Source organism: Mizuhopecten yessoensis, unplaced genomic scaffold (genome assembly GCF_002113885.1).
Source record: "Mizuhopecten yessoensis strain PY_sf001 unplaced genomic scaffold, ASM211388v2 scaffold10973, whole genome shotgun sequence".
Lineage (NCBI taxonomy): Eukaryota > Metazoa > Mollusca > Bivalvia > Pectinida > Pectinidae > Mizuhopecten > Mizuhopecten yessoensis.
The window spans coordinates 474,132-546,220 of record NW_018408814.1 but is presented as its reverse complement, the minus strand read 5'-3'; the positions used below and the strand labels follow the sequence as shown (position 1 = coordinate 546,220).

The 72,089-nt window shown below is 37.0% G+C and overlaps 3 protein-coding genes across 4 annotated transcripts; 2 read left to right on the top strand and 1 right to left on the bottom strand.

Annotated features, from left to right (window-relative positions):
• Positions 1–26,521: 26,521 nt before the first annotated feature.
• Positions 26,522–36,335, top strand: LOC110464218. Its single transcript, XM_021519318.1, has 8 exons — positions 26,522–26,587; positions 28,554–28,701; positions 29,010–29,182; positions 32,319–32,543; positions 33,058–33,226; positions 33,606–33,727; positions 35,380–35,539; positions 36,125–36,335. The coding sequence occupies exons 4-8, from the start codon at positions 32,390–32,392 to the stop codon at positions 36,333–36,335; spliced, it is 816 nt and encodes a 271-aa protein (XP_021374993.1). The 5' UTR covers positions 26,522–26,587; positions 28,554–28,701; positions 29,010–29,182; positions 32,319–32,389.
• A 1,571-nt stretch (positions 36,336–37,906) lies between these two features.
• LOC110464225 lies at positions 37,907–45,776 on the top strand. 2 transcript variants are annotated; one of them, XR_002464480.1, is made up of 8 exons: positions 37,907–38,161; positions 38,984–39,153; positions 39,826–40,041; positions 40,583–40,748; positions 40,865–40,983; positions 42,634–42,796; positions 43,210–44,990; positions 45,238–45,776. XR_002464480.1 is itself a non-coding variant. In XM_021519326.1 (7 exons), exons 1-7 carry the CDS (start codon positions 37,986–37,988, stop codon positions 43,388–43,390), a joined length of 1,191 nt encoding a protein of 396 aa, XP_021375001.1. In that variant the 5' UTR covers positions 37,907–37,985; the 3' UTR covers positions 43,391–45,776. The 2 variants fall into 2 exon arrangements, 1 of the variants encoding a protein (XP_021375001.1); XM_021519326.1 differs by having other exon boundaries at positions 43,210–45,776.
• A 152-nt stretch (positions 45,777–45,928) lies between these two features.
• Positions 45,929–48,097, bottom strand: LOC110464224. Its single transcript, XM_021519325.1, has 2 exons — positions 47,918–48,097; positions 45,929–46,539 (listed from the first exon to the last, which is right to left on the bottom strand). The coding sequence occupies exons 1-2, from the start codon at positions 48,059–48,061 to the stop codon at positions 46,297–46,299; spliced, it is 387 nt and encodes a 128-aa protein (XP_021375000.1). The 5' UTR covers positions 48,062–48,097; the 3' UTR covers positions 45,929–46,296.
• Positions 48,098–72,089: the final 23,992 nt, after the last annotated feature.

Genomic DNA, 72,089 nt, shown 5'->3' with positions numbered 1-72,089 from the left:
ACAGATTCCCAGATGGGACAACAGGTTTGCAATCCGTCCCAAAGGATTTGGTGTAGCAGTATATTCTGGGAACGTGGTGTTTCAAGTATAAAAAGTAGGTCACTGTGACCTATGCTTGACTTAACTTCTTAAATGCCTTCGTATATCTTCTATACTATTTCACCCTTATTAACAATATTTGTTATGTAAGTATATCCTGGCTAGTGGAGTACACTGTACAAGATGGAATAGAAATTTCGTAAACTTTATTGTTAAATGGACATTTCGTAAGGATTAAGAATCTGGACAACTTAAGTAACAATTTTATAACACATTTAAATTCTAACCTTATTACTGTGGCATTTCGCTCAAGATTTAATTGCTGCGAACAATATCGATTATATCTTATATGATATTTGAGGAAAACTATACGATCAGGAACCAGGTATTGATTGGCTGATTGACTGATCATTAGCAATTCTTTATAATTGAAAGTATAATGCATGTTCAAGAGCGACATCAAACTCATCTCTTCACGTCTGTATTTTAGAATCCTTGCAAAGACGTCATGTAAATACCACTCTTTATTTGTTCAATTATGTGCACATTGCTTGCTTAAATGTATAAAAGTGATTGTAAGTTTTTGTTTCATAATTATAACTTTTACTATTATCAATATGTTGGAAAGCGCTTTAGAGTAATTTTACAAATTATATAGGGCGCTGTATAAATGCTGTAAATTATCATTATTATTATTATTATTATTTATGTTTGCGCCTGCAAGTAAATTAAAGTGTTAACTGCAGAAATATGCTATATACGTGATGGATTTATGACGATATCATCCAATTACATGAGACAAGGATGATGATTATTTATATGTACATTTAGGACGTCACTAAGGCTATTCTAATGAGGAATGCTTAATATGGATTAAAGGAAAATTATCGTAATAAATAAGACATTTATTATGTATGTGACATTTTACATTGGTTTAACATGGGTGGGAGACGATTAGTACTAATATGGTATTGAGTATTTACAAGCTCGTGACAGTTTATGTTGTTAACCAAGTGTTGGTAATACCCACCGTAAAGTACGATCGGGAAGTATTTGTTAGCCTGTACACAATTGAGTTACCACATACTACGAGCGGGAAGTATTTGTTAGCCGGTACACAAAGAAGTGACCACAAATTACGAGCGGGAAGTATTTGTTAGCCGGTACACAATGGAGTGACCACATACTACGAGCGGGAAGTATTTGTTAGCCTGTACACAATGGAGTGACCACATACTACGAGCGGGAAGTATGTGTTAGGCTGTACACAATGGAGTTACCACATACAACGAGCGAGAAGTATTTGTTAGCCTGTACACAATGGAGTGACCACTTACTACGAGCGGGAAGTATTTGTTAGCCTGTACACAATGGAGTGACCACTTACTACGAGCGGGAAGTATTTGTTAGCCTGTACAAAATGGAGTTATCACATACAACGAGCGGGAAGTATTTGTTAGCCGGTACACAATTGAGTGACCACATACCACGAGCGGGAAGTATTTGTTAGCCTGTACACAATGTAGTGACCACATACTACGAGCGAGAAGTATTTGTTAGCCGGTACAAAATGGAGTGACCACAAACTACGAGCGGGAAGTATTTGTTAGCCTGTACACAATGGAGTTACCACATACAACGAGCGGGAAGTATTTGTTAGCCGGTACACAATTGAGTTACCACATACTACGAGCGGGGAGTATTTGTTAGCCTGTACAAAATGGAGTTATCACATACAACGAGCGAGAAGTATTTGTTAGCCGGTACAAAATGGAGTGACCACATACTACGAGCGGGAAGTATTTGTTAGGCTGTACACAATGGAGTAACCACATACTACGAGTGGGAAGTATTTGTTAGGCTGTACAAAATGGAGTTACCACATACTACGAGCGGGGAGTATTTGTTAGCCTGTACAAAATGGAGTGACCACATACTTCGAGTGGGAAGTATTTGTTAGCCGGTACACCATGGAGTAACCACATACTACGAGCGGGAAGTATTTGTTAGCCTGTACACCATGGAGTAACCACATACTACGAGCGGGGAGTATTTGTTAGCCTGTACAAAATGGGGAAACAACATCTTACGGGCGGGAAGTATTTGTTAGCCTGTATACAATGTAGTGACCACATACTACGAGAGAGAAGTATTTGTTAGCCGGTCCAAAAGCGAGTAACCACATACTACGAGCGTGAAGTATTTGTTAGCCTGTACAAAAGGGAGTAACCACATGCTACGAGCGGGAAGTATTTGTTAGCCGGTCCAAAAGCGAGTAACCACATACTACGAGCGTGAAGTATTTGTTAGCCTGTACAAAATGGAGTTATCATATACAACGAGCGAGAAGTATTTGTTAGCCAGTACAAAAGGGAGTAACCACATACTACGAGTGGGAAGTATTTGTTAGCCGGTCCAAAAGCGAGTAACCACATACTACGATCGGGAAGTATTTGTTAGCCTGGACAAAATGGAGTAACCACATACTACGAGCGGGAAGTATTTGTTAGCCGGTACACAATGGTAGGTATATTTATTGTGTATGAGATTTGAAATAAGATAAATCTCTCGTTTGGTTTTTGATAAGCTAGTGAAAATACCTGTACCGGGCCTTGGTAGGGTACTTCTTAATTACTGAAATTATCACAGCAGCACTTAGGGTAATACTTAATTACTGAAATTATCACATCATCACTTAGGGTTATACTTAGTTACTGAAATTATCACAGCACCACCTAGGGTAATTCTTACTTACTGAAATGATCACAGTACCAATAGGGTAATACTTAATTACTGAAATTATCACATCATCACTTAGGGTTATACTTAGTTACTGAAATTATCACAGCACCACCTAGGGTAATACGTAATTAATGAAATTATCACAGCACCACTTAGGTTAATACTTAATGACTGAAATTAGTACAGCACCACTTAGGGTAATACTTGATTACTGAAATTATCACAGCACCACTGAGGGTAATACCTAATTACTGAAATTATCACAGCACCACCTAGGGTAATACTTAATTACTGAAATTACCACAGCATCACCTAAGGTAATAAGAGAAGGGATTTTCATTTCGATCCCTGTTTTGCCACGATTTCATACCATTGTGATGAAACGTGCAATATCTGCTGCGTTTGCGACACGATTTCCCAACCGTAAACCATTTAATACCATTTGACACGTTTTATCATCCGCCGATTTATCAACCCCGCTCTCTGTCTCAGTTGGTGTAATGTTACCTGGAGCCTATTCGTGTTGTTTTGTTTGTTTTGAATAAACGCTATTTAACAAGAAAACAGTTTTATCAATATATGTCAATCATTCATGTTGGCTCGTGTAAAAAGCTCACAGGGAGTCTTTTCGTTAGAGGAAAACGAATTATCCGGAGAAAACCTACCTAGTCTAGATCTGTTAGGCGTCCCAACACCTTATTATGTTCGATCATGGAATCGAACTACAACTGATATGACGAAGGCTAGAGCTGAGCCAACAGTGTTTTGATTTGAAATTGGTTTTTGTTATGTTCAACCTAGTCTGTTAGGAGTCCCCATACCCTGTTATGTTCAACCTAGTCTGTTAGGAGTCCCCATACCCTGTTATGTTCTACCTAGTCTGTTAGGTGTCCCCATACCCTGTTATGTTCTACCTAGTCTGTTAGGTGTCCCCATACCCTGTTATGTTCTACCTAGTCTGTTAGGTGTCCCCATACCCTATTATATTCTACCTAGTCTGTTAGGTGTCCCCATACCCTGTTATGTTCCTCCTAGTCTGTTAGGTGTCCCCATACCGTGTTATGTTCTACCTAGTCTGTTAGGAGTCCCCATACCCTATTATGTTCTACCTAGTCTGTTAGGTGTCCCGTTACCCTGTTATGTTCTACCTAGTCTGTTAGCTGTCCCCATACCGTGTTATGTTCTACCTAGTCTGTTAGGTGTCCCCATACCCTATTACATTCGATCATTGATTTGAACCACTACTGTTATGACGAAAGGCTAGAGCTGAGCCAACAGTGCTTTGATTTGATTTTGGTTTCAACGGAACGGACATTAAAGTCTACTCTTTTGAATTCTATTAATTTACGATATTTTCCTTCAAATTTAATGTCTCTGGTTCGAATCTTCATTTACAGTTTGCAGATTTTTTTAGGATATATATAGTGTACAAGTCTACATTAAATCGAGGCCATACAATGTTCTGTCTAGTTAGGGTTACATAATGTCAACCCAAATTCTTCTAATCAAAAAAGAATTAAGTATAAACATCAAAGGGAGGGATAGTTTCTTTATTTAATCGTTGTTCGACATATATATATATATTTTTAATTATCTACTTTGCATTTAACTCCTTTTTTCCAAAATGCATATAAGTCCAAAACAATAATGCAGGAAATATTTTGTTTTGTCTTTTAAGGGGAGTACATCCTTAGGAAAAGTACCAACATTAAATAAAGTGAGAGTCTCTTCGTTTATTCTTTGTTGGTAAAATCACTGTGTGCCCTACGTTTTAGTTCAACCGGATTAGGGGTGAATGCGTGTGAGAGCGTGTTCGCGCGGGTGCATGTTGAGTGTGCCCGTGTGCTGTGTGCCTGTGTGGTGTGTGCCTGTGTGGTGTGTGGCGTTGAGGTGTGTGCATGTTATGTGTATATGTGTAGTTTGTGCCTGTGTGGTGAGTGCCTGTGTTTTGTGTGCCCGTGTGGTGTGTGTACGTGTGTTGTGTGCATGTTATGTGAACCTGTGTGGTGTGTTCTTTTATAATGTGTGCTTGTTTTGTTTGCCCCTGTGGTGTGTGCCTTTGTGGTGTGTGTTCGTGTCGTGTGATGTGTGAATGTTTGCCCGTGCGGTGTGTTGTGTGTGGTATATGCCTGTGTGGTGTCTGTCTGTGTGCTGAAATGATAACAAATAGTATTGATCAATTAGGACAATGTCTAAAGCGGTCATATTATCCAATGAAAAACATGTCATTTCGCGAAAGATGTTGAATTTGTTTCCCCAATCCTCACGAACGCTTTAGAAACATCCCATTCACCAACATTGATAAAAACCACTAAAAAAGAGAAGAAGTTATAGATTGATATGTTTCAGCAAACCAGAAGCTATGGCAGACATGGTTATGTCTGTTTGGAAGGGTAGAAATAGAATGAACCTGTAAGCTTATTCCTTAATAGCGGGCACTCTTGGACGATCGTGCGAGCCGTTCTAGCAACACATATACGGAAGGTACGGGAAAATGAGAGTGACTTGATTCTATGCTTAATGGAGAATTCAAAAACTTTCGTCCTTATGGTCGTACAGGCTCGCAAAAACGACAACATGCGTTGCTCCTAACTGCATTGATGTTCTTGTTTTGCACAAACAATTAATTTGACATTTTCAATGAACACCTTGTATTGTTGTCGTATCTTCGGCAGACTTTTATGTTCAGAAACAATTCTACATTTTTTACAAGTCGATGTTACTGCAGAAATGTTTCGATGTCCTAACATATTTTTTTGATATTTTTATTTTTCTCGAACTCAAAATTGTTTCAATGCGGTATTTGCGCTTGGTTATTTATCCTTAGCTTCAAAATGACATAAATTGATGCTGATAAGTCCGTATATATACCAGTCATACGTACTGGTTAAGGGTTTTTTCGGAATATTCAAACACAACGATATTTTTTCTGAATACTGTCATATTTTTCCATTACTTGATTTAACACGTGATTTATTATTTATTATAAAAATAGGCGCAATTTACTGCGCCATTTGCTTCTTTACCTTACCATATTATTTTGGAGAAAAATATGCAGTAAATTCTCTTACAGTACATTAATAAATGGGTATATATGTTTGTGTTACAATGTATGTGATTACTATTGGCATCAAAATAATACTGAATGAAAAACAGTGGAAATGCAGCATGAAATAAACAGTAAATTATATTTATGGTTAGTATAAATACATGTAGTTTCAAGAAGAGCACAACATTTAAAGGCCTAGGTCAGGTTTGTTTTCGTTAAATGTAATCATTATTGGCCATTACTGATATCAGTACATTACAGTACCATCTGTAGAAAGCAAACAGGAATGATTAATGCTTATTTGAAACCTTCTTCTGATTTCTTGAGGCAATCCAGCAGATCAATCAAAAATGTTTTTGACATTGCTATAAACGATTGTTGCTAGATCATTTAAAATTATGAGATGTCCATCATGCATGATCACGAGTTATTGAAAGCCATTCATTGTGATGCCAAGTTCAGGTAAGAAAAGAAACAGAAAAGCTATATGAGTCTTATAATCCTCCGCAGACTGTCTTCATTGAAATTGTTACGATTGCCCAGCATGAAACGTCATTATCACTTTTAAACAGACTGATTTTAATAAAAAAAAGGAATGTTCATAGAAAAATGGAATGGAGTAATTACAGGTCCAAACAAAATCAATGAACTTTATTTGTTAGAGATTTGTATCATCGCAACAGCTAAGGGTCCGACATGAAAAAGTTAAATGATTCTCCAAATACAGAAGTTAATTTGACCTTTTGTTATAATTTTATGAAAACATTGAATATCTCTATATATTAATATATACAACATTTGATATAGCGCCCTATCTAGCTAATTTAAGCCACTCTAAATCGCTTACAGTACAGAGATATACAATTAATACAATTATCATATACATCAATTCAATACAATTTTCATGAGGAATTCGCAGGAGCTGCCTTATCAGGCGCTAACTACTAGCCCTATATGCCACCTGACAAATATCTCCCCATTTGTGTATGCCTGCGTGTGTGCTGAAAATGTAATGTGGTCTGTTTGTAGCGGGACCGTGCTTCCAACGGTATTATTTATAGTTCCACCTCGCTTGAATGCTACAGCACATATACCGCAACATCCACCCCAGACTTTGCGAGGACATAAAATGAAACTGTCAAGTTATGTAGGAAACATTTATTTCATGTGTATGCGTGCCCGCTGTTTTGGTCTCGCCTATTGCATATTAGTAACACATGAACGGAAAGTACAGGAAAATGAGAGTGAATTGATTCTATGCTATATGAAGGCGTCAAAAACGTTCGTCCTTCCGGTCGTACAGGCTCGCAAAAAATGGCAACATGCGTTGCTCCGTGCCTGCATTTATGTTCATTTTTTGCACAAACAACTCATTTGATAATTTCAATGAATACCCTGTATTTTTGTCGTATCTCTGGCAGATTTTTATGTTCAGAAACAATCCTACATTTTCAAAATTTGTCAAATGGTACATTTAAAATTAGTCTAGCTGCTTGCTATTAAGATTAAGACCGTTGATTCTTTTGAATGCCTCTTTTGACAAACACTAGTCTAATAATGGTGTAAATCATCTTTTATATTTTCGTTCTTATACTTTTTTTTAGTACTTTACGGTACCATCTGAGGAAAACAAACAAACAGACCGGTAATTAATGCTAGCAATTAAAACAACGAACCAGGGCAGATCCATAGCGACAGGGTTCAATATGGGGTTAGGGCAATTTGTGGAAACCGGAGCACGTTCGGCCCTGGGGTAACTCCGGCAACTCCTGATATTTTAGTCTTGAACAAATATTTACAACTTTGAGAATGTTAGCACTGCAGTTCACTGGGCAGGTCATTCAAACGAAAAAAAAATGACGTGAAAACTATAAACTATGGGCAGGTTCGGCCAATGCCATACACGGGAAGCCTAGCATTGGCGGTAAATATGATGTTGCATGCTTTCTGACGTCATAATTATGCATGTACCCCAGACATCCTGTCGAACCTACCCCAGGGCGGTGCACATTAGGTCATACACTCTTCCAATAGTAAACTCTCCAAGTACGGGTATGCTTGCCATTCTATTATAGTTTTATGAAGGACATGGACATTTCTATTCCTAATGGTGTAAATACACATACATTTTAACAAATACTGTCCAGAACGACTTTAAATAATGAAAATGGGCCAACTGTCTCCTTACCCGATATTTTGAAAAAAAACATCCCCCCCCCCCCCCCCCAGACTGTTGACCTATCGTAAAACACCTTGTGTGTCATGAGTGTGTCACTAAACCTTGAAATAAATCTTGAAAATCTTGGAAATGTATAAGTAAGCCTTCACATGCATATACCACAATCTCTATGACGGATTTCACCCCCAGGTGAGAATTCGTGCAGGGTGTGAACTCGTGGTGCAATCACGTTTCGGACGTAGCAAACTTAGCAAGGTTTATCGCCCGATTGATGTATCGAGCACGGGTGAGAAATCGTGGCGCACGAGTCCCCTACGACCCACTGAATACATATTAGATAATTAAAATATGTTAAAATCTTACCAGAAATGTTCTCATCTAAGGAATCTCCTTGGTTTGATGTGGGATGTCGGGAGAATTAGGAATACACCTTGAAGGGTCCAGAGAATGGAGAAGTGAACTGTTCTCATCACGGTTGATGCTGTCGGGATGATATTTGTAAGATAAGTTAGTTTGTCACAGCGTATTCCGAAAATATTAGGTCATCTCAAATTATAATTCCACACCGTCTTTAATCAGCTATGGACTTTTCAACATTCAATGTCTACAAGAATGTACATACAAACTTTTGTATAGATACCGATATAAATTCAGCGCTGTGTTACAACATCAGCATGAAGAGATTAATGTGCCTGTTGATATCTGGGTGATTTCTCAATCCGCTACCTGAGGTAAACTGTATAGCGTCATCGTTCTGATTCAAAGGACAGTGCGCAATTACCTTTGCACGTTAAGTATAAGATCCCGGGGGCCATATGTTGGTCAACGTGTCGTTCGAATACAATGGCTTAAATGACCGCGCATTTTGTAACGTTTTTGTAAGAGGTCTCCCCAGATTCGTCATAACGCCAAAAGATCAAAAGTGAACAGATGGCAGTGTAAAGACGTATTGTTTAAAAGTTAATAGTACAGTTTTGAGTTGGCGTCAAACCGTATCCATCATCATATTTCAAGGTCATGTTTCCTTTTTTTCCTAACAATTTCGTTATGTCTCCCCAATCTATCGCCAGACTTGTTATAATGCCATAAGGACACACGTTTACAGGTGGCAGTATAGCGACGTCTTATGGTACTGAGTCCACCCTGATCGGACATCTCAGTGATATGTCACAGATACTGTAAATATCACAAAGAATATATTGTGTAGCTTATTAGCGCATCTTATTAATGGGAATGTCCCCAGATTGAAGTGAGTTTGAATAGTAATTAACTTACAAACATTAATTAATAGATCTAATACTATTTTCATGTTTTCACATATTGGGCTAATATGATTTTTCCTGTCAGGTGCGACCCAATTGGTGAAAAGTGAAAAAAGAAATATTTTAAGCTTTCGCTCACATAAGGAGGTCATTATTCGTGAAAATTGGAAAAAAAGGATCTATTTTTATTTGCAACTTAGCGGATAGTAATAGTTGAAATGGCCCAAATTAAAGTGAGTTGGAAAAGTAAGTAATTAACACACAGTAATTATTAAATCTAATACATTTTTCATGTTTTTACATATCGGCCCGGCATGTGCGACCAAATCGTGAAAAGTGAAATATTAGCGGATCTCATAGCTGGAAATGGTCCGCAGTATAGATAGTTTGAGATTATTTTTTACCGGCAAACATTGTACAGTGATTCATGGATTTAATACACTTTTCACGTTTGCACGTTTTTACATATACGTGTCACGTGACGTTGATATATGGTGGTTGTGTAAGGTATCATCTCTCACCAAATGGTGCTAATAACGTAGTGTTTAAGTGGATATAATCGGCGAAAGGCGACAGGGATGTTGAGTAAGGGGAGGAAGAGGTGCTCTGTGCTAAAGTGGATATAATCGGCGGAAGGCGACAGGGATGTCGTATAAGGGGAGGACGAGGTGCTCTGTGCTAAGGTGGATATAATCGGCGGAAGGCGACAGGGATGTCGTGTAATGAAAGGACGAGGTGCTCTGTGCTAAAGTGGATATAATCGGCGGAAGGCAACAGGGATGTCGTCTATGGGGAGGACGAGGTGCTCTGAGCTTAGGTGGATATAATCGGCAGAAGGCTTAAGGGATGTCGTGTAAGGGGAGGACGAGGTGCTCTGTGCTATAGTGGATATAATCGGCGGAAGGCAACAGGGATGTCGTGTAAGGGGAGGACGAGGTGCTCTGTGCTAAGGTGGATATAATCGGCGGAAGGCGACAGGGATGTCGTCTATGGGGAGGACGAGGTGCTCTGAGCTTAGGTGGATATAATCGGCAGAAGGCTTAAGGGATGTCGTGTAAGGGGAGGACGAGGTCCGCTGTGCTATAGTGGATATAATCAGCGGAAGGCAACAGGGATGTCGTGTATGGGGAGGACGAGGTGCTCTGTGCTTAGGTGGATATAATCGGCGCAAGGCAACAGGGATGTCGTGTATGGGGAGGACTAGGTGCTCTGTGCTAAAGTGGATATAATCGGCGGAAGGCAACAGGGATGTCGTGTATGGGCAGGACTAGGTGCTCTGTGCTTAGGTGGATAAAATCGGCAGAAGGCAACAGGGATGTCGTGTAATGGGAGGACGAGGTGCGCTGTGCTATAGTGGATATAATCAGCGGAAGGCGACAGGGATGTCGTGTAATGAGAGGACGAGGTGCTCTGTGCTATAGTGGATATAATCGGCAGAAGGCAACAGGGATGTCGTGTAAGGGGAGGACGAGGTGTTCTGTGCTAAAGTGGATATAATCGGCAGAAGGCGACAGGAATGTCGTGTAAGGGGAGGACGAGGTGCTCTGTGCTATAGTGGATATAATCGGCTGAAGGCGACAGGGATGTCGTGTAATGAGAGGACGAGGTGCGCTGTGCTATAGTGGATATAATCAGCAGAAGGCGACAGGGATGTCGTGTAGTGAGAGGACGAGGTGCTCTGTGCTAAAGTGGAAATAATCGGAAGCAGGCGACAGGGATGTCGTGTAATGGGAGTACGAGGTGCGCTGTGCTAAAGTGGATATAATCGGCGGAAGGCGACCGGGATGTCGTGTAATGAGAGGACGAGGTGCTCTGTGCTAAAGTGGAAATAATCGGCAGAAGGCGACAGGGATGTCGTGTAATGGGAGAACGAGGTGCGCTGTGCTAAAGTGGATATAATCGGCGGAAGGCTTAAGGGATGTCGTGTAAGGGGAGGACTAGGTGCTCTGTGCTATAGTGGATATAATCAGCAGAAGGCGACAGGGATGTCGTGTAATGAGAGGACGAGGTGCTCTGTGCTAAAGTGGATATAATCAGCGGAAGGCGACAGGGATGTCGTGTAATGGGAGGACGAGGTGCTTTGTACTAAAGTGGATATAATCGGCAGAAGGCGAAAGGGATGTCGTGTAAGGGGAGGACGAGGTGCTCTGTGCTAAAGTGGATATACTCGGCTGAAGGCGTAAGGGAAGTCGTGTAAGGGGAGGACGAGGGGCTCTGTGCTATAGGGGATATAATCAGCGGAAGGCAACAGGGATGTCGTGTATGGGGAGGACGAGGGGCTCTGTGCTTAGGTGGATATAATCGGCTGAAGGCGTAAGGGATGTCGGGTAAAGGGAGGACGAGGTGCTCTGTGCTAAAGTGGATATACTCGGCTGAAGGCGTAAGGGAAGTCGTGTAAGGGGAGGACGAGGGGCTCTGTGCTTATGTGGATATACTCGGCTGAAGGCGTAAGGGAAGTCGTGTAAGGGGAGGACGAGGGGCTCTGTGCTTAGGTGGATATACTCGGCTGAAGGCGTAAGGGAAGTCGTGTAAGGGGAGGACGAGGGGCTCTGTGCTAAAGTGGATATAATCAGAAGAAGGCGACAGGGATGTCGTGTAATGGGAGGACGAGGTGCTCTGTACTAAAGTGGATATAATCGGCAGAAGGCGTAAGGTATGTCGTGTAATGAGAGGACGAGGTGCTCTGTGCTAAAGTGGATATAATCGGCAGAAGGCGTAAGGGATGTCGTGTAATGAGAGGACGAGGTATTCTGTGCTAAAGTGGATATAATCGGCGGAAGGCAACAGGGATGTAGCAGGAGCTATTGGTGAGCAGGGTGATCGAAATGACCACGATAGGTTTACAACGGTCAAATCGATGAGATTCAGAGCACGATGAGTAAGGTCAGTCAAAATGTAGACACTGCGCTAGATGATAGTGAGGAAATTCAGGAGGACCTCGGTAACCTAGAGGTCACAATGAAATACGTCGATTACAGAGCTATAGATTTAGAGGACTGAAGTATTCGCAACAATTTATTTATCTGCGGAATTGCCAGTTCAGATGATGTGAACGTCATCAGTGTGGTTTACAATTTTTGTTGAAAAGAATTTGAAAATAGAAAACGGTGACAGTATGGAACAGACTTCACATGTTTTCCGTTACACAGAACGGAGTACTTACGAAACATAAAACGATAAGCTCGCGGTCTCGATGTTTATGTAAGAGATACTATCTCTTAGGGTATTAAGCTAGTAAGTCAAACCAATCCAAACTGATGACACAGTTATTCTTGAATGATCTTGAAGTTACTTCGGCTTTGAAAATGACATATATCGCTGTTTGTGTTATGTATTACCAATTTTAAGTGTTACAGACTGAATTATATCCCCCTGTTTACATTAGACGTGTAAATGTGACAGAATTAACTCCCACTGTTTAGATTTCTGACTGCTTACCTTCTGATTTCAGGTATTCCCACCATTGGGTATTATGTCTCTCTGTGTGTCTTGGTTGGCAGGAGAACCCCTGCAGGACGAGAAGAAATACATACAGGAAAGAAAGGAAATCGAAATTAATTTTACAGGCACTCAATAAAAAATAACAGGCAGGAAACACAGGCTCTGGATTTTCATTTTCCTCAATAATCTTAAGCATAAAACATATTTAAAATCAATTAATAGTTACAACATGCGTTATCTACAATACATAATTCACGGCATATTTACAATGTTTTCGAGTGTGGTATTTAACTGAGATGAACTTTTTTTCGTGAAGGAAGTGAGTGTCGGTGCTCTGGACGGTGTTGTAGCAGTTCGTGTTGCGTCCTTGTTTGAACTAAAAATAATAGTTAACACGTAGACAATTCACAAAAATATATTAGCTAACGGTATAATAAAAGGGTCAGGTAAGTGATTCTTTTTGGAAAATATACTTGCAGGGTAGTGTGTAATTATACTGGCCTCTTGCACGTCGCTGTCTATGCATTCTTTGGCGATGTTGTTTCCTAATGCGCACCTTGTCGTTTGATATGTTTTGTCGTTCCTTCCTGTACATGTCTGCTTGCTGTTGTATTGGTGTTGGTGGGGGAAGTTGGATAGACTGTATAAGCTTGTCTTGTGATTCGGTGATGAAGAGTGTGTCGTCAATGTCTCAGCTTGTCAGAATCATACGGGAAACTTTAGATGACGTCACGGTCGTCGAACGTGAGGTCACTATCATCGATCGATATCCGCTCTTAACTCAGGCCCGCATGTATCAGATGTTAGAACGTTAGCGTACGGGTTTGTGTGTTGGCGAGTTCGATGCGCGTCGGCGTCATTTTTTTTCTTTTTGTATATAATCCTTTATACTATCATCGGAATGTGTTTTACACACTTTGTTTTTAATTTTCAAGGGTTTTATTTGTTACTTTATTTTATAAGAAGTTTGAAACTAAGGTTATATTAAGAGATAGATAGATAAATTAATCAATATGAAATAATGTATTTTGAGACTGAACTTATTCAAAATATAAAAACAAATACGAAATAATCTTTTTACTTAAACATATGCAGATACTGCTGATTCTGTATTGTATTCTGTCCTTATTTTGTCATCATTTCCACATTTGTCCAAATTTGTCCACTATTTGTCCACCTTTGTCCATATTTGTCCACTTTTTGTCCATTTTGTCCTCTTTTGGATACCTTTGTTCCCTATTTGCCCACCTTTGCCCATATTTGTCCACTATTTGTCGATATTTTCCCAGTACTTGTCCACCTTTGTCTATTATTGTCCACTTTTGTCAACCTTTGTCTATATTTGTCCACCTTTGTCCACTATGTGTCCACCTTTGTCCACTATTTGTCCACTGTGTCCACTTTTGTCCGCTATTTGTCCACATTTGTCCACTATTTGTACATATTTGTCCACTTTTTGTCCGAATAGAAATGGAAACAGATAATTTCAACATTATATGCTTTTGTTTGTCTAAATTGGAAAATCGATTTTCCGTTATAATTTCCTTTATATTTTTCGCAAATTTCCACGTAACACTGAGCGAGGTCTACATCTTTACTGCTGCTGTGACTTCCGTGAAACTTTCTGATTTCTACACAAACGTAGGGTCTGCTTACCGAAACGTAAATGTTGTCACCAAGGTGACTAAACAAGTTTATCTCTTTTCCGGCAACGAATCCGTCTATGGCCTCGCGTATGTTAACGTCCGCCGTTTTCATGCGCAACACAGTAGAGGGGAAAGGTTGAGGGCAGTGAATTCTTCAATCAGAGTAAGGGTGTGTGGTATAAGAAACAGTTTCACAAAACAGTTTTTTCCCAACCTGTAGAATTGTAAGGATTCACACAGTGTGGGTAAACCCCGACGTTTAAGCGTAGCCAGAGTGGATTTTGGTGTAGTTTCGGCGTCGTTTTTTTCTTTTGCACTTGCTTCTTCATGTTGTATTTTTGTATTCCGACTCATTCTGAATATTTCTTTTTATTGCAAATTCCATTTCCTGACATAAGCGGTTTATTTTTATTTTATAAAAGCAAAATAAATACAAAAATATCCACTTTTCAACAAAAACAAGACTTCTATACCATCTATATAAACCTCTATCGGGGGAATGACTGATTGTACTTTGTTGGTTTAAACTCCTTAAATGTCTTATAATACTTGCAACACATGGAATAGGTTAAATTAACCTACAGTGATAAATACGAAGGACCCTATGAACAGGCTATTCCAGTGGGGCCTATTCCGTCTTTGCGTATTGCAGAGTTATCTTCTCTTGGGAGCAGGTATTGATTGTTACGTCATTGGTTTGTGCGAGAAAATTACGTCGTTTTCTCAAAAATTGATGACGTTACTCTCACAAACAAATGACGTAACAATCAATACCTGCTCCCAAGAGAAGATAACTCTGCAATACGCAAAGACGGAATGCATGAACCAACCAAAAACCAGACATTAGGACAGGTCCAAATATACAATGTACAGATTGTGATTAATTATCAGGGCCATGTGACCGGGCTTACTAAAGGTACCTATGTGTGGACCACCACCAAACAAGACATTAGGACAGGTCCAAATATACAATGTACAGATTGTGATTAATTATCAGGCCCCATGTGACCGGGCTTACTAAAGGTACCTATGTGTGGACCACCACCAAACAAGACATACAAATAGGTCTAAACATACCCACATTAATCAATCCTCAGTCCCCTGTGAACAGGCTTACTAAAGATATAAAGAGTAACTGTGATCAGGATAGGTCCAAACATTCCTACAATGATGAGTTATCAGTACCCTGTTAACAGGCTTGTTAGAGTAATACATAATCAGGACCTATAGTGATAAATGACCGGGTCCCTGTGAACAGGCTTAATAGAGCAACGTAGTTTCAAGTTAGGTTCAAACATGTCTACAGTGATAAGTTAGCATGTCCCTGTGAACAGGCTTCTTGGAGTAACATGTGACCAGGTTAGGTTCAAACATACCTACAGTGATAAATTATCAGGTCCCTGTGGACAGGCTTCTTAGAGTAACATATGGCAAGGATAGCTTCAAACATACTTACAGTGATCAATTATCATGACCCTGTGTCTGGGCTCTTGTATCTATTTGCGGACTAGCACGACAGGGATGTGTATTGGGCCCTCACCTTTTTGGGCACACTGGATAATTTGTTGTGTAAATGAATACTTACAACCACATTTTTTGGACTGAATTTCTGCAAACATATTTGAAATAGCACCACTTCTTCATACTATGAACATTTTTGGTACACAAGAATAATAGGAATGAAAAATCCTATATTTTACATTAAAATAATCACAAAATGTTCGATTTAACTTACATTCCGGATGATAAATATATTATTTCAGCACTGCATGAGAGTGAATGTCCTTTCCCAAGTAATACGATGCAAAAATACGATTTTTTTCAGGAAATACCTTCAGGCTGATATTCCATTTTTAGACCCCGATGCTGTAATAAGGTTAATTAATCATCTAAAAAAATAAGAAGAGTGATTCAAAGTAATAACATAGGATGTATAAGGGATTGAAAAAAGTAAAAACAAGCAGCATAAATCTCGCAGCACATCAGAAACAAAATTTATGAGGGGGCAGGTCTATGTAATTTTTACATAGCCGGAAACAGTCTCTTTATAAAAAAAGCCTAAATATACCACAATCCCCAAAAATCATGATACCGGAATCGTGTCAGGGTGAGAAATCGTGCCGTAACAGCGGGCCACCATGTACTGTTATAACGCGTCCTCAAGTATTTGTACACAGGAAGCTCTATCGGAATCCTGTGTCTATTAATAGATTATTATATACAGACGAATCCAAGGCAATAGCTATTAATAAATGCGTTTCACGATACATACTCACCAAAATGCTTATTTCGCGTTATCTATATAAGTTTAAAACAAATTATACGTATGTAACACAAGATCGTACAACCATTACCAACAAGTTTTGAAAGGATTTAATTTTCATTACTACTGCCTACGTCATGCCGTTACCTGTGTTCCTACAAAAACACATATTGGTTGTGTTCTTCAAGCACTTTGGAATGTCACAATTACATTTAAGTTTAGAATTGCTTGTCTTGCACGTGTATTGCACTCCTTACTTCCTGCTTTTTAAATAAATGATGACCATTTCCGAATTTTCGGTAAAATATTTCCTATTGCAACAGTTCATTTTACTACCTTTGCCTATTCTGTCGCAACAAATCCTACATATTTGTTGTTTCGGCATCATTGGTTTATGTTTAAATAATAGATGTAATTACTAGTGCCAGTTAGAGGGAAAAACAATTCAAAAATATCTTTAAAATGATGTCTTATCTACAAAACGTTGCTGAACTGTACAAGTGTAGGGAGATTAGTTGTACTGTACACGTGTAGGGAGATTAGTTGTACTGGACACGTGTATGGAGATTAGTTGTACTGTACACGTGCAGGGAGATTAGTTTTACTGTACAGGTGTAGGGAGATTAGTTGTACTGGACACATGCAGGGAGATTAGTTGTACTGTACATGTGTAGAGAGATTAGTTGTACTATGCACGTGTAGAAAGATTAGTTGTACTATACACGTGTAGGAAGATCATGTGTATTGTACAGGTGTAGGGAGATTAGTTGTACTGTGCACGTGTTTGAAGATTAGTTGTACTGTACACGTGTAGGGAATTAGTTGTACTGTACATGTGTAGAGAGATTAGTTGTACTATGCACGTGTAGAAAGATTAGTTGTACTATACACGTGTAGAGAGATTAGTTGTACTATACATGTGTAGAGAGATTAGTTGTACTGTACACTTGTAGGGATATCAGTTGTACTGTACACGTGTAGGGAATTAGTTGTACTGTACATGTGTAGAGAGATTAGTTGTACTATGCACGTGTAGAAAGATTAGTTGTACTATACACGTGTAGAAAGATTAGTTGTACTATTCACGTGTAGAGAGATTAGTTGTACTATACATGTGTAGAGAGATTAGTTGTACTGTACGCGATTAGTTGTACTGGACACATGCAGGGAAATTAGTTGTACTGTACACGTGTAGGAAGATCATGTTTATTGTACAGGTGTAGGGAGTTTAGTTGTACTGGACACGTGTAGAGAGATTAGATGCACTGGACACGTGTAGGGAGATTAGTTGTACTGGACACGTGAAGGGAGATTAGTTGTACTGGCCACGTGTATGGGGATAAGTTGTACTGGACACGTTTAGAGAGATTAGTTGTAATGTACACGTGCAGGGAGATAAGTTGTACTGTACAGGTGTAGGGAGATAAGTTGTCCTGTAGAGGTGTAGGGAGATAAGTTGTACTGTACACATGTAGGGGATTAGTTGTACTGTACACATGTAGGAAGATTATCTGTATTGTACAGGTGTAGGGAGATTAGTTGTACTGTACACTGTAGGAAGATTAGTTGTACTGTACACGTGCAGGGAGAGTAGTTGTACTGTACACGTGCAGGGAGATTAGTTGTACTGTACACGTGTAGGGATATCAGTTGTATTGTACACGTGTAGGGAGATTAGTTGTACTGTACATATGTAGGGAGATTAGTTTTACTTTACACAGGTAGGCCGATTAGTTGTACTGTACACGTGTAGGGATATTAATTGTACTGTACACGTGTAGGGATATCAGTTGTACTGTACACATGCAGGGAGATTAGTTGTACTGTACATGTGTAGAGAGATTAGTTGTACTGTACACGTGTAGAGAGATTAGTTGTACTATACACGTGTAGGGAGATTAGTTGTACTGTACACGTGTAGGGATATCAGTTGTACTGTACACGTGTAGGGAATTAGTTGAACTGTACATGACACGTGTAGAGAGATTAGTTGTACTGTACACGTGTAGAGAGATTAGATGTACTATACACGTGTAGAGAGATTAGTTGTACTATACACGTGTAGGGAGATTAGTTGTACTGTACACGTGTAGGGAGATTAGTTGTACTATACATATGTAGGGAGATTAGTTTTACTTTACACAGGTAGGCCGATTAGTTGTACTGTACACGTGTAGGGATATTAATTATACTGTACACGTGTAGGGATATCAGTTGTACTGCACACATGCAGGGAGATTAGTTGTACTGTACATGTGTAGGGAGATTAGTTGTACTGTACACGTGTAGAGAGATTAGATGTACTATACACGTGTAGAGAGATTAGTTGTACTGTACACTTGTAGGGATATTAGTTGAACTGTACACGTGTAGGGAATTAGTTGTACTGTACATGTGTAGAGAGATTAGTTTTACTGTACACGTGTAGAGAGATTAGTTGTACTATACACGTGTAGAGATTAGTTGTACTGTACACGTGTAGGGAGATTAGTTGTACTATACACGTGTAGAGAGATTAGTTGGACTGTACACGTGTAGAGAGATTAGTTGTACTACACATGTGTAGATAGATTAGTTGTACTATACACGTGTAGAAAGATTAGCTGTACTATACACGTGTAGAGAGATTAGTTGTACTGTACATGTGTAAAGAGATTAGTTGTACTGTACACGTGTAGAGAGATTAGTTGTACTACACATGTGTAGAGAGATTAGTTGTACTATACACGTGTAGAAAGATTAGTTGTACTATACACGTGTAGAGAGATTAGTTGTACTGTACACTTGTAGGGATATTAGTTGAACTGTACACGTGTAGGGAATTAGGTGTACTGTACATGTGTAGAGAGATTAGTTGTACTGTACACGTGTAGAGAGATTAGTTGTACTATACATGTGTAGAGAGATTAGTTGTACTATACATGTGTAGAGAGATTAGTTGTACTATACACGTGCAGAGAGATTAGTTGTACTGTACACGTGTAGACCGATTAGTTGTACTGTACACGTGTAGAGAGATTAGTTGTACTGTACACTTGTAGGGATATTAGTTGAACTGTACACGTGTAGGGAATTAGTTGTACTGTACATGTGTAGAGAGATTAGTTGTACTGTACACTTGTAGGGATATCAGTTGTACTGTACACGTGTAGGGAATTAGTTGTACTGTACATGTGTAGAGAGATTAGTTGTACTGTACACGAGAGGAATATTAGCAGTACTGTACACGTGCAGAGAGATTATTTGTATTGTACACGTGAAGGAAAATTATGTGTACTGTACACGTGTAGGGATATTAGTTGTATTGTACACGTGTAAGGAGATTAGTTGTACTGTACATATGTAGGGAGATTAGTTGTACTTTACACGTGTAGGGAGATTTTCTGTACTGTAAACGTGTATGGATATTAGTTGTACTATACACGTGTTTGAAGATTAGCTGTACTGTACACATGTAGAGAGATTAGTTGTACTGTACACGTGTAGAGAGATTAGTTGTACTATACACGTGTATGGAGATTAGTTTTACTGAACAGGTGTTTAAAGATTAGATGTACTGCAAACGTGTAGGGAGATTAGTTGTACTGTACAAGTGTAGGGGTATCAGTTGTACTGTACACGTTTAGGGAGATTAGTTGAACTGTACACGTGTAGGGAGATTAGTTGTACTGGACACGTGTAGGGATATTAGCTGTACTGTACAGGTGTAGGGATATTAGTTTTACTGTACAAGTGTAGGGAGATTAATTATATTGTACACGAGAAGGATAATTAGCAGTACTGTATACGTACACGGAGATTAGTTGTACTGTACACGTGAAGGAAGATTATGTGTACTGTACACGTGTAGGGAGATTATGTGTACTGTACACGTGTGAGGATATCAGTTGTACTGTACACGGGTAGGGAGATAAGTTGTACTGTACATATGTAGGGAGATTAGTTTTACTCTACACAGGTAGGGCGATTAGTTGTACTGTACACGTGTAGGGATATTAATTGTACTGTACACGGGTAGGGATATTAGTTGTACTGTACACGTGTAGAGATATTAATTGTACTGTACACGTGTAGTGAGATTAGTTGTCCTGTAGAGGTGTAGGGATATTAGTTGTACTGTACACGTGTAGGTATATTAGTTGTAATGTACACGTGTAGGGAGATTAGTTGTACTGGACACGTGTAGGGAGATTAGTTGTACTGTACACGAGAGGAAAATTAGCAGTACTGTACACGTGCAGGGAGATTAGTTGTACTGTACACGTGTATGGAGATTAGTTTTACTGTACACGTGTAGGGAGATCAGTTGTTCTGTAAACTTGTAAAGAGATATGTTGTACTTTACACGTGTAGGGCGATTAGTTGTACTGTACACGTGTAGGGAGACTATCTGTACTGTACAAGTGTAAGGGTATCAGTTGTACTGTACACGTGTAGGGAAATAGTTGTAATGTACATGTATAGGGAGATTAGTTGTACTGTACACGTGTAGGAAGATTAGTTGTACTGTACACGTGTAGGGAGAATATTTGTACTGTACACGTGTAGGGATATCAGTTGTACTGTACACGTGTAGGGAATTAGTTGAACTGTACATGTGTAGAGAGATTAGTTGTACTGTACACTTGTAGGGAGATTAGTTGTACTGTACACGTGTAGGGAGATAAGTTGTACTGTACACGTGTAGGGAGACTATCTGTACTGTACACGTGTAGGAAATTAGTTGTACTGTACACTTGTTTGGAGATTAACTGTGCTGTACACGTGTTTGAAGATTAGTTGTACTGACCACGTGTAGGGAGATTAGTTGTACTGTACACGAGAGGAAAATTAGCAGTACTGTACACGTGCAGGGAGATTAGTTGTACTGTACACGTGTAGAGAGATAAGTTGAACTGTAGACGTGTAGGGAGATTAGTTGTAATGTACACGTGTAGAGAGATTAGTTGTACTGTGCACGTGTTTGAAGATTAGTTGTACTGTGCACGTGTAGGGAGATAAAATGACCTGTACACGTGTAGGGAGATTAGTTGACCGGTACACGTGTATGGAGATAAGTTGTACTGTACACGTGTATGGAGATTAGATGTACTGTACACGTGTAGAGAGATAAGTTGACCTGTACACGTGTAGAGAGATTAGTTGTACTGTACACGTGCAGGGAGATTAGTTGTACTGTACACGTGTATGGAAATTAGTTGTACTGTACACGTGTATGGAAATTAGTTGTACTGTACACGTGTTTGGAGATTAGTTGTACTGTACACGTGTATGGAAATTAGATGTACTGTACACGTGTAGAGAGATAAGTTGACCTGTACACGTGTAGAGAGATTAGTTGTACTGTACACGTGTATGGAGATTAGATGTACTGTACACGTGCAGGGAGATTAGTTGTACTGTACACGTGCAGGGAGATTAGTTGTACTGTACACGTGTATGGAAATTAGTTGTACTGTACACGTGTTTGGAGATTAGTTGTGCTGTACACGTGAAGAGTGATTAGTTGTACTGTACACGTGTAGGGAGATTAGTTGACATGATTCAATCGAAGTGTATATGTCGAACTAAATGGTAACGACATATTGTTAACAAAATTGATATATACATAGGTATGTTATTAAGATATGACAAATGCGTTACACATTCGGCTACATCGGACATAGAACATTATGGAAATACTATCAAGGTCACAGTGGTCAAATATAAGGAAATGATTAACCAACTGCGTCTCAATAGCCAAAATACCAAGGTAATGCTTTTTGGCAAGTAGCATGCTGGGATGAGTGGCTACCACTTTTGTAATGATTGAACTTAACCCACTGGCAAGGCCACTTTGGTCAAATGTGTTAAAGTAATCAAACAAATATTGAATACCCAAAGAACAGTGGTGTTGATATTTGTCCAGAAACATGCACAAGATTTTCAAAGTCACGGGGATATATTGTGTTACAAACAATCACCTCAAAAGTTATAAGGGATAATACTTTACCAGTCGCCAGCTGGGAAGAGCTAAGTTTGTTCAAATGAATACCATGATAATACTTTCAAGGTCACAGGGGTCAAATGTATTTAAATACTTTACAGGTTCGTTTGAATGAGAAAGAGTCATAGATAATATTTCGTCTGTAGCTTTATTTAAGGTTACAAGATCAATACCATGTGAGCGACACATGCCTGTTTTCATTTTGCTCTCTCTATGTGTGTTCATTTTTTCTTCTTAGTTATTCAGGAATAAGCAATTTCGGCAAAATACTACGTGATTTAAGGTTATCGCGTAAAATTATGAATGAAACAGGCAAGCTTAACATAAATGATCATAGTTGTTAATGTATCGAAATGTGTCCCATTATAGGTGACAGTATATTCAGTATTGATTCGCGTTATCGGGGAATCACCAGGATCAATCACAACACAACTGTTGCTGACGTCTTGTACTCGCACTATGGTGTAATGGATGCCTGCAGTAAGCTGTATGCAGATCATAAGTGGATTTACTGTATAGAATATAATGAAATGTAAGACATTAGGTCCAGATATACAATGTACCAACTATGATTAATTAAAAGTGCCTATGTGTGGACCACCACCAAACAAGACATAAAGATAGGTCTAAACATACCAACATTGATTGATCATCAGGCCCCTATGAACAGGCTTATTAGAGTAACATATGAGCAGGATAGGTTCAAACAAACCCAAAGTGAACAGGCTTTCTAGAGTAGCGGTTATCAAAGTTACATTCCTGTACAATATATCTACTGACAGGTTATCAAAGTAACATTCCTGTACAATATATCTACTGACAGGTTAGCAAAGTTACATTCCTGTACAATATATCTACTGACAGGTTATCAAAGTTACATTCCTGTACAATATATCTACTGACAGGTTATCAAAGTTACATTCCTGTACAATATATCTACTGACAGGTTATCAAAGTTACATTCCTGTACAATATATCTACTGACAGGTTATCAAAGTTACATTCCTGTACAATATATCTACTGACAGGTTATCAAAGTTACATTCCTGTACAATATATCTACTGACAGGTTATCAAAGTTACATTCCTGTACAATATATCTACTGACAGGTTATCAAAGTTACATTCCTGTACAATATATCTACTGACAGGTTATCAAAGTTACATTCCTGTACAATATATCTACTGACAGGTTATCAAAGTTACATTCCTGTACAATATATCTACTGACAGGTTATCAAAGTTACATTCCTGTACAATATATCTACTGACAGGTTATCAAAGTTACATTCCTGTACAATATATCTACTGACAGGTTATCAAAGTTACATTCCTGTACAATATATCTACTGACAGGTTATCAAAGTTACATTCCTGTACAATATATCTACTGACAGGTTATCAAAGTTACATTCCTGTACAATATATCTACTGACAGGTTATCAAAGTTACATTCCTGTACAATATATCTACTGACAGGTTATCAAAGTTACATTCCTGTACAATATATCTACTGACAGGTTATCAAAGTTACATTCCTGTACAATATATCTACTGACAGGTTATCAAAGTTACATTCCTGTACAATATATCTACTGACAGGTTATCAAAGTTACATTCCTGTACAATATATCTACTGACAGGTTATCAAAGTTACATTCCTGTACAATATATCTACTGACAGGTTATCAAAGTTACATTCCTGTACAATATATCTACTGACAGGTTATCAAAGTTACATTCCTGTACAATATATCTACTGACAGGTTATCAAAGTTACATTCCTGTACAATATATCTACTGACAGGTTATCAAAGTTACATTCCTGTACAATATATCTACTGACAGGTTATCAAAGTTACATTCCTGTACAATATATCTACTGACAGGTTATCAAAGTTACATTCCTGTACAATATATCTACTGACAGGTTATCAAAGTTACATTCCTGTACAATATATCTACTGACAGGTTATCAAAGTTACATTCCTGTACAATATATCTACTGACAGGTTATCAAAGTTACATTCCTGTACAATATATCTACTGACAGGTTATCAAAGTTACATTCCTGTACAATATATCTACTGACAGGTTATCAAAGTTACATTCCTGTACAATATATCTACTGACAGGTTATCAAAGTAACATTCCTGTACAATATATCTACTGACAGGTTATCAAAGTTACATTCCTGTACAATATATCTACTGACAGGTTATCAAAGTTACATTCCTGTACAATATATCTACTGACAGGTTATCAAAGTTACATTCCTGTACAATATATCTACTGACAGGTTATCAAAGTTACATTCCTGTACAATATATCTACTGACAGGTTATCAAAGTTACATTCCTGTACAATATATCTACTGACAGGTTATCAAAGTTACATTCCTGTACAATATATCTACTGACAGGTTATCAAAGTTACATTCCTGTACAATATATCTACTGACAGGTTATCAAAGTTACATTCCTGTACAATATATCTACTGACAGGTTATCAAAGTTACATTCCTGTACAATATATCTACTGACAGGTTATCAAAGTTACATTCCTGTACAATATATCTACTGACAGGTTATCAAAGTTACATTCCTGTACAATATATCTACTGACAGGTTATCAAAGTTACATTCCTGTACAATATATCTACTGACAGGTTATCAAAGTTACATTCCTGTACAATATATCTACTGACAGGTTATCAAAGTTACATTCCTGTACAATATATCTACTGACAGGTTATCAAAGTTACATTCCTGTACAATATATCTACTGACAGGTTATCAAAGTTACATTCCTGTACAATATATCTACTGACAGGTTATCAAAGTTACATTCCTGTACAATATATCTACTGACAGGTTATCAAAGTTACATTCCTGTACAATATATCTACTGACAGGTTATCAAAGTTACATTCCTGTACAATATATCTACTGACAGGTTATCAAAGTTACATTCCTGTACAATATATCTAATGACAGGTTATCAAAGTTACATTCCTGTACAATATATCTGATGACATTTCCTCAACGTTATATTTGACACCAATGAAATATTTAAGAAACATTACTATTTCTATGAGACAATGTCATATTCACATAGCTGATTGTTATAACTGAACTGAATTTAATTTCACATATTCATGATGTAACATTGCAATCTTGATTTTGACTAGATTTACTGCACCAAAACCACTATTATCAAGTCCATTCCTCATTTCATTGACTAGACATTAACTATTGCTCTCATATTAACCATACAGACGTGTAATGCTCCCTTATCTGTAATCACTGACCTGAGGTAATGTTTATAATGATTTAACTTTGCAATGATTTCATTTATTCTAGATAACAGCTTCAAAACATCTCAGCACAGCTCCACATACAGAATACGATTAATATAAATTAACCGTACCTTTCTTAATTACGGTAAACTTTTCAAAACACGAGACAAGACTTTGGAGAGCAGCACCTACCTAAAACAGTCGAGAGAGTAAGTTATTTGTTACACTGTCTGAAGAACAGATAGAGAATCAGAATAATTGCTTGGCTTCGATATATCGTATAATCTACGTCTTTAAGAGCAAGATAGATAGAAGTGGTTTCTAGAAAACAGTAAAGTATTTGTGCGACTCCCTACCACTTAAACAGTACACATCAGGAGAACCTTTTCATAACATTCGATCCATCATAAATAAATCATGAATTATTTCTGTCCACCAATAAAACACTACACGAATATGTATTTGCCGTGCCATCGTCGTCTACACTCCTGATGGATTTACAGCTTTTGAAAACTGTTGTCATGTGACGTCAAATGTACCTCACTTCTAAATAAAACTTGCAAGTATATAAGTTAAATAATGTAGAGAGTGTTGTTTTCCACAATCGACATGGATACCTCTCTGAGATGGTGGCACTTTGTGATTGTTCTAGGTACAATTTGGACCGCTGTACACGTGTCTGGTAAGTATAGCGACTTCGAGCTGTCATTGGCTTACCGAACTGCTTACTAACATTTGAAAGTCTGTTTGTATTAGAAATATATTCGTGTTCCCTGCCTGAAGGTGATCGATTGAAAACTGTAAATAAAACATTATAATCAACATGTTTAACTTGTATAGATAACAGTTTTGATTGGGTTTGGACTATTTCATTTCGTTTCAACTCATTAAACATTATTTATCATGTTTATCACATGTCACGCGGTACTATTTCGACATTTCAGATCATTCTGTTGTATGTCATTTTTTTATAACTGGGTTTTTGTTTTTGCTCCATAATATCATCATATCTGAACTTATCTTCACGAATTTCTTTAGGTTATAATAGCGTCGATCTTTCCATGCGCCCACCTCTATTATGAGACCACATGTGTTACAATTATTAGTATTTCATTTCGAACTTAACATTAAGAGACAATTTTAAGACTTCATGTTGGTGTTTTCCTTATATATGGTTGAATGCATGCATATCAAATTATAAGAAACTTTATTTGATGAGAATAATTTATCTTTAGCAATTGGCTTCTCCAATTGATAGAGGCATATAAGTCTTGTATAAAGTACTGATCCACAATCTCATCTTCATAGTAAAACAACAAAATGGTTATAGTAAAATGACTGCTATATATAAAGAGAATAACGTAAATCAGTATGTAAAATATCACATATTCACACAGTTATAATCATCACAGAATGCACAGGCACTATATATACAGTAAACACAATAACGTATATATGTAGAATATCACATATTCACACAGTTATTATTATTATTCTCTGTATTGCCTCCAAAGATGAAGATTACAAAGTAATGTGGAACATATATACATAGTATTTGGTACATATATACACGAATACATAATATGCATTACATAAATATACATTTTATATATAGGGATGTGTATATAAGGTGTAAACTAATAAAATATTTTAGAGTAAACCTAAAAAGTTTCAATATACAGATTGCAAATTGATTTGCTCAAGCCAAGTAAATTATAATAAATTGTATTGATAAGTGGTACTTAATACTTATACATGACTATGCATATAAATCAATGTATCGTTGTATTTGTTAATACATGCAAAAGAGACATTTATTATAACATACTAACTATAAACGCGGAAGATACAGTTGTGGGTCTGGATCACATAAGGGTGGGGGATATCCCTACCTGCGAGGTGTTACCGGCCCACATATGTAGCATAGTTCATATAGTATCTAATGCGATAACTTTTGCTAAGTACACATAACTTATAGAACATTCCACATTAGATATGTATGTATTTAGCTTTTAATCATAACTATCATATACATTAAGTATAGTATAGTTTACACATCTTGTACACATAAATGATGGATTTTATCCTGAAATCATTCAACTATTCCTCACTAATGTTGTAGGTTATATTTACTCCAATCATTATGTGTAATATCTCAAGATCTTGGAGAGAGTGTAAATAGACACTAAACAGTATATCCTTGATATTAATTATACAGCACCATACTTGGTCCCTCAACTCGGAAGTATAAGTACACTGCAGCACTAGATGTGTCATTGGGTCTTGATATAAAAACAGTTATAATCATCACATAATGCACTGGCACTATATATACAGTAAACACAATAACGTATATATGTAGAATATCACCTATTCACAGTTATAATCATCACAGAATGCACAGGCACTGTTTTTGCATTCGGTAGACTATTTCACCTTTCAGCACCAGATACTGAAAAATAGTTATAACAAAATGAAGAACAGTTGTTGTGTCACTGAAATATCTTCATCGTTAACAATCCTTACACTATCGCCAAATAATTTGGTACCATGTCACGTATGAATTTGTAGATGAGTTTCTTAAAATAAACTAATAATTATAGAATAGTCACATTTGACAAGCAGACCATTATCTTTATTGTCGACAGGTCAGAAATATTACACCAATTTATACGGACCAAACTCGTTCGAAGGAACAATAGAGTTATCAGATGGTTTATCCTGGTTTATTCTTCATCATCAAGGATGGAATGATAAGAACGCGGAAGTGACGTGTCGTACGCTGGGGTATTCTGGGTAAGTTTCTTTGACTTAACCTCTCTGCTGGTTAACCTTCCTACCTACTTTTGTGATGACTACTTAAAAGTAGCTGTCGTACATTTATGAATATTGTATCAACGTCTTAGCGATGTGGTACTGTCATAAGCTCAAAATGTATTTGTTAGTACCTACAAATTAACCACATCTACTAGGAAATCCATCATCGAGTTGCTTGTAGTCTGGTTTTATCTTGTTAGTTAGGGTTTAACAAACTCTAAAGCAGTTTAAACAAAACATTGACAAAATAATATCAGAACAATAAAGTTGTGCTATTTTCTTTACAGAGCGAAAGCGACAGCAACTTTCGGCTCTGTGCTGCATACCCTTTCACGCCCTGTTTGGGAGTTTCAATTCCGTTGTAATGGTAATGAAACATCTCTGTCAGAATGTGAGACCACCAGGTTGAATTCCACAACAGGCAACACCTCAGTAGGCGTCAGGTGCCCGTCACATCCCGGTACGTAATGACATATAAACCGTTTCGTCATATATCCTTTCATACCTGAATGATAAGTATCATACATAGTCGTACGCATGTCATTTACTTTGAATTTCTACTATTTCGATTGGATTAATAGTTGGGTTTTATATTTAAAAAAAAAATTAGCGTCCTATTAACAGCTTAGGTCATTTAAGGACGTGCCTCCATGTGTGTGAACCGGACATAGGGTATGTTGGCGCGATTGGAGTATTGACCGATTTTCTGTTGCTGTGTCCGTTGTACTTTTACTTCCCTTCTTGATCGATATTTTACGAATCTTCGTATACGTGTTCCATAGCCTAGGCACTTGTGTTTGTGATATATTTTTGATATTCATTGTTTCGATAGTAGTTAAAGCCTTCTATGATTCCAATTTTGACATGTCAAAATCATATCTTTTTCTTCTCTAATTAAAAATTGATGTTACATGCTTTCTCGAGTACTATTAAATCAGTGACTTGCAGTTCTAGTTTTTATCATTATCATAGTATATGCTTAGCTTAAGTCTTTCTTGAATCATTATAAAGCAGGTACTTATGTCGCTGTTATTGTCGCATAAAGGGTGATGATGAGAACAAGTTTCCGATATGCTTTATTAAAAACAATTGCATTATCATCAGTGTTGTTTATAAGCCGGCTGCTAGTGAGTGACCTGTGTAAATCTACACTTCAATGCCTCAATCATGGCTGCGATATGTCTAACGTTGATTATATTTTGTTTAACCTCCTATTAACAATTAACAACTAATTAGTTTAAGGCGTGCATGTGTGCTGGAGGCAGGATATGTTTGTGTAATGGCCTCTTGTGATATGATGCCGACTGTATAGTGTTATCTTATTAAAATACAGTGCCGGGAACACCCAGCACAGTATTCTGTCCGGTCACATTCTAACGTTAAGTCTGTATGCACATTTGAACAGGTTACGCAAAACAGAATGAATAATTTACAATAGTCATCATAAAAAACACCCTAAAAACTGTCATATAAATCTAGGTCAAATCATAGAAATGGCTCTTCCTCACATCACAAACCTGAGTACCGTAAAAAACAACACTAAGAAGCATAATCAAAAATATCATAATGAGAAATAGCAATTTCCCTACAAAAATGGTTTAAAATTCCAAAATCTTCTTTCTCAGTGGATGCTTTATCAATATAATCAATTTCATTTCCCTGCGTCACACATTCTCCTCATACGCAGGGTAAAATTCACTACAGTATAAGGAAATATCACTTTCGGGTATGTTTTGGTAATTTTAGTAGGAAACTTGATTAGATATGAGAAAGAAAGAGCCAGCACAGCCCATTATTCTTTTTAAAACACTTTATATAGATGTGCAATAGGGGTTTTATAAGATTTCAAAGTCAAGGTTACCGTTACTATGAATATACTGGGGGTCGTTAGGCGCATGGTACGGTAAATATTTCTCTCCCCTGGGTGTCTAGTTTATAGCTCAGGTGACCGTTAAGGCACATGAGCCTTTTGTATAATTCACAAACACCTGCAAATCTGACTGTTGGCAGTTTTTAAACGAAGTGTTCAACATCTTTATAACCGCATGGTTTACTGCACTGACAGTATTTAAATCTTTAATAAACTCCGTAGTACGTGCACTATGCCAATTGCAGGTGTATTTTGTAGATATAAATTACGTTTTTGTTTATATACCCTACTCCCACCGAATGCAGACATGTTACTTCCTTCGACAAAAAAACACCTCGAGTATGGCCTCAGACACGAGGATATATGACTATTGACTTTGTCAAAATCCTTAGAGGATTCATACATTTATTTATTGCTTAGGAGTGTTGGTATTGCATATTTGTGTCGGGATGTTTGTTCACTTCAATAAATATACTGAAATGAAAACTCATGCGTAATCCTACTGTACTACCCCTGCGGGTCGTCGATCGAAGTAACAATTCGCCTGCTGTTTCCCCCTGCAGAAATGGGGATTAGATTATGTGCAGTTTCCCAATTCTGTAGCAGGTTGCCCAATTTAGTCGCTTCTTACGACCACGCAGTAAGTATCAGCAGGCATATTCTTGTATTGATCTCCGACCTGAAGAATTAACGCACGGAGGCATGGCTTAGTCTGGTTATAGGATACTGGTTTTAAAAGATAATCAGATATATTAGTAATCTTTATGGGGAAAATTAGCCAAAAATGAGACTTTCAGGTTTAAGAGATTGATGCAATATATCACTTCTTGTAGAAATATCAACCCGAAAGTAAGTCCTTATTTAAAACGGTTGTTGTTATTCCTTGCTTAACCACATCTGCAGGCCGGGGATCGAGAAGAGAATACTCATGATGTTGGTTGCCTGCAGAATTGGGGATTTGTGTTTATGATCTCTACCTGGGGACACACAAGTGACCAAAATAAATCTGCTGCACCCATTGCAACAATTTGGATATTTATTTTTCTTTCCACTTCTAACTACCTTTTATTTCCTTGCCTTGCTTGGAAACACCTCATTTTTGGCTTTAATGTTGGACGTTTGCCCAGTTGAGGAGGTCGGAACATACCAATGTCCTAACAAAAGGCTGTTGTTATTCCCAGCTTAACGTTCAGCATTTAGGGTAATGGCAACAACTGGTTCACCCGTTATCAGTAGACTGTGACCGGACGGACTTCTGTGCAAAACGCCTTCGATATAGCATTTAAGTGAGATAGCACTACAAAGTCGGCATCAGATGCGCTATCACAAGAAGGCAAGTACATCGTTACACCTGTCTCCGACACGCATGAAGTCATGTATGCTTATGCAGCACATATAGAGGCACGTCCTTAGCTGTTAATAGGACAAAACAAACCCAAACCAAACCTTGCTAAACGTGCAGCAATCGGAACAATCGGTAAGCCCGATCTCGGTATGATGTGACAGCTTTACATACTATGCTGGTTGCATTCGGCCTTTATACTGCCATATAATAACACCAAACTATTCCAATGCTTGCTAAAAGTTTGTCACTAGCCAGGAATCCTTAAGAGAAGCTTTAATAATGAAGACATGTGTCAGATAGCAATATGCAGGCTTTCACAATTCAGTTTTCTTATCTTGTTATCATGTTATTAAATATACTATACTATTTTTTTCCTTTTAGCTTTTGGATATGGTGACTTCCTTTTGCGATCGACAAGGGACGGTGCAATTTCAAAAGAGAACATAATAACAATGAGTGGTACAGTAAATACGAATTCTAGCTGTTTTACTGATGTTCCCGGTGAAGTTGTGTATGACCCAATGTATGACCGGATCGTGTACTTTAAGGACTCATCTATATGGGGCTGCAGTTTTGGAGGCGTGAAAACCGAGCTATACAGATTTGGTAAGAATCAAGAGCAGATGATACTTAAATCCATTATCGAATGTCTTCACCACTTGCTGGTTAATTTTGTTAGTTTCTGTTACATATAAGACACAAATCGTGGGTGGGATTTAACGTGTAGTCAACTTCCAATAGGAAAATAAGAATAGACCTGTAACTCACTAAAAGTGTATGGAGATAGATAACTAGTTAATATATTCATTAAATGAAGAATAATTTATATTCATCCCGAAACTCAGATTATTTTTGTAACGGTTTTGTTTTAAAGGCATGGGCTACAGTCATCAGTCTGAGTTCAGAGGTACAAGTATACATACCCTCTGCTAAAGTCATAGCAACCTATAAACCGTTTACTATGAGTTGCATTTATTATGACGTAAATATAGTTAATGTGTATGCGCCAGATTTAACGGCTATTATTTCGGATTTTATCTCCTCCAGCTTCCATGTTAATTTATCTTAAAAATGCAGAAACTGTTTGATTATTTAATATGTGAACATGTCTCTTGTGCAGCGTCACGTGTTTCTGTTGGACATTTCGCCTATGACAATGAAGACAGACTTTTATTCTACGTTTTGGATGGTGTAATATCAACACTGAAATTAGACGACGATTCCACAAAACCGACAATTGTTCTCACTACAACAAACGTAACAAGGATAGCCCTTGATCCTGTGAACAAGTAAGCTGTTCTGTATAAGGTCATTGCTAAATAAGGCTTTTTTGTCTCTAACTCTGATTAAATGAACGAAATAAAATAAAATAAATTTATAATAAATATGAAACAAGTTATATCAACATAATATAATAATTGTTGATATCCCGAATAATATCGTACAAGGGTTCTTAAGGACGAAAGAAACTGGAGAACTCGGAGAAAACTCGCGTGATACAGGTGACTCCGTACACTTTCATGTTCGATCAGAGAATGACACTCAAGTAAACGTTTGAAATTCCTATTATCACATTCAATATAAAATAAACTTCCATTTTTGTCAAACCTCAAGATGTAATCGTAAAGAACAGGGAATTTATCGAAAGTATAATTAATATATTTACAGAGAACTATATTGGGTGAACCTTCATACAAGGCAAATAGAACGTGCAAATTATAATGGAACGTCAAGAAGTTATTTTTCGTCCATATCAAATAATGGTGATGTGCCTACTATTGTCATTTCAGGTAAGTTGTTTTAGATACTAGATTATCAAGTATTTGTTTCTCAACATTTTAATGATGTGTCTGTTTTCACCTTAGACCATTATCAGTTGCTGAACGAGTAACGCATTAAGACTTATTTTGATAATGAAGAATGTGTTGGTGACCGGCTAAGACTGCTGTGCGCATGAATTGCATTGCTGTGTACTTGTTTTGTCCCATTACTGACATTTCGTGTCATAAGGACCTGTTGAGACCCATGTGTGTCCTCTCTATTCTGTAACTTGTTCAGATTGAATACCATTATCGTGTTGATAGATCAAAAAGGTGATCGTTTAGTCCTATATACCTATGTTAATATCCGTCCTTTTTTCATATCATGTACTCATATCAACAGACCAACAGACCAACAATTATTTTATGTACATTTATTTGATGTGATACTACTTTGTCTTTTACAACCAATTTTACTAACAGAGGACCCTGTGGAAGATTAGCTTTGCTAAACAGGTTTTGTATCCTCAATAAATAAAGTTTATTATTATTATTATTATTATTATTATTATTATCCAATTATTGGATATTTTCAAAAATAAATATGTATGAGATTTGGTAGGAAAGTTTAAAATTTAACAGTACAGACATTGTACTTGTTGTTGAATTTAGATTGAGATAATTTGTAATCAAAACAAAAATAGCATATGTTGCTTTTAGTGTTTTCGTCGCCTACAGTCTTACCAAGCATACAAACTAACATAGTCAACATTCAACTGACCACAAGTACATATTGAAGGTCGTACAAGTTATATTGAAGGTCGTACAAGTTATATTGAAGGTCGTACAAGTTAAATTGAAGGTCGTACAAGTTATATTGAAGGTCGTACAAGTTATATTGAAGGTCGTACAAGTTGTATTGAAGGTCGCACAAGTTATAGTGAAGGTCGTACAAGTTATATTGAAGGTCGTACAAGTTATATTGAAGGTCGTACAAGTTATATGGAAGGTCGTACAAGTTATATTTACCAAGCAAACTGCACCATCACAACAATAAGACGGTCACCATCACCCCTGTAGGTAAGGGAACGCGACGAGAATACACCTGCTGTTACCCACTGCATGAATCTTATGACCCGACTAAAGTGGGAACCCTAATGTGCAGAATTGGTGATTTGCTTTTCTGTCCTCTATTTTCGGATACAAAAGCGACCAAAATAAATCTGATGCACCCATTGCAATATTTGGGATATATATCTTTCTTTCTACTTCTGACGACCATTTTATTTCCTAGCACCTTGCTTGGCAATACATTCCTGTTTTGCTTAACTGTTGAGCGTTCGCCCAGGTGATGAAGGTAATGGGTTTTATCCCCTGACCGGGACATACCTAAGTCTTTAAAATGAGTGTTGTTATTTCTTGATGAGCGTTCAGCATTTAGGGGAATTAGAACAACTGGTTCACTAGTTGTCAGTATAATATGACCGGACGGAATGATGCGTTGGGTGGCTTCGGTATGGCATTTCAGTGATATAGCACTATAAAGTCGGCATCACATCCGCGCTGTCGCAAGGAGAAAGGACAACAACATACCCTATCTCTATTTACCCCGATGCATAAGAATTCCTCCAGATTGATATTTTACAAAGATAATGACCACATGTATCATCATTATTTTGTAGGTGGCTTTGCCTTCTGGATTGATACGAAAGTTTCCGGAATAAGGAGACAAAACATCAGTGATACAGCTGTTGATGACACACTTTCCTATAGTATTTCATGTACAACGATTTTTGTCGTCGGAGACTGGATTTACTGTTTAAAAGAACAAGTTTACCAAAGGTAAAACAGTTACAATCGTCTATAATTCAAGTGCAGTACATTTTGGGGACTCCTATACATTCTTACTAACATTATGATCAAACGATTCACTACTAGATAATTGCAACAATTATAATTTTAAAAAAGGGCTCGATCACGTACATTTTCAATTTCCTAGTTAACATTACATATTTAATTATTATGTAACAAGTATTAAATCTATTTTCGAAACAATTACTACGTCCAAAATTCTTGATAACTAAAAAGATTGGTGATCTTTCCCCAAACAAATAACTAACTATAGCTACTCGTGACTTGTAAGTGATCATGTATGCGTTTGTGCATGTTTTGGTGTGTGCATGTTTGGCTGTGTGCATGTATGCGTGTGTCCAAGTTGGGTGTGGCTGAGAGTGCTTTGACATTTTATATTTTCGTTTATTTGATGACTGTTCTTGAAACTGACCATGACCAAATTGGCCTAAAATTAATCATTTTTGACACAATAAATTATTATGGACCATGTATATGGAACGAAAATATTCTGATCAAATGTTTAATGAATGCCACAATATGCTGAATATAAACCAAGACAAGTTACCATTTTAGTGGTGTCCTGCGCTTAGAAAAGAACGGAAAATGTGGCGGATACCACGGCCCGTTTCATGAATACAGCCAAACAGTTATACATTATAACGGTGGACCTAACACAGACCTTGAACCCTCTTGTAAGTTCCCCTTCATTTCATTTCCTATTCGTCAAATGCATGCTTTTATACTAACGTTATGTCGGTCTGACTGCGTTACTTGTATAATATGAAGGGAGAAAAAAGTGATAGAGGAACTTACTGGTTGTGATAATTACGAACCTGAAGAAAATGTTACAACTAAAATCGGCGTCTAATCATGATGCTTGAACAAAATGTTCCTGCCACAGTTGGGTCACTGATTAATTTATATATAATGAACAAAAAAAGAAACGGTTATAAAAACTACGATTTATAAGGAATTTGGTATATAACTGCTGGTATTTGGCATAGGAAACAAAACTGTTAAAACGAAGTGAAGAGAAACGAAAGTCTGTGTGACGTCACTCGTGTCATCAGTAGTTATTCAAAGTGGGATAACCGCGAANGGGGGGGGGGGGGGGGGGGGGGGGGGGGGGGGGGGGGGGGGGACATTTTCCAATTCCCNTTCAGGTTTTGATCCAGGACCACTAAGGGGGATTTTACTCCATGGGAGATGCCGCCCCAAACCATTACAGAAGCCCCACCGAAAATATCGCGTTCAACCGCGCATGCGTCGGTGAAACGCTCACCGCGTCTGCGATATACCCTTTTCCTTCCGTCAGAGCGATACAGACAGATTCTAGACTCGTCGGTGAACATCACACGCCTCCATCGACGCATCCCAAACCTATTCGAGCCATGTCTGCGCATCCAGTCAAGACGCACTTGCCGCCACCGTGGTGTTAGAGATGGCCCGACACAAGGTCGGCGCGCAATGATTATCTCGGCACTTAAGCGGTTTCTAGCAGTTTGAGCACTTATTGTTCTGCCATGAGTAGCTAATTATGCGACGCAGTCGCTACAGCAGTCTTGAATCTGTTGCATAAGAGCGACAATCGAATCGCCCTGTCTTGTAGTGCGGTCGTTACACGCGGACGACCGCTCCTGGGACGATCGGAAACTAAACCCAGTAGCACGGAAACGTGTACAGAGACGTTTAATTGTACACTGGCCAACACCAAACTGCCGTGCGACAGCAGTTGGCAGTTAACCATCCATCAACATCGCAATTGCTCTACCTCTCTGAACTTACGTTAAGCGTGGCATCTCGGTCAATGGCGAAATCAAAATGCCAACGTGGAAAATTAATGTGACTGAACTGAGTATCCGTTGAGATTATTTGTTTGAAAAACTCCGGCTTGGCTTGATCATGACGCGTGATTTGGACTAAAGAAGCTCACCAAGTCACACAATGACATCGTCACGCTTGGCTGATTTTAGGGTAGATTGTTGAGAAGGGATATCGTTCTTGATGTAATACCTGACCAAATATTCCATTATTTCCTTACAGCTAAGGTGTACTGCAGGGGGGGGGGGGGTTTCAATATATATGTATATCTATAATTTTTTTAAATTTTAGTTTTTAATATTATTCTCTCAAAAAGTTATAAAAGAAACCGACAACGTGTCATCCTATCTTCTTCCGGTGATATTTCCATGTGCGACTGCCATCGAATAACCTTAGTAAACGTTCATTTTTTAACAACAATAACGACATAGACAGGTTATTGTGTGGTCATAGTGTAAGGAACCAAACTATAAAAAGTAAGACCAGAACTGGTCGACATTACCAATCTTTTCCTTGTACTTTTACTTTCCAAACATATAAAATATTTTTTAGTTTAAGATATAAACTTAGCCTTGCTGGGAATAGAGCTAAGTACAAATTAATGTATAATTGAATGTTAACTCATTACATGCTATATCCAGGCCAGAATTTCTATGTCACTCTGTTTGGCCTGAAATCGAACGAAGGTACAATTGAATTGTCCAACGGTGTAGACTGGCATATACTGTGTTCGGATGGTTGGGATGATGCAGATGCTGCTGTGGCCTGTCGTATGTTAGGCCATTCAGGGTTTGTATTCATTTATAAATTGGAGGTATCTATTTATGCATTCAGATGCTGTAAACGACACAATAGGCAAATCCCACTTTACTACATTGTATTTGACCTGTTGTGCTTGTTTGATTTATCAGCCACTTGTCGCACTTTGGCATAAAATGTCAAAAAGAAACTCAAAACATACATCAAAAGTAATCTTTAAAAGGTTAAAATTTGAAATAAAAAATATCAGTTTATATTTTGTACAAGTAGCTTAATTGCTATATTATACTATGTTAAACAATACTAAACCAAACCAAACCGAACCAAACCTCATGTTTAGCTGTTGAAAGTTTGCCTTGATGAAGAAAGCAATGTGGTCTGTCCCCAGTACGAGACATACCAAAGTCCTTGAAAATGGTTGTTGTTAGGTACTAAGAACCGTTAAGAATAAGTGTTATGGCAACAACTGGTTCACCCGTTGTCAGTACAATGTGGCCGGGCGGAATAATTTCCTGTGTGTCTTCGGCATGATATTTCAGTGAGATAGTACTATGAAATCGTCATCAGATTCGCGCTATCACAAGGAGACAAATACATCAACATACCATACCCTGCATCTAGCACACATTCACGCAAACAAAAGATACATGGAGGTACGTCCTTAAATGACCTTAGCTGTTGAAAGGTCGTGAATTGTTAAAAATGTTTTTTCATGTGTTGTATAATGATGTATCTATCACGAACTTGTTCAGCCCACTAATAACAAAACAATTTCAATAAAAGCCTAAACGTACATGCTCATATTATTTATACGTTTCAGCCTTGCATAATGCACACATTGATCATTTTCAGGAATGGAGCGAGAGCAATGTCTAATACCATTATTACTGGCCAAGCACATACTATTTGGTGGTTTCAGTTTCATTGCAAAGGTGATGAAAATGTGTTATCCGAATGCGAAATCAGCTACCTGTCTTCACTAACATGCAAAAGAGCTGGAGTCCATTGTTCTGAAGAAAAGGGTATTGTTTACTTTTATTCTACCCCCGTTGTCAATTACACGATCCATGTCCCACTGCATAAACGACCAGAGATAAAACATGTAAAAGGAAATGAAATAAACGATAGTAAAGGTAAAAGACAAACGTCAACTTGACAGGTAAAAGTGGCTATGGTTAGTTATATATTATTTAACATAGTTGTAAAGTTATGCTTGGGAACGTGTACCTGTATTCATTCGACATGAAAACATCAGTTATTTGAGATTGACATTAACAATAACAGTTCTTTTTTATCGGCGAAGGCATAAGACAGAGTTTGATAATGTAATGCAATGTGAACTCGTTGATGTTAAGGAAAGGGTTGAAATGTATTTTGAATCATTTATGATCGTATGCAACACTGTTCCCTCAAACATATTCCGTGACTCGTACTTTTTTGTGGTTTCATCCGGTTCAAAATACAATGTTATCAAACTAATTTACCAACTGACGAAGCAATCATATTTCAAAAACAAGATCGTGCACGCTATGGCTACTAGTTTCGTCAGGCGGGGAGCAGCAATCGGAAATACATTAACCTTTCTAGTGGAAAATATTGTCGTGTAATGGTTTTTAGCTGTTTTAGACTATAACAACATTTTCGACTAGTATATATTATATAACATTCGTACATTTCCTTTTTCATTTCTCAAGTTGTTCCAGATTTCTTTCTAAAAGCAACAAGAAAAGGAATATCGAAGACGAACCCTTTTACAATGAGTGGCTATGTCAACTTGAATAACCCGTGTAGAAATGATTTCAACAAAGATGTGGTATATGATTCTGTTTACGACCAGTTCATGTACTTCAAATCCGGATCACTTTTTGGATGCAGATGGGACGATAAAGATGTAGAGATTCGTAAAAACAGTGAGTCTCATCTATTTTTTCCCAATGAAACCCTTTGCTTTACTGACACAATTCGAGGTAATGAACATGAAGACCATGACTCGCTTCAGGACGTGACCAAAAGTGGTCATATTCAACAAATCTTCTCCAGACCAAGATATGCTTGAGTCAAATGCTTTTCTTGAATGGAAGGATCTTCAACGTAGCTTTATCAAAATTTAGAATTGTATAAACCCTGGGTCACCCATTCGCCCACGGAGAGGAGATAAAATGTACTATAGACTTGCAAGGATGTTAATCATATTGTTTTATTAAAAAAATAATCTCTGAAAACTATAACTTATGCCTTTTTCACCCATTTCTCCCTTGAGAGGATGTTAATTTCACTAAGTCATATGGTTTTATTATTATATGTATGATAACATTTCGTTAAGAAAAAAACGTTCAAAAAGACGTATTTGGAATTATATGGAATTATATGTACTGTTTGCTTTTGTCACATCTTAACAACAATGATAGCATGGGCCTCTTGTCTTAGTCATCTCTTCGTTATTGTTTTCAGCTAGCGTGTTGAGTTATCCGGCCCTGGATTCAGATGATCGACTTTTGTTTGGCTATTTAGACAATGACATAGTATCCCTGAGATTAGATGATGCCGCCTCTGAATTTGTGGTTGTAGTTCCTGGAACAAGCGTTGGAACAGAACTGGTTCTAGATACAGAACGGAAGTGAGTTAGGATTTCAGCTTTATTTTTATTTCTACTGGTTTTAAATTTATGTTTGTATTTATGATATAGTTTCAGTTTGAAATACGTACTTTTGTATATTTTGCTTTGTTTTGCAGTGAAATTTATTGGTGGAGACCGTATTTTCACAACGTCATAAAACGAGTTCGTTACAATGGAGATGCAGAGATAGATTTTTGGAGATCATCCAGCTATTTCAAAATGTTCACTTTTAACGGTTTGTATATTTCACAGATTAAATCTGAAATGTTGCAAGCGACGTCCGGGTAATTTTAAGTGATTTTGACCTTTGACGAACCAAGCAAAAATATAACAGAATAACGGAATCTTACCTTCACCAACAGTTTGGACTATTACATAGATGGCGGCTGTTTAATCTTCCTCATCATAGACTTAATAAAGTTAATGGTTCAGGGTTTGAGGTATATTTGATAATGTCCTTTCTTTTGGTTCTTTTCTTATCACTTTATTTGAAGGATAAAACACCTAGCAATTGGTATTTTTAGCTCAGCTGTCCCAAATGGCATAGTGTTATATCGTTGCCCGTCTTCCTTCCGGATTTAACATTTTCTTTAAGCGACTTTATCTCAACCAAAAGGCCCGGGTTCATGAGCATTTACCAGTAGCATGCTGGGATGACGTGCTACCAGGTTAATTCAAATAAATTACATTTACCCACTGACAAGGTCACAGGGGTTACTCTACACAATCTGAAAACAGATTCTTTATGATTACTAACAAGCTCTGAGTGATGATTATTGGCTAGGTTTTGCATTCCAGGATAAAGGGTTCATGAACTGGTTCAAATGAATGACCTTGGCCAATTTTAAGTATCACCTTGGTGGAAAGTTCTACAAATCTGCAAACAGGTTCTTCTGAAAGGCCTAAAGGCATAGTAGGATACGTAGCATGCCTTGACCTACTTTTAAATTCGCATTGGTCTTTTTTGTTTAAATCTTCCAGCAACTTCTGAACATTGGCCAGTTACATGCTGGGATGAAGAAAACACTTGTTCAAATGAACGACTATGACTTTCCTAAGATCACAGATGTTAAATGTGTTAAAAATGTTTTTTTTAATCTTAATATCCTAGATGTAAATGGGGGATGATATTTGACAGTAGCATGCTGGAATGACTTTCAAGGTCACAGTGGTCAAATATAATGAGCTTGTAAAAGCTGTTTCTCAATAGCCAAAATACGCAATGTAATAATATCTGGGAAGTAGCATGCTGTGATGAATGGCTACCAGTTTTTGTAATGAATGTCCTTAAGGCACTTGCAAAGTCACTGGGGTCAAATGTGTTAAAGTCTTCAAACAAATTCTGAATAATCCAAATACTGGTGGTATTGGTATTTGTCCAGTAACATGCTCAGATAAAGAGATGCAAGTTTGTTCAAATGAATGACTTTGTCAGAGTGTCAAGGTCACGGGGATCAATTGTGTTGAAAACATTCACCTCAAAAGTTATAAGGTGATAATATTTGGCCAGTCGCCAGCTGGAAAGAAGAGCTAAGTTTGTTCAAATGAATTACCTGGTTAGACCTTCAAGGTCACAGGGGTGTAATGTATTTAAATACTTTGCAGGTTCGTTTGAATGACAAAGAGTCATGGATAATATTTCGCCTGTAGCTTTATTTAAGGTTGCAAGATAAATACCAGGTGAACAATGCATTCCCATTATACCTCTGTTTCTTTTTGCTCGCTCTATGCGTATTCATTTTCGTCTTCGCTATTCAGGAATGACCAATTTCAACAAAATGCTACGTGTTTTAAGGTTACCGTGTAAAACTGAGCAATGCATGAAACAGGCAAGCTTAACATAATGATTATATTTGTTAATGTATTGAAATGTGTCCCATTATAGGTGACAATATATTCAGTATTGATTCGCGTTATCGGGGAATTACCAGGATTCATCACAACACAACTGTTGCTGACGTCTTGTACTCGCACTATGGTGTAATGGATGACTGCGGTAAGCTGTATGCAGATCATGAATGGATTTACTGTATAGGATATAAAAATATGTAAGTATTGAAAATATGCAATATCTATCTTCGTATGTTCCACTTGTTTTATTCATGTCCTTATAATTGTTTTCAGATTAAAGATAGGCACAAAATAGTTAGTTTGAAATTCTACTAATAACTCAACATCCTGACAATGGCTCATTTTCATTACACCGAGTCAAATGCCGTAGCACATTTGATTATTATAAAGCACCTGTAACTATTCGTCAAGTGTCATAACACATTGTCGTTAATCATGCACATTGTGATAGCAGTTACTCATTGTAATCGTGAAGTCTGGACGGTATTTATATTTTCATTTTGTAATTTTTCAGCATTGTTTAATACCGATTCATTTTGCACCATTTTGGCTAGGATGATATGTTATGTTGACATGTCGAATAAATCTTGAACCAATGTTCACCTTATAGGAATATACTGCGGTTACAGAAGGATGGAAAGGGAAGTAGTTCCTATGGTCAATCGGAGTCGGGTATTCTCTACCACTACAGTCCAAAATCATCATGTAAGACTTTATTCTGTTCATGCTTACGCTACAAACCTGTATATCACACGTCTTCATTTCCTTTATTTTGTTCCCATTATTCATAAATGATATTGCCTGAGCCGTTTCGCCTTCAGAACTTTCAGAAGCCATTTATATGTTATACACCCAACTAAGTCCCAGTAATGTTTGACAATCAATAGACATGGACTCAGTGCACAAATGGTGCTCTCAAGTGTGTTGTAAAAAAGGAAAAGGACGGAGGGATTTTTCCGTTTCATTGTGAAAAAATCCAGCAATAACATTTTAACTGTCGTTAAAGAAAGACACCTTATGCATCCTTATGTATTCACTATGACAACTAGCCTTCACAACAGAAATTGTACAAATATTTCAATTTGAAATATATTAACATTATTACAAAATATGACCTCATATTTTCTGGGTTCCCAGCGATGTGGGAGTATTGGGTAATGCAAACCGCGAAAGCAGCTTTATTGCTACCACGTGTGGATTCTAAATTTCATTTTACTGATTTTAAAGCAATTGTAACAATGTTTTGAGGATCACATTGGCAAAATCCCTGGAATCAATACATAGACAGTAAATTACATTCTGCAAAGCATTATTTGGTGAATGGCATCCTAACTACAAAGTAGTCGCCCGAACAAAGGAGGCGCCGAGTCCAACAATTACTGTCTCTACAAGTTCTCTGAAAGTTGTTTTTCTTTTTGAAAACATATGAGTCTCCATAACCATTTCTAATCAAGTTGACGTTTGTCTTTTAACTTTGTTTGATGTCATTTTTCATTTTGCATTTGTTTTTGTCGACCATTAATTGGCCTCTATGACCTCCCCCTTGTTGATGGACCGTGAAGTATATTATAATAATGTTAACAAAAACAGGAAAAGAAGTACGTGTCTTAACGCATGCTACCCTCGGTATTGGTATGTTATGTGTCTTTAACAACCATTCCGTAAATCACTTCCACCCTTGATCCATTAGCAAAGATAAGAGTAACTATTACATGGTTTTTGTAGAGTCTGTTTACCGTTATCTGTTACAAGCTGTTATTGATATACATTTTCTGCAATAAACATACTAAATCGACTTACAATGAGGTAAGACAAATGGAACCATATAAGGATATACTCCTGGGGTAAGTACGTGTGATTGTGGGTCTGCAAGATAGACTAGAGGGAGCCCTGTGATAGGTGAGTACACATCCATCGCAATCAGGTATAATGTGTTTGTTCTTGTGATCTTGTTGACATGTCATGGTGTTTCATTTTGTCGTCACTTATATACATTATACCAAGAGGAGGAATTTTAACCCAAGTAGTACATAACAGACTGTTAGTAAAACGTCAACAAGTTTGTAAATAAATCTTTGGTTTCCTGTTTAACAATAACTCAGAAAAATGTATATTTGATGTATTAAATACATGAAAAGAAATTGTTGACAAAATGATGTTTTAAACAGATTTATTGTAATTTCAATGATTTAAGCATATTAAAAGGCAATATTGTGAATTACAAGCGTAAAAACAATGTGAAAGAATACACAATAATATTAATACTCTGTAAATTGTATTACGTTATCTGTCGGCGACATGAACTGGTTGAGAATGACAAAGATACGGGTACAGAGACTTAAATAATCCGAAGACTCACTGATTTCAACGCTCTACGCTCCTGTTTTTTTGGTTTGTATAATTTAAATATTTACATTAATTTTGCATTTTATCTTAATTCCTCCGGAAACGGTTTACATTTTAGACATTAATGACGTCATTGAATTACTACGTGATCAATAACACTTACTACAGATCATGTACAATATCGATTTTCAATCAAAATGATCTATTATAACAATGAAATACAAAAGCGTTAAAAAACAGTATTCCAACGCATACATATGCGAACATACAATACGTTTTCTGAATTGTTAAGGGTTTTAACATCTTCAAAGACGATAAAATCGCACAGAGACGTTTTCAACGTTGTCAGCAGATGGCTCGAGCACATCTTACTGAAATGTTGTAACCTGGACATGGCAACACAACCCTATCTGGTACGCATAGTTATGATTGATATCATTAAGAAAAAGAAACCATGTGAAATGTTTGAGATGCAGTAAAACTGTCTGAACGGAATAATGCAGCTTACCACCAAAACAACTGTTTAATTGGTGGTTTAGTAAAAATAATAATCATATCAAATTAACGATACAAACTTCCATACAGCAGCGCAATAACGCCTACTAAAATGGCGAAGCTCAAACCTCTAGTCATGTCAGATTGTTTCACTTTTCTTCTTAGATGCTGTGGTGCTTTGTATGAAGGACTGTAAGCTGTCCCGGACAGTTCTGCACTGGAGACGGAGCCGGGCCGGAGTTGATGTAATATTTCCGTTGCTGCACGTATCCCGGCCTGGACCCCGCCGGACATGTACCCATCCCATTCTATGGCGCCATCAGCGCCGGCAAAGTGTAGTCTTCATTTTGATTAAATTAATTTCGTAATCAAAAGATAATTTCTTTGTCAATTTGTTATATTAATAAGTGATTATTTAATAAATCTGCCCATTACGTTAGCTAAGAATGTCAACATTTTATAGCATACTGTATACTATAACACTGTTTCCTATCCAGGTTGAAGTAATTTGGGAAAGCGAAGCATGTACTGCGAATACATCACTATTTGAGAAACCAAATATCCCTGCAGGTTTCTAGTTAAATAATAAACGTTAAATCCAAATCAAAACAGAAGAGACAACACAATATTAGTTAACTTATTCCCTGATTTTCTCTGAGTGTGTTTTGACGACATATTGCCTCCCCCAAGGTTCCCATACACAGACAGCTCGATATCACTATGAATAGTCTCCCCTGGTAAATATCGAAACTTCAACATGTAGTAAAATAACCCCAATCCCCTCCCACTAGGGGTCCTGTAGAGAGACAACTGTGCAACACACTCTGTCTCCCTATAGTTTTATACAATCACACTTTCATTGAACCTTCCCAGAGGTTTCTGTTAGGCAAACACAAATACGAGACGATAGTGACCTCCCCTGCGGTTCCTGGAGACCAGCAGCAAAGTTTCGCAGTGCTCCTGTACTGACTGCTGCTAAAGCGCCCTCTATGAATAGCTCTTCACTCCAGTCCTTCTCAAAGTAATCCAGGCAGGTTTCCGCTTGCGACCCGAAGAAATCAGTCGATGACTTTAAAACTGCGTTTTTCCTTGTGTGAGCCTGAAACGGGAGGGTCGGGTATAACAGATGAGGATTCAATGAAATTGGGAACAAACCAATGCCTATTCTAAGTATTAGGATTATGATTTGTCAGTTCGTAACGGTATGATGTATTATAATTTTAAACCTGAAGATCCCTTTACGAGGGTAAAAGTACGAGTGTGAGCAGGTGCGATTTTGTTTGCATTGTATAAATTCGAATAATTTAAGGTTTTGTTCCGGGTACTCCGGTTTCCTCCCACAATAAGGCCCACAGGTGCGATAACATTCGGGCCATAAGAGTAATTTTATCAGCTGACAGACAGTAATTATAACTTTTTTTCGTAGTTGTTGCTGCGTCCACCAAAACGTACACCATGATCTCTGTTACGCTATTCAACAAATACAATTTCTTATTTTCGACCTAAAATTGTCTTTTCTACGTCATAAAAAATATTTGAAAGAAAAATGCTCGAAAGCTCTAAATATTCTCATGTATCTATTGTCCAGACAGATTGATAAGCAGACCGTGACCTACTGCTAGTTTACGTCGCTCATTGATTCAAAGTGTGACTATGGTTTTGAAAAATCTCGCATTCTTCCGTTCAATTCATCCCACAGTTTCTTTTACACACAATTGTATATAAACAGCTCTAAGGTCGCAAAGGAACTTGCTGCAGTATGTGTTGTTGGCAACCTGTCGTTTGCCCTCAAATTCTTACATTTTACAACTAAAGCAATTGCAGCTGGGTTGTAATGTGATGAAATTGAAAAGAATGAAATGAAAAAAGCAATATTCTGTTCTGTTTTGTTGTCGCTACTACAAATATTAAAAAGTCGGAACTTTGACAATGTTCTCATGCAAAACATCGCCCTTCGTATTAACAGGATTGTAGTATTCTGCCACAAGATTTATCTCAGTCTGGAAACCCGGTCATGTCAGAATAAGAAGACTACAAACGAAAGGTACTAAACTGCCATAATATGATTTTAAATCTTTCATAGCAACTTATATAAAAGTAATGCTCCGTATGGTAATTTGCAATTCAACCTAATGAAGGCTCATTTGCAACAGGTATATCATATCTCAGAGAGGAAATTATCCTCTCGCGACTACACATGGACCATACCTATATATTACGCATGGTTACATTTTAAGTAGGGAAGGTCAACCTTATTGTCAAGCATTTGATCAACATTTGAAAGTAAAACATTTCATGATTGAATGCGATAATAATAAACAAATACATGACAGATTCTATAATGCACCGTCCATGAAAGGTTTACTACGTGCAGATTCTTTCAATTAAAATATGCATGTTTACCGTGTTGTCTTGCCCTAAATGACTTGCATGAACGACTGACCGTAAACCAACACAAAATCAAAACCAATACCCACTTTCTGTCTGCTCCATTGTATAGCTTGATCTCCCGACAAGAACGCCACCAGCGCGGGACTTCCTTTCGGAGTTGTTGCATCGCACACACCGGACAGAGGGCCTACGTCACACCCGCTTACGTCACTAGGACCGCCATACTTCATAGCCTCTCCAGATTGGCCATTGCACCTCCAGAATGCCTGTACATCAAGTTATTTTTTTTGCGTTAGAAAACAAAAGGAATTCTCCATTTTTTATTAAAACTTGAATTTGAAATTGAACACCAGTTTATGAACTATTGATTATGGTATGAATGTATAGTTTTTTGCTTTCACACTTGTATAAACTTATCATAGACGTCGTTCATTCCTTAAAATTACATTCTAAAACATATTGTTGTATTCTGTATGTATTGACAGTAAAAGTGTTGTTTTTTTTTGTTTGGCAACACTCCCAACAATCTTGGTCACTTCAGCGATTGGCTCAAAGCTATCCACCATGTTCTTTGAAGCTTACTGTCAATCGTCCCATCGACTAATTGAAAATAAAAATGGGACCCTTTCAGGACAATTCACTATATATCCATTGCATCGGTCGGCATATCCATTCCATACAGAAAGATCAGACTATTTGTTGGCCCTAATGACCTATCCTGTGTTGATGGGCTATTAACCATGTAATAATACTAATACAGAAAGATCAGACTATTTGTTGGCCCTAATGACCTATCCTGTGTTGATGGGCCATTAACCATGTAATAATACGAATACAGAAAGATCGACTGGGTAGATACATTGAGAACGTAAACAAATTAAATAATGTGGCAGCTCGTCCGACCTGAGAGGTCGATTCAGAACAGACCTGCTGTTACCAAAAGCATGCCGTGAGAGGCGACCTATGCGGGAGACCCTCCTAGAAATGAGACATAGCTACTAGCGAGGCTACCAGTTTTAGGTTTTTATTCAAAACAAAAACAGCATTTCTGTCGATTCCATTTCAGCTTTAACCGGCTATCGGGAAGAAAGCATGCACCGTACTAACTGCTAGGGCAGTTATTTTCTCCTTTGAATACTTCCCACCTGCAATAATGCTTCCGTAACTTACTCCTTGCGCTATTTTTGGACCATTTGGCAGCTTTTCGCTTCGTAGCTGACACGGTCACAATCTAACTTCCCACGGCCAGTCATATTGTTTACAATGAAATGGTGTGCTATACGCATGCGCTAGTAGAGGGATATCCTTGAACAAAACGTTGATCAGACAGGTAGAAATCCCGATAATTATCTTAAAGTTACTCATTTTAATGAATATATATCAGCCAAATCCGACCGTTATTTTTCAGAAGGAGACTCAGTTGGTATGTTAATGTAGTGTTTAAAAAAAGAATGAAAAAAGATATGCTTCACCTTGCTGTCCCTTTAAACTTATTGCTGCGTGAACCTTGGGCTATTATTTGACGCTTTACATTGGAAAACCGTCAAAATCCGAATTTTCAACTTTGAATATGAACCTTGGGTTATTATCTGACAATGTATATTTGAAAACAGGAAATATGTTCTGGGGTTAATTTTCAACGTTGAATATGAACATTGGGCTACTGTCAGACAATTTATAGTGGAAATCGTCAAAAGTTTCCCTATTGTTTGACATGGGAATCCGTCTAAATGTTCCGAGTCTAAATATCAAGCGTATACTATGAACATTGGGCTATAGTCTGACAATTTATAAGGGAAATCGTCAAAATGTTCCGGGGGTAATTTGCAACGATGAATATGTACATTGGGCTATTGTCAGACACTTTATTGTGGAAACCGTCAAAAAGTTTCCAGGGATAATTTTTAACGCTGAATATGAACATTAGGCTATTGTCTGACCATTTATTGTGGAAAAACGTCAAAATGTTCCGGAGATAATTTTCAACAATGAATATGAACCTTGGGCTATCGTCTGACAATTGATTGTGCAAACCGTCAAAACGTTTCCAGGGCTAATTTTCAACGATGAATATGAGCATTGGGCTATTGTCAGACAATTTATAGGGGAAAACGTCAAAATGTTCAGGGGTTAATTTTCAACGTTGAATATGAACATTAGGCTATTGTCTGGCAATTTATAGGGGAAATCGTCACAATGATCCGGGGTTAATTTCCAACGAAGAATATGAACCTTGGGTTATTATCTGACAATGTATATTTGAAAACAGTACATATGTTCCGGGGTTAATTTATAACGTTGAATATGAACCTCGGCCTATTTTCTGACAATTTATTTTGGAAATCGTGAAAATGTTCCGGGGTTAATTTATAACGTTGAATATGAACATTGGGTTATTGTCTGACAATTTATCGTGGAAACCGTCAAAAAGTTTCCAGGGATAATTTTCAAGGATGAATATGAACATTGGGCTACTGTTTGACCATTTATATTGGAAAAAAAGTCAAAATGTTCAGGGGTTAATTATCAACGTTGAATATAAACCTTCGGCTATTGGTTGACATGGAAATCCGTCTAAATGTTCCGATGTTAAATTCAAGCGTATACTATGAACATTGGGCTATAGTCTGACAATTTATAAGGGAAATCGTCAAAATGTTCCAGGGATAATTAATAACGATGAATATGAGCATTGGGCTATTGTCTTACAATTTATAGTGGAAACCGTCAAAAAGTTTCCAGGGATAATTTTCAACGGTGAATATGAAATTTGGGCTATCGTCTGACAATTTTATAATAAGAACCGTTAAAACGTTCCCGGGATAATTTTCAACGGTGAATATGAACATTGGGTTATTGTCTGACAATTTATAGGGGAAATCGTCAAAATATTCTGGGATTAATTTTCAACGTTTAATATGAACCTGGGCCTATTTACTGACAATTTATAGTTGAAATCGTCAAAATGTTCCGGGGATAATCTGCAACGATGAATATGAGCATTGGGCTATTGTCAGACAATTTATAGGGGACATCGTCAAAATGTTCAGGGGTTAATTTTAAACGTTGAATAAAAACCTTCGGCTATTGTTTGACATGGGAATCCGTCTAAATGTTACGAGGTTAAATTCAAGCGTATACTATGAACATTGGGCTACTGTCAGACAATTTATAGGGGAAAACGTCAAAATGTTCCGGAGATAATTTTCAACGGTGAATATGAAATTTGGGCTATCGTCTGACAATTGATTGTGCAAACCGTCAAAACGTTTCCAGGGCTAATTTTCAACGATGAAGATGAATCTTGGGCTGGTTTCTGACAATTTATTGTAGAAATCGTCAAAATGTTCCAGGGATAATTAATAACGATGAATATGAGCATTGGGCTATTGTCTGAAAATTTATAGTGGAAACCGTCAACACGTTTCCAGGGATAATTTTCAAGGATGAATATGAACATTGGGCTACTGTCAGACAATTTATAGGGGAAATCGTCACAATGATCCGGGGTTAATTTCCAACGAAGAATATGAACCTTGGGCTATTATTTGACGCTTTACATTGGAACACCGTCAAAATCCGAGTTTTCAACTTTGAATATGAACCTTGGGCTATTGTCTGTCAATTCATAGTGGCAACCGTGAAAATATATTCCGGGGTAAATTTTCAACGCTTAAAATGAATCTTGGGCTGTTTTCTGACACTTTATAGTGGAAATCGTGAAAATGTTCCGGGGTTAATTTTAAACGTTGAATAAAAACCTTCGGCTATTGGTTGACATGGAAATCCGTCTAAATGTTCCGATGTTAAATTCAAGCGTATACTATGAACATTGGGCTACTGTCAGACAATTTATTGTGGAAACCGTCAAAACGTTTCCAGGGATAATTTTTAACGCTGAATATGAACATTAGGCTACTGTTTGAATTGTGGAAAAACGTCAAAATGTTCCGGGGGTAATTTGCAACGATGGATATGAACATTGGGCTATTGGCTGACAATTCATAGTGCCAACCGTGAAAATATATTCCGGGGTAAATTTTCAACGCTTAAAATGAATCTTGGGCTGTTTTCTGACACTTTATAGTGGAAATCGTCAAAATGTTCCGGAGATAATTTTCAACGATGAATATGAGCATTGGGCTATTGTCTGACACTTCATAGTGGCAACCGTGAAAATATATTCCGGGGTAAATTTTCAACGATTAAAATGAATCTTGGGCTGTTTTCTGACAATTTATAGTGGAAATCGTCAAAATATTCTGGGATTAATTTTCAACGTTGAATATGAACCTGGGCCTATTTTCTGACAATTTATAGTGGAAATCGTGAAAATGTTCCGGGGTTAATTTTAAACGATGAATATATATCCTGGGCTATTTTCTGACAATCTATAGTGGAAATCGTCAAAATGTTCCGGAGATAATTTTCAACGATGAATATGAACCTTGGGCTATCGTCTGACAATTTTATAGTGGGAACCGTTAAAACGTTCCCGGGTTAATTTTCAACGTTGAATATGAACCTTGGGCTATTGTCTGACAATTTATTGTAGAAATCGTCAAAATGTTCTGGGGTTAATTTTCAACGTTGAATATGAACATGGGGTTATTGTCTTACAATTTATAGTGGAAATCGTCAAAATGTTCCTGGCTAAATTTTCAACGTTGAATATGAATCTTGGGCTATTTTCTGACATTTTATTGTAGAAATCGTCAAAATGTTCTGGGGTTAATTTTCAACGTTGAATATGAACATGGGGCTATTGTCTTACAATTTATAGTGGAAATCGTCAAAATGTTCCGGGCTAAATTTTCAACGATGAAGATGAATCTTGGGCTGTTTTCTGACAATTTATAGTGGAAATCGTCAAAATGTTCTGGGATTAATTTTCAACGTTGAATATGAACCTGGGCCTATTTTCTGACAATTTATAGTGGAAATCGTGAAAATGTTCCGGGGTTAATTTTAAACGATGAATATATATCCTGGGCTATTTTCTGACAATCAATCTATAGTGGAAATCGTCAAAATGTTCCGGAGATAATTTTCAACGATGAATATGAACCTTGGGCTATCGTCTGACAATTTTATAGTGGGAACCGTTAAAACGTTCCCGGGTTAATTTTCAACGTTGAATATGAATCTTTGGCTATTTTCTGACAATTTATTGTAGAAATCGTCAAAATGTTCTGGGGTTAATTTTCAACGTTGAATATGAACATGGGGTTATTGTCTTACAATTTATAGTGGAAATCGTCAAAATGTTCCGGGCTAAATTTTCAACGATGAAGATGAAACTTGGGCTATTGTCTGACAATTTTTAGTGGAAACCGTAAAAATTTATTCTGGTGTAAATTTTCAACGAATATGAATCTTTGGCTATTTTCTGACAATTTACTGGGAATGGTCAAATGTTCTGGGGTTAATATTCAACGTTGAATATGAACCTGGGGCTATTGTCTTACAATTTATAGTGGACATCGTCAAAATGTTCCGGCCTAAATTTTCAACGATGAATATGAATCTTTGGCTCTTTTCTGACAATTTATAGTGGGAACCGTCAAAACGTTCCCGGGTTAATTTTCAACGTATGATATGAACCTTGGGCTATTGTCTGACAATTTATTGTGGCAAACCGTCAAAATATTCCGGGGTTAATTTTCAACGTTGAATATGAACCTTAGCTATTGTTTGACATGGAAATCCGTCTTAATGTTCCGAGGTTAAATTTAAGCGTATAATATGAACCTTTGGCTATTTTCTGACAATTTATAGTGGAAATCGTCAAAATGTTCCAGGGATAATTAACAACGATGAATATGAACCTTGGGCTATTTTCTGACAATTTATAGTGGGAACCGTGAAAATATATTCCGGGGTAAATTTTCAACGTTGAACATGAATCTTTGGCTATTTTCTGACATTTTATTTATAGTGTAAACCGTCAAAATGTTTCGTGGTAAATTTTCAATGATGAATATGAATCTTGGGCTATTATTTGCTAAATTATTGTGGAAACCGTCAAAATGTTCCGGAGTTAATTTTTAACGTTGAATATAAACCTTGGGTTATTGTCTTACAATTTATAGTGGGAAATCGTCAAAAAATGTTCTGGGTTAAATTTCAATGTATAATATAAATGTTTTGCTACTGTCTGACAGTTTATTGAGGAAATCCGTCATGGTTGAGTGTGGACCCGGGTCATTTTTTTTTGACAATTTAATATAAAAAGGTGTAATAATGTTCTGGGGTCCATTTTCAATGTTGTTTATCGACCAACAACCATTTTCGACGATTGGATATATAACAAACGACATATTGTTACTGACATTTATTTTTGAATATATGAATATGAATATGGACCCGGGGCTACATTGTAACAGTGGAATTTAACCATTTTATCCGACATCCATTTCATCGTGGAATAAGGACCTGTGTCATATTTTAACAATTGAACATGGATTTCCGTGGTCCTTTTTTAAATCTGCGTTTGGTTCCTTTTCCAGTGTTGAAGACTGATTACGGTTCCATTTTCCACGGGGGTCCATTTTCCACGTTACACCGGAAACAGTCCCATGGTTATTTTCATTCCCAACGTTGCAATTAATACAAAGGATATACTAATTTTACTGAAAATCATGATTGCACTGAATTAAGAAGTTTTTCTCGTGTGAAATATCTTTGGATCTTAATACTAAACTGCTTCGCAATAAATAGAATGTGTCTCAACTGAAGACCCATTGATGTTAATACCCCATAAACCTCCACAGAACAGGATTCAATCCTTAATGCTATTGCGGTATATAAATTAATACGTTCAGATTGTATTCGAATAAATACTGGATATATGCATAGAAAACATGTGTTAACTTTAACCAAACATTTTATGAGGTGTTTTATGAATTGTTAATGTGCTAACGTAACGCCGGCACAGAGCATGCGCCATGACCTTAGACTCATGACATCAGCAATTATGTCTAGTTAAATGAACTTCAATAATTTCAAGTTGGACATTAACCGTTGGTTATGATAAAAACAAGATGAGATCCGCGTCAATCAGCGACAGTGTATGTACATGTGTATGTACTTATGTCATTTACATATCAGACTAAACAATGACTTACCTCTACCGCTGAGTAGCCGCGATCATCTTATTGGTTATTCTGCCACTTTAGGTGTGCACATCAAAGGTTAAAACATTAAAAACGTGTGTGCTTTACAATAAGTGCAAGTAAAAACATCTGAATGGAGTCTACTTCTGAGGGTGAGCCTTGAATGAGGCTCACGACGGCTGCTGTGCTGATGGGTAGTGCGTTCCAATCCTTGATGGTTCTCGGATAAAATGATTCCCTCTGTGTTGTGGTGTTACATGATGGAATATGGATGGGCTGGCTGTGCATGCTACGAGTGAGCCGGTGTGATGCTGATAGTTTGACTGATGTTTCTATGTTAACTAGGCCGTTGCGGATCTTGTACATCGTCACTAGTCTGGCGTTCATCCATGTCTCTTCCCAGTCTAATAGTCTGTTTAGGTCTTCTTGTAGATGGTCCTTGTCAGCATCCGATGATATCGTTAAATAGACTATGGTGTTGTCTGCAAATTTACTTACGGTTGATCTGATATTATCCGGCATGTCGTTAATGTAATATAAAAATAGACTCGGCCCGAACACCGACCCCCAAAGGACTCCGGACTCCACACTGATGTAATCTTCTGTTTCCCCTTCTACGACTACGGTCTGCTTACGATCTAGGAGGAAGTTCTTAATCCAAGTGTTGGTTTTCCCTCTAATGCCGTAGTGGTCAAGCTTATGAACAAGTAGGCTGTTGCTCCTTTGTCAAACGCTTTATTGAGGCAGTTCGTTTGTTGTTCTGCGTCTATGGTTTTGGTGATGTCGTCAATGAATTCCAGTAATTGAGTGTCGCATGATAATCCCTTCCGAAAACCATATTGTAATGGGTAGAGAATGTTGTGCCTATCTGCGTGTGACATGATATGATTGGTAATCACATGCTCTATCAGTTTGCATGAAATACAGGTCAGCGAGACCCGTCGGTAGTTGATTTCTTCGAACTTCTTCCCCTTCTTATATATTGGGCACACATTTGCCGTACGCCATGTTGATGGAACTTCCCCGCTTGTATATGATAAGTTGAAGATTATGGTTAAAATCGGCGCAATTTCTGCTGACAGATATTTAAGGATACGTGGCGTGATGTTATCTGGGCCTGCAGCCTTGTGTGGGTTGATGTTTTAAAGTAGTTTACATATCCCGTTGGTGGTAATGGTAAGGTCCGGTATTGTTGGATACTTTCCGGATATCTTTCACCTGTTGCTGAACTGATCCTTCGTTATGTCTGATTTTGAAGAAAATGCCCCTTGGAATTGTTTATTCAGGATGTTTGCTTTATCCTTAGAGTTTGGTTGTAGTATTCAATCTGACTTTAACGGTGGTATCTTGTTTCCATCACTACGTTTATGCTTGATACAAGTCCAACAACGTTTCATACAATTATGCTGGGGTGTCTGAGTTTCCTCCTGTGATGGAGTCACTATGCCATCTATGCACTTTCAGTATGCTTGTCATAGGTGGCACTGTGTCTCCCTCGTCAGCTCCTTATATCTGTTTGCGTCTCTTTGATTTCCAGACTTCTTTTTCCTTTTGTACCATCTATTCTTAATAAGACGATGTAGGTTTCTAGTGATCCAAGGGCATCCATCCTTTTGCCTTGCTGTTTTATGCGGTATGTTGGCCTTAACACTATTTTCCAGGTTTTCTTGGAGATAAGTCCACATTTCGTTGACACTTCTTCCTACCCTATTCATAGTCTCAAATTTTGATGAATGTTTTCAGATCTTTTCTGACATTGTCCCACTTTATAAAGCGGTATCTGCCTTGGTTGTTGATGACATCTTGATGGAAGTAGGTCCACCTCTGTATATACTATGTCATGGTCTGAAACGTCTGGTATGAATCTCTATGCGTCGGAAACTTGAGGGATAATTAGTAACTACCAGATCTAATGTGTTAGGTCCTCTCGTCGGTTCGACAATTACTTGGTTCCTACCATGATCATCCAGTAGATCTGTAAACTGATGGTGAATATTGATGTAGGGAGTGTTCGGTTGTAATACCTTGGTCTTCCAATCCCATCCCGGCTGGTTGAAGTCGCCAGCTCCTATGATATATGCGTTGGTGATTCCCGACGCCCTTTCAATACTATTTCTGAGTTGTTTAAATCCTTCTTCGTTAGATATTTCTGGGTTGTAGAATGTCGACAAGTAGATGGCTCTGTGTCCTACAAGTTCTAGTTAACACCAAACGAACCACAGTCGGTGATGTTCCGGTACATCTCTGGTGATGTACGTGTCTTTTACAGCAATAAGGACCCCCTCCTCAACACAAGTTGCTGTCAGTACGGTAGATGTTGAACCCTGGTGGAAAAAAACTGGAAGTCCTTAATACTTTTGTTTATCCAGGTCTCAGTGCAAATATTACATATGGTTCCATTGTGTCAATACAATTTGCAAGTAGGTGTTGCTTAGTTTTCATAGATTGAAAGTTAACATTCAAGATACGTAGGTGTTGCCAAACTTTAGACGAGATGCCTTGACTGGTGTTGAAGTGTGAAGTGATGTCGGTTGCGAAGTTGGGCTATCAAGGGATGTTTCAGATAGAAGTGGTTTGAACTACTGAATACCATCGAGTAACACAATGTTGTGTAGTTCGGGCTGTTACAGGCTAGGCAGTCCCAATCAATCGCCGAGTCATGTATGTGTTTCTGTCGTATGAACTTGAACACATAGACTGACAGGTCACAGACAACTTCTCTATATTCCCAAGTAATTGGTCTATCGCAGGTCCCACACGGATAAATCGTCTCACCTGTTGACAGTAAAGTTGGACCAGGGTTCATACATACATCATTTGATAGGGTGATAAGAAACAGGGCAAGATATATCATGATTGTCTTACTACTCTGGTACGGTTTGGTCATGATGTTTACATCTTGTTTTCCCGATATGACATGATAAGTGATGTTTGCAAGTCTGAAGTTGAGTTGCACATTATTTACAAGGATATTGGTAGAACTGTTTAGTATAGTGGACCTGTGATGATGGAATAACAGGTCACTGGTTAGGAGTAACACAATATATATCAAGAACATTATTTTGGTCGAATCCAAATTTCCTCTGACTTCTAAATATGGCCGACTTCCTGTGGCACATAGAGTCTAGAAAGTTAATTCCTACATGGTCGATCCACACTTTTGGGTCTCACTGTAATGATAGTTCGATGTTTGGGTCACTCTTTGAACACATTACATGCAAAGCACACAGATAAATTTAGATTTAAATGTTAAAGGTTGCAAAATTCCTGAGAGTCAGAAAATTTTGTTGCTGTCCTCCGCGCATGCGCACACATTGACCTCATTACAAAGGTCTCTGGTGTCAGCCATATGTTTTAGTTTTTGAACTCAATTTCGACGTATAACCCCAAAACAATCCTGTTAATTGGTTTATTGATGTTAAGAGTAATTACTGGAGTGCGTTATATCTAATAAACCTCGACACGATTTTGGGAAGGGTGTATGTACTTCGGTTGTTTATCTATAAATCGATCAACCGATTTATTATTTAGTGTAATCATTCTAATTCCTAATGCTTAAACTTGAAAAGGATAAAGTTATGTTGCCCAAAATATGTTGGATTTTTTTAAATTTTACAAGAAGACATATATTTTTTTATGAATGGCGTAACTATTTTTATTTTGATCAATCAAAGTACATATAGTGTTTCAAATCTCCGTGCATGCGCTTTGATGTGTGCATTTAGCAGAGCCGGAGCGAGGCGATCGGCCTTAAAGTCCATTGAACAAATGCTAGGCAGTCCAGAATTAAATATTTAAATCGACCTACTAGCAACAGACGAAGATTTGTTTCTGTTTTTTTTTCTAAATCATTCTGCATCATCATTGTGAAAATTACACTACAATATTTTAACTTTTGCGGATCCTAGGTCTTCATTGCTTTCTACAGGCTCATTTGCACTCTAAAATGACGCCAATTAAGGCCACTAGGGGCGTAGCTAGCCCTTGTACGGAGATGATTAATTTAGGAATGGGCCCAGGGTAGGCCCGTGGTAGGGGGACAAGGGGTGCAACAAGCAGTGTTTCTGTTTTATTTTGCTTTTTTGTTCGAAGATTAAATATTTCACCTGCGTACCAGCGTATAGGCAGCTACGCATCTGGCCATGTCATAGACGTATATATGTCTCTGGCCATGTCTAGATAGTCACTTGTCGTCGGGAGTACCATATTATCTGCTCTAAAATCGGGAATAATGCTCGAATTTCCAATATCAGAAGACAAGGTTTCAGACGATGTTGTAGATTTGTGTACGACATCATCAAAATATATTCTTGTTTAACCGGTCTGACAATTAATAGTCTGTAAACGTAATCAATAAAAACTAATACTGAGTGTTAGAAATAACAATTAATTACATTTTGATAGACAGCGCCGTTCCAGAAGTATTCACGATTGTTTTGGCGACGTCTCAATGTCTTGCTTCGCTTGAACAAAGGGAGATAACTCGAGAAATACAAATATATTGAAACAAACCAGTCCAACAGTCAGAGGAGGAAATCATAAGAAATGCCACAAGAGTTAAGTGGTACAAAAAAAAATCAATGTCTGTTCCTGAATCTAAAATAGGGTAAGTTTGGAAGATATGTAATGTTAACGGTGATGTGAAAAAAAATACATCGAAGTGGTCAGACGAGAGAGATTACACAGGGGTATGTAAACTGTCTTATACCAGAATGATTAATACAAGATGAAAAAAATCGTTTCATAATTGCTGTCAAATATAGAAAGCTTATATTCCTATATGTTCCTGAATACATTAATAACCTTGACAATCAATGATGGCCGACATTTTACTGGTAAACCCTACTGATTCCTAATGCTCCGGTTCAACGTGTTCATGTAACCAAGAGTTACAAACAGAATTGAATCTGACGTAATTATAAAAGTTGCTCACCAGATTTCTAACATGTCAATCTCTTAAGCGACTCATCTGAATGTTACGAAATGACATGTTTTTTTAAGGTAGGTCATGCGGGGCTTTATTTCTTTTTAACTACGTGTGGAGAGGTATACCGGCATCACAAGAAGATGATTGTGAAACGTCCGCGTAACATATTTAACGGTATGTGTGTGTAAAACCATAGACCTTTGACCATAAACACTACTTAAACTTTATATAAAATGTCCTTTCTTAATCTTGATTTTATGAAGGCCTTTGACACTGTTCCCCACTACAAATACAGTGCACAAACTGATGTTCTATTTATAGTAAGTGGCCTTGACCTTTGATATCAAAGGCTGAAAAGCTATCCAAAAGCTTAAACAAACATTTTATTACACTGGATAAAGTCTATGTATGCACACACACAAGGTTTATGAGAGAGACCCTCTGTTAAACGGCATTCAGTCTTCTTAACTAAGTAATGCTCCAGACCATTGGTTTGAAAACATCATCAAGCCATACAGAAGGACTTCAAAGGATGTACTGTTTCAGGTAATTCATATCCTCGCAACAGCCAGGGTCATATGAGGACGGGTGTCACCTATAGAAGAAAACTGCAATTCGAAGGAAGTGCATGTGTTGACGGAAAAAATACAGTTACTTATAAGAATTTCCTATGTGCAAACGGCTATAACTCCAGAAAAAATAGAACATGGACACTGATTTCTAACTCAAACTGTAATCCATTATACATGTATACTAAGTTGCAAATGAGAATTTGAACACCACTGTAAATATGAATGTTTAACAGAAATATTTTAACATTTAAGCGAACACATTTTTTTTTACAATCCTTTTAATAACAGATTTAGGGAATGAAGGGTTTAAATGTTGTTTGTTGATGTTTAGTGGATCGAAGAGATACATGTATAAATATTTTTTTAAACACAGTATTCTAAAAGATATGATTAAGGTTTCAGACTCTTTTCGGTTATCAGCATCTTGTGGGGAAACTCCATGTATTGTAGCAGAAAAATGTCAACAAATAATATGAAGAGTAGTGCAGTTGATATAGAAAGTTCAATTCCTGCTATAGATTTGTAGTAAAGCTGTCAAAGAATCAGATATTTGGCAGACCTTTCTTATACATATGACTTAAAAGTGGTTGCAAGGATTTATAAAACCCAAAAAACAAACGAATTCTTATCCCTTATACAGAGAACAGTGTGGTAATATAGATGAACTGAAGGTATTGAAAATAACGTCAGGTAATTCGGGTAAAATGGACTTCCATCATGATTTTACATATTCATAATGTGTTTATTCAGCCTCCCTTAAGAAAAACACATTCCATACATGTTTTCAGCCTGTTTTGTTGTCATTATCTGTCAAGCCTGTAACATCTCATCTTTGCTAGCCAAGCGTTCATTTTGTATTCACATATTCATGTTTTCAACCTTAGCGGATTTAGCCTTGTTCTCCAAGCTTTCAAATTATTGAACCTGGCAAGGGTCTTGGCACGAAATACCATCCTATGGTCCACATTTTCCTTTTATATCATACATTATATAATACACATACACTGAGGGTTAGAAATTAATACCAAGTCCCTGTGCATGTAAATAATAAAGGCGGCGCCCAGTACCAAGTTGCCGTGTCGACTATGTCATGATTTATATAAAAAAAAACAAAGGAGGACAATACTTAAAGAAACATTTTCTGTATATGTTCAGTTGGTATAGATACTTGGCGATATTCTAACTGTAAATGATAACCAAGGGAAATACATTGGCGACCAGTGCTGAAATAATCTTGAAAGTTTAAAGTTTTGCTAGTAAAGTGTCTATGCAAGGTGGCAGGGGAGGGAAATTAAACACAAGGCTAAATCTGCCAAGGTTGAATAGTACAAATATAAATTATGAACCCTTGGCTATTGAAGATGGTGAGATAATGAGGTTTGATCGTATAATAAGATGTGTCTTCAGCAGTATGCTCCAGTGAAATTACACTATAAAGTCAGCTTCAGTCCTGCGCTATCACAAAGAGACAAACATGAACATTCCACAGACTCCCAAAAACACAAATTAATTATGCACAAACTCACCACACGCATGCATCTAGCAAACAGGGGAGGCCGTCCTTAAATGAAAATGTATAGCTGTTGATAGGACGTACATTAAACAATACTAAATCAAACCTGAAGTTTATTTTGACAAAGATCTTATTTATTTGGATAATTTCATGGAAATGACGACTTGTTATTTTAAACAAATGATTTGTTAATTTCAGCTTTCATGCACTATATGAATGTTATTTCAATAACATTGTACCCATATGAATCCATGATTGTCGTGAAGTGGTGCTTTATTTGAATTTAATACATTTGATGCTCTATTACCTGACCTGGAATGCATTCTTAGCCATACCGAGACAATTACAATACTGTGGTATAACTGTATATATATTGGGTACATAGGTTAAGCGTCTGCGAGAGCAGCTGTTCTAACTTACAAACGTCCAGGTGACGAGAAAGAACATGAGAGGAATGTTTCTGACTTTTGACAGGAGCTGTAGGCAAATCACACTTTTCAATTTGTACTATTCTTCTTTTCGGATAACGACGCTTTAATTTGTAAGCGAAAAATACATCACTGGCGTCACGAGCAGCATCAATACTAAAAACGTCTTTTAATATTAACGGCTACTAAACCCGTGCTATGTCCCAATCACCTGCCCTATGGACTGGTTTTTAAGTAATTTGTTTTAGTGCCAAATTTTGTACAGCATGATTATTTAGCCTCTTTATCTTAATCCTTCCAATGTAGGTATCTTGTGATAAAATTTGTTGTTTGCCTTGCACTGTTACAATGTTTTACTATTTATATATATAGATGTTTGTCGAAATACAAGCTCCTGAGAGCTTATGTTAACTATGACATATATTCAAAGTAAAATAATGATTCTTGTATCTTGTATTTTGAAGTAACATGCCACTATGCCTTTATCCGATAATTTTAAGATAAAAAAAATCCACACACACAAGCTTTTAATCACGAACTTTTCCTCGAATTCGCCTATGTATAATCTTCGGCACGATGAAGGACACAAGTCAAGGTATACTGTTGATGCCGACATGTACAAATGTATGTAAACTGTAAAACGAAAGTAGGTCTGCGCGATCGCAAACATTTAATGCTGATATTTTCGTATAAATGTAAGTTAGTACTTGATGTGATAGCAATGGATTAAACGAGTGTTACCTTGTGTTGTATTCTAGCACATCAGTGTCTCAATACATACGGTATTAATCTGTTAATGTTCGATAAACGTCTGTGTATTATTACTGTCCTGATTATGTTGTGAGGTATTTCCGGGTCACGTTCTCGTATCAAGTGCGCTTCCGGTTACGTCATAAAATGCAAAATCTTTTTGATATTTATTAATTAAAGATAGTTTAAAGAATAAAAGAGTTAATAAAAACAAAATCAATACATTGTAAATATTATTTTCTTGAATGTTTGCAAAGCAGACGACGTTTGATCATAATCTCGAAACTAGAACTTTTTTTCAACGAAAATGTGTTTTAACATTTGAAAGAAAAAAGTTTGAAGGGGAAAAAATCAATTTGTTCTTTTATGAATTAATGAAAGTGATACAAAAAAGAAATACAGTAAATAATTGATAGTAAATTTATCAAAAACATCATCCTTAGAGAGTATGTTCTGGGCATAATCGTTTAGAAGCTTTGCAATACTTCAAACTCTTTCAAACGCGCATCAGCTCGAGATTAGACCCTGTTTACAAAATGGCGACTGGAAGTAGCAAGGCGGATTAATTTGGAACTTCAATTGTGAATATTTCGGCAAGTAAACATTGTTCACAAAGCCCGTGTGGTCTGTTCATCTAATTTAGTCAAGAGGTACTCAGACCAGTCGTTGTTTAGTCGCTAGGGTCATTCACAAAAAAATAGTATTATTATATAAACTTATTGTAATTAACATTCAATGTTGTTATAAATGAGCTAGAATTGTTATAAACTTTATCGTACTTTTCAGCTTCAATGTTAAATAACATTTCTGGCGCATTCATATAATCACAGAATGTTATCAAATGGCACATCATCTAAAGTTCCTTTATCGATCAAGGTAGCTTAGTCTTTGTTTTATTATTTATCAATTGCGTAAATGTATAACAATGGGATTTTACTATGATTTCAGTGGTTTCGCATGTCAACATCTGTCTTTATTAGGGGTCGGAATTTCTCTCAACAGCTAGTAGAAGAGAAACAAGCAAATTCGTGGAATTTATATCCCCCGCTTGCAGGACATATTGTAGGTGGTGGAATTTATATCCCCCGCTTGCAGGGCATATTGTAGGTTGTGGAATTTATATCCCCCGCTTGCAGGACATATTGTAGGTAAATATTATCGAGATTAAGTTTAAACATGTGAGTATCATGCTGTTGAGACATAATGTATAGCTTGAAACTCGAAGAAAAAAAGCCTTATACCTCATTAATTATCCGTAAATATGCACAAATCACATCGGTTGGCAAACTTAGCATGAGTCGAATGTGCATGCGGAATTTTTTGTAGTATCTGCACAATATCTACAACAATTATCACACGAAAACCAAAGAGTGCCCGAGATGGATGGAAAGACAGAGGAACACAAACATTGTTATCAAGTTTGAAGGAAGCTGGCTAATATTTTCTAGAGTTATAAAGCGGAAACTGAAGATAAGGACGTTTTTCGTTAATCAAGAGGCAATAACTCTGCCAAAAGGAGTCCGATTAAAGCGTTTGTCAAAGTTGGCCGAGCCCTTAATACGTTGAACCCTGTAACTTATATTTGCGGATAATATTTGCGAGAGTTAATGAACAGAAACGGCAGATAATGACGTTTTTCGTTAATCAAGAGGCAATAACTCCGCCAAAAGTAGTCCAAATAAAGTGTTTGTCAAACTTGGCTGAGCCCTTACTGCGTTGAACCCTGTAACTTATATTTGCGGATAATATTTGTGAGAGTTAATGGACAGAAACGGCAGATAATGACGTTGTTCGTTATTCAAGGGGCCTTAACTCCACTAAATAAAGTCCGAAGACACTATTCATCTACCTTGGTCGAGCCCTTAAGACATTTAACCCTGGTACCAAGTTTGAAGAAAATCGGTTAACATTTGTTGCAGTAATTGCACGGAAACATTGGCCGATCCCTTAATGCGTTGAACCTTTTACTAATATTTACGGATAATATTTGCGAGAGTTCATGAACAGAAACGGCAGATAATGACGTTGTTCGTTATTCAAGGGGCCATAACTCCACTAAATAAAGTCCGCTGGAAGTGGTCATCGGACGTTGCTGAGCTCTTAAGGCATTTAACCCTGGTACTAAGTTTGAAGAAAATCGGTTGATAGTTGTTGCAGTTATTGCACGGAAACGGTAGATAATGACGTTGTTCGTTATTCAAGGGACCATAACTCCGCTAAATAAAGTCCGCTGGAAGAGGTCATCGGACTTTGCCGAGCCCTTAAGGCAATTAATCCTGTAAACAAGTTTGAAGAAAATCGGTAAACATCTGTTGCAGTTACTGCACGGAAACGAAGCGTGACAGACAGGCGGACAAACCCAAATTTATATACCCCCGTTTTGGTGAAAGCGGGGGATAATAAAGCTCAGCATGACCTATATATATAAATAAACTTTAAATTATGGGTCATTTCTGAGAACTCAGTTCAATTGCAAAAGAGATTGACATGTGATGAGTCCAGTGAGCTATTTTCATGAAGACATCAGCCTTAATGCCTTATTTTTTACTACGTTAACATGGCTGTGTAATTTTTGTATGGTCAATGCACAAGATCAGTATCTACAAAAAACACGTATAAGTTCCAATTTTTAATTGAGGTGTTTAAACATGACTTGTCAGGGTGTTGAAATGTTAGGTGACTACAGCATCTTGTAGGGGACTTGTTCAACCTTAATGGTATACAATTGTTTTCTGTTTGTTGTCACGATAAGGGGGCAGAAAGCCTGATGTTTTATACAACGTCATTGTCCTAGCAGTCGCTATTGTTTATGTAAAGATTAAACAGCATAAAGAAATGCCGTTCAATCCTTAGATTTACTTTCTAAATAATTCCGTTATTATTGACCTACATATAAAAATTCCGTGATGAAATGTCTTTGTCGTCAGTGCAAACAAGTTTCCTGGAACAGCCTTACGTCACCACGATATTTGTCTCAGGTTACTCGAGGCGGGATGAGCAGCTTCAAAACGACGTAAACTACGTTCATAGTGCTATGAAGGCAATTTCTTCTGTTAACGCTAGAGGACATTGCAGTAGAATGTAAAAATATGAAAATACAAAAAATTAAATAAGAAATTCAACTTTTGCAGTCCCGGAACACTTTCGTCCATAAAGACTATTCAGGACTGATTTTTATTATGACATCATAAGAAGTATACATCGTTACGTATAAACATCAACAATTGATGACGTATAGCAATACGACATACACAAATTGATAACGGTTCATCATTTAAAGTTTTATGTTATAAAACTGAAAATAAAATATGATATTTAAATACTAAAATGAATTTGTTGAATTGTACATTTATGTCCATTGTACATGTGTGTTCATCGTACATGTGTGTTCATTGTACATGTATGCTCACTGTAAATGTATGTTCATTGTACACTTTACTCATTATCAATTCACGCTTATTGTACTTGTATGCTAATTGTACATAAAAGGTTATTGTACAAGAATGCTCATTATGCATGTATGCTCACTGTACATGTATGCTCATTCTACATGTAAGCTCATTGTACATGAATGCTCACTGTACATAAATGTTCATTGTACACGTATGCTCATTGTACATGTATACTCACTATACATGTATGCTCACTGTACATGTTTGCTCATTGTACATGCATGTTCATTGTACATGTATCCTCACTGTACATGTATGATTATTGTACATGCATACTTACTATACATGTATGTTCATTGTACATGTATGCTTATTTTACATGTTTGTTCATTATATATGTATGTTCATTGTACACATATGCTCATTGTGCATGTATGATCATTGTATATTTATGATCATTGTACATGTATGTTCATTGCACTTGTATGCTCATTGTACATGTATGCTCACTGTACGTGTACCTTCACTGTACATGTGTGATTTTTGTATATGTATGCTCATCTCACATGCATGATTGTACATGTATGCTCTCTGTACATGTATCTAATCTGTACATGTATGCTAACGGTACGTGTATCTAAACTGTACGTGTATCTTCGCTGTACATGTATCTTCACTGTGCATGTATGCTCACTGTCCATGTATCTAAACTGGACATGTATGCTCACTGTTCATGTATCTTCACTGCACATGTATGCTCACTGTATATGTATCTAAACTGTTCATGTATGCTCACTGAATTTATGATAATTGTAAATGTATGCAGTACATGTATGCTCAATGTACATGTATGCTCTCTGTACATGTATCTTCACTATACATGTATGTTCATTGCACTTGTATTCTCATTGTACATGTACATGTATGGTCATTGCACATTTATGCTCACTGTACATGCATCTAAACTGTACATGTAAGCTCACTGTACATGTAAATGTATGTTTATTTGAACATGTATGCTCACTGAAAATGTATGTTCATTTTACTCATTATCAATTCACGCTTATTGTACTTGTATGCTAATTGTACATAAAAGCTTATTGAAAAAGAATGCTCATTATGCATGTATGTTCATTGTTAATGTATGCTCACCGTACATGTATGCTCAATGTACATGTATGCGCCATGTAAATGTATGTTTAGTTGAACATGTATGCTCAATGTACATGTATCTAATCTGTACATGTATGCTAACGGTACGTGTATCTAAACTGTACGTGTATCTTCACTGTACGTGTATCTTCACTGTACACGTATCTAAACTGTACACGTATGCTCATTGTACAGGTATGCTTATTTTTCATGTATTTTTATTGTACATATATGCTCACTTTACATATATGCTCACTGAATCAATGTTAATTGTAAATGAATGCACACTGCACATCTATGTTCGTTCTACATGTATGCTCACCGTACATGCATGTTCATTGTACATGGATTTTCACTGTACATGTATTCTCACTGTACATGTACAATGAACACACATGTAAAATAATAATACCTGTACATGTACAATGAACAAACATGTGCAATGAACATATATTTAGAGTGAGCATACATGAACAGTTTAGATACATGAACAGAGAGCATACATGTACAAAGATCATACATGTACAACGACCATACATTTACAGTGAGCATAAATGTACAAGGAGCATACATGTAGAATGAGCATACAAGTACAATAAGCGTGAATTGATAATGAGTAAAGTGTACAATGAACATATATTTACAGTGAGTATACATGTACAGTGAAAATCCATGTACAATGAACAAACATGTGCAATGAACATATATTTACAGTGAGCATAAATGTACAAGGAGCATACATGTAGAATGAGCATACAAGTACAATAAGCGTGAATTGATAATGAGTAAAATGAACATACATTTTCAGTGAGCATACATGCATAATCATGTACAACGATCATAGATGTACAATGATCATAAATATGCAATGATCATACATGCACAATGAGCATATGTGTACAGTGAACATACATGTACAATAAGCATATATGTACAATGAACATAAATGTGCAATAACCATACATGTAAAAAGAGCATACATTCTTAAATAACACACATGTACAATAATCCTATATGTACAATGAGAGTACATGTAGAATAAACATAAATTCACAGTCAGCATACATGTACTGTGAGCATACATGTATAGTGAGTATACATGGAACGCACACGTACAATAATCATATATGTATTCTCATTGTACATATATGATAATTGTACATGTGTGTTCGTTAAGAATGTATGCTCTTTTTTCATGTATGGTTATTATACATGTATGTTATGTACATATATGCTCACTGTATATGTATCTTCACTGTGCATGTATCATCACTGTACATGTATTTTCAGTGTACATGTATGATTTTTGTACAATAATGATAATAATACATGTATGTCAATTGTTCATATATGCTCACTGTATATGTATGGTCATTTCACATGCATGATTGTTCATGTATGCGCACTGTAAATGTATGGTCGTTGTACATGTATGGTCCTTGTACATGTACAGGTATGCTTATTTTTCATGTGTGTTCATTATGCATGTGTGTTCATTGTACATGTATTTGCACTGTAATTGTATGTGCATTGTACATGTATGATCTTTGTACATGTATGCTTATTTTACATGTGTGTTCATCGTACATGTGTGTTCATCGTACATGTGTGTTCATCATACATGTATGTTCATTGCACTTGTAGGCTCATTGTACATGTACAGGTATGGTTATTTTTGTGAGAGTTAATGGACAGAAACGGCAGATAATGACGTTGTTCGTTATTCAAGGGGACTGGCGTCACGAGCAGCATCAATACTAAAAACGTCTTTTAATATTAACGGCTACTAAACCCGTGCTATGTCCATAGGGCAGGTGATTGGGACATAGCACGGGTTTAGTAGCCGTTAATATTAAAAGACGTTTTTAGTATTGATGCTGCTCGTGACGCCAGTCCCCTTGAATAACGAAAAACGTCATTATCTGCCGTTTCTGTTCATTCATGTAAAATAAGCATACCTGGACATGTACAAGGAGCGTACATGTACAATGAGAATACAGGTAGAATAAATATAAATTCACAGTCAGCATACATGTACTGTGAGCATACATGTACTGTGAGCATACATGTAAAGTTTAGATACATGTTTCTTCACTGTACATGAATGCTCACTGTACATATATGTTCGTTGTACATGTATGATCACTGCAAATATATGTTCATTCTACATGAATGCTCATTGTAAACGTATCTTGATTGTACATGTATTTGCACTGTAATTGTATGTGCATTGTACATGTATGGTTATTATACATGTATGTTTTTTGTACATGTAAGTTCATGATACATGTAGGTTAATGGTACATATATGCTCTCTGTACATTTATGCTCACTGTAAATATATGTTCATTGCACATGTTTGTTCATTATATATGTATGTTCATTGTTAATGTATGCTCACCGTACATGCATGTTCATTGTACATATATGGTATGCTCATTGCACTTGTATTCTCATTGTACATATATGATGATTGTACATGTATTTTCACTGTACATGTATCATCACTGTACATGTATATTCACTGTAATTGAATGCTCACTGTACATATATGTTCGTTGTACATGTATGGTCATTGTACATTTATGCTCACTGTACATGCATGTCCATTGTACATGTGTGCTCACTGTACATGCATCTTCACTGTACATGTGTGATTTTTGTATATGTATGCTCATCTCACATGCATGATTGTACATGTATGTTCACTGTACATGTATTTAAACTGTACATGTAAGCTCACTGTACATATATGTTCGTTGTACATGTATGCTTACTGTACATGTATGCTGACTGTGAATTTATATTTATTCTACATGTATTCTCATTGTACATATATGATTATTGTACATGTGTGTTCATTAAGAATGTATGCTCTTTTTACATGTATGGTTATTATACATGTATGTTTGCTCATTGTACATGTTTTCTAACTGTACATGTGTGTTCATTGTACATTTGTGCTTATTAATGTATGATCATTGTACATATATGATATTTGTACATGTATGCTCACTGTACATGCATGTCCATTGTACATGTATGCTTAATGTATATGTATTGTCATGATACATGTATGTTCATTGTACATGTATGTTCATTCTACATGAATGCTCATTGTACATGTATGCTCATTGTACATGTACATGTATGGTCATTGTACATTTATGCTCACTGTAAATGTATGTTCATTGTATATGTATATTCACTGTAAATATATGTTCATTGTGCAAGTATGCTCATTGTATATTTATGATCATTGTACATGTATGCTCATTGTACTTGTATGCTCATTGTACATGTATGCTCCTTGTACATATATGCTCACTTTACATGTATGCTCACTGAATTTATGATAATTGTAAATGTATGCACACTGCACATCTATGTTCGTTCTACATGTATGATCACTGCAAATATATGTTCATTGCACATGTTTGTTCATTGTACATGTATTTTCACTGTACATGTATGATTTTTGTACATTAATGAAAATAATACATGTATGTCAATTGTACATATATGCTCACTGTATATGTATGCTCATTTCACATGTATGATTGTACATGTATGCGCAATGCAAATGTATGTTCATTGTTAATGTATGCTCACTGTACATGCATGTTCATTGTACATGTATGTTCATTCTACATGAATGATCATTGTACATGTATGATCATTGTATATGTATGATCATTGTACATGTATGCTCATTGCACTTGTATGCTCTTTGTACATGTATGGTCATTGCACATTTATGCTCACTGTAAATGTATGGTCATTGTACATGTATGCTCACTGTACATATATGTTCATTGTACATGTATGATCATTGTACATGTATCCGCACTATACATGTATGTTTTTTGTACATGTAAGTTCATTATACATGTAGGTTAATTGTAGGTATATGCTCTATTTACATGTATGCTCATTTCACATGTATGATTGTACATGTATGTGCACTGTAAATGTATGTTCATTGTATATGTGTGCTCACTGTACATGTATGCGCCATGTAAATGTATGTTTATTTGAACATGTATGCTCAATGTACATGTATGCGCACTGTACTTGCCTGCTCACTGTACATGAATGTTCTTTGTACATGTTTTCTAACTGTACATGTATGCGCATTGCACATGTATGCTCGTTGTACAGGTATGCTTATTGTACATGTATGTTCATTATACATGTATGTTATGTACATATATGCTCACTTTACATATATGCTCACTGAATCTATGTTAATTGTAAATGAATGCACACTGCACATTTATGTTCGTTCTACATGTATGCTCACTATAAATATATGTTCATTGTACATGTATGCTCACTGTACATGTATGCTCATTGTACATGTATGATCATTGTACATGTATGATCTTTGTACATGTATGCTCACTGTA

Excerpts from the sequence above, each read along its gene's own strand:
- LOC110464218 (XM_021519318.1), top strand. The coding sequence starts at position 32,390 with ATGAGTGGTACAGTAAATACGAATTCTAGCTGTTTTACTGATGTTCCC. Across the intron at positions 33,227-33,605 it reads GCCCTTGATCCTGTGAACAA|AGAACTATATTGGGTGAACC; the intron begins GTAAGCTGTTCT and ends ATATATTTACAG. Across the intron at positions 33,728-35,379 it reads GCCTACTATTGTCATTTCAG|GTGGCTTTGCCTTCTGGATT; the intron begins GTAAGTTGTTTT and ends ATTATTTTGTAG.
- LOC110464225 (XM_021519326.1), top strand. The coding sequence starts at position 37,986 with ATGTTAACTCATTACATGCTATATCCAGGCCAGAATTTCTATGTCACT. Across the intron at positions 40,042-40,582 it reads TGTAGAGATTCGTAAAAACA|CTAGCGTGTTGAGTTATCCG; the intron begins GTGAGTCTCATC and ends TATTGTTTTCAG. Across the intron at positions 40,984-42,633 it reads CAAAATGTTCACTTTTAACG|GTGACAATATATTCAGTATT; the intron begins GTTTGTATATTT and ends GTCCCATTATAG.
- LOC110464224 (XM_021519325.1), bottom strand. The coding sequence starts at position 48,061 with ATGAAGTATGGCGGTCCTAGTGACGTAAGCGGGTGTGACGTAGGCCCT. Across the intron at positions 46,540-47,917 it reads TACAATGGAGCAGACAGAAA|GCTCACACAAGGAAAAACGC; the intron begins GTGGGTATTGGT and ends CTCCCGTTTCAG.